This window comes from Liolophura sinensis, chromosome 1 (assembly GCF_032854445.1).
Source record: "Liolophura sinensis isolate JHLJ2023 chromosome 1, CUHK_Ljap_v2, whole genome shotgun sequence".
Taxonomy (NCBI): Eukaryota; Metazoa; Mollusca; class Polyplacophora; order Chitonida; family Chitonidae; genus Liolophura; species Liolophura sinensis.
In genome coordinates, this window is record NC_088295.1 from 18,795,407 (window position 1) to 18,856,354 (window position 60,948).

General features: G+C 39.0%; 3 protein-coding genes across 3 annotated transcripts; 1 reads left to right on the forward strand and 2 right to left on the reverse strand.

Moving 5' to 3' along the window:
- Nucleotides 1-11,570: 11,570 nt before the first annotated feature.
- On the reverse strand, nt 11,571-30,235 carry LOC135472377 (uncharacterized). The gene is made up of 21 exons (XM_064751854.1): nt 30,174-30,235; nt 29,200-29,379; nt 28,688-28,828; nt 28,077-28,175; nt 27,307-27,517; nt 26,719-26,809; nt 25,161-25,308; nt 24,915-25,023; nt 24,101-24,218; nt 23,831-23,969; nt 21,278-21,403; nt 20,472-20,564; nt 19,236-19,344; nt 18,861-18,925; nt 18,405-18,576; nt 18,020-18,156; nt 17,696-17,773; nt 17,129-17,229; nt 16,718-16,865; nt 15,493-15,551; nt 11,571-15,023 (listed from the first exon to the last, which is right to left on the reverse strand). The coding sequence occupies exons 2-21, from the start codon at nt 29,257-29,259 to the stop codon at nt 14,861-14,863; spliced, it is 2,367 nt and encodes a 788-aa protein (XP_064607924.1). The 5' UTR covers nt 29,260-29,379; nt 30,174-30,235; the 3' UTR covers nt 11,571-14,860.
- A 55-nt stretch (nt 30,236-30,290) lies between these two features.
- Nucleotides 30,291-51,508, forward strand: LOC135477864 (ribosome biogenesis protein BMS1 homolog). Its single transcript, XM_064758073.1, is given in 26 exon segments — nt 30,291-30,355; nt 31,731-31,917; nt 32,385-32,575; nt 32,827-32,906; nt 33,291-33,479; nt 33,850-33,992; nt 34,935-35,056; nt 35,743-35,945; nt 36,423-36,556; nt 37,062-37,215; nt 37,402-37,440; nt 37,710-38,292; nt 38,919-39,020; nt 39,623-39,783; nt 40,125-40,206; nt 40,482-40,601; nt 40,859-41,028; nt 41,404-41,592; nt 43,047-43,227; nt 47,601-47,659; nt 48,504-48,626; nt 49,188-49,335; nt 49,694-49,869; nt 50,696-50,732; nt 50,735-50,850; nt 51,199-51,508. Coding segments are annotated over 25 exon segments (3,876 nt in total). The 5' UTR covers nt 30,291-30,355; nt 31,731-31,753; the 3' UTR covers nt 51,409-51,508.
- Nucleotides 51,509-52,160: 652 nt separating this feature from the next.
- On the reverse strand, nt 52,161-60,643 carry LOC135461306 (hydroxyacyl-coenzyme A dehydrogenase, mitochondrial-like). Its single transcript, XM_064738330.1, is given in 9 exon segments — nt 52,161-52,907; nt 53,144-53,260; nt 53,974-54,046; nt 54,400-54,489; nt 56,219-56,345; nt 56,626-56,781; nt 57,386-57,390; nt 58,221-58,346; nt 60,510-60,643. Coding segments are annotated over 9 exon segments (933 nt in total). The 5' UTR covers nt 60,627-60,643; the 3' UTR covers nt 52,161-52,785.
- Nucleotides 60,644-60,948: the final 305 nt, after the last annotated feature.

Consider the following 60,948-nt stretch of genomic DNA (forward strand, 5'->3'; position numbering starts at 1 on the left):
AACATGTATTTTGTTCGGGCTTTCATTCCAGCTGTTCATATGTTCAACGGGGCGATACATACGTAGACAGCCACCTAAACATATTATTATAGGGTTATAATTCAACACGATACATATAACTCCCATAGCACCTTAATAAATCAGGACCTAATTTAATACAGTTATTGATGGAAAAATTTTCGAATAATTGACCCGGCATGACAAATGAATTTGAAATATTTCCATTCAAGTGGTCTAACTCAACAGGTGTGGAAAACATTTGCTATTGTAATCTATCACATTTCGTCAAATTTCTTTCTGTCAGCAAATGCTTTTTTTATTAAGGAATTCAACCTGGGGTTTTATTGAACTGTGTTAAACTAATCTCAACAAGACTTACATAATTTATAGTTGTTGTGAAATCAGGTGTTGTAAATGTCTGTTGACAATTTATCCGGGTATTAACTAAATGAAATTGCACCTAAAATATAGTTATTGTCCTGTATGTTTCAGTGCACAGCTTAAGACAGTCCCTTATTGTCCAGCTGTCCCTCGTCGGTGTCCAGGCAATCCTGGTCAGTTTGTCCTCAAACAGAGCGACGGACTGGCCAGGTATCCCCAAAAAGATTGTTGTCATCACTGGATCCCGTAAGCTACTAAAGTTTCTCCAACAGGTAAGTCGTTTACAAATCAGCCAGTCTTTTTGCCTAAATTGTGAATCTCACAGGAAGTTATAACGCTGTTCGTCACTATTTTTATCCAAGTCTTGACTTAAAATGAGACTAAAAACCTGATACAGGTAAAAGTAGCTTGACCATGGCTTCATCAGGACCCCTCGCGGAATATGCTCCATTAACTTCAGTCCCTTGGTACCAGTCGTAAAATTCTGGAGTACGTGTAGGCCATTCCTCCAGGCAGGTCAGGAATATTTTATTTTTTTTGTTTTTGTTTATTTAATTACTTATTTATATGACATTTTACGCGATGGACTAACAATTTTCATTGGTAGAGAAGAAGAGCTGGGCCAAATGCCTGACAAATCTTCTGGTGAAAAGCCGAACCGAACTAACGGGGGTTACATATGATATATCCTTCATGAGTTGGTAGATTTCCGACAGAAGACATATTTTCCTTGACCATAGAGGGTACTTCTCTAGTCTTTTGCTGTTATTGCTAGGAATATCATTGGTTATGCATGGGATGTGTGTTAGTTACAGAAGAAGACTTCACATGGCGCAGGGACCATCATGTTTGGGCCTATGTTACAGATCTCTCTGATCCAGGACTTCTAGAACAATTACTGAAGCCTTACAAAAACATTAACATTGTCCTGGTGAACCCTAACCCCATTTTCTTGTCGACAAACAGCCGTTTTCCGTGCATACAGTCAGAAAAAAAATTAACGGTATGGACTGTTTAGTACTCTAAGCATTTTAATATTCTTGAGTACGCGTAAAACACCAATCAAATATATAAATAAATCTAAGCATTTTATTAGCTCTTGTATTGGCAGTTATACTTATATTTGAGCTAAGTAACCATTTGAATGTACTTACATTCCTTTATCACCATTCAGATGAACTGAGTGTGCCACTGGGCAATTTTTGCAGATATATAAATAAATTAATGATAAAGGAATCCCAGACATCCACTTAATAGAGAGCAAATTTTGGTTCATTCATAGTACATGTATGTTGTTTTCTTAGCTTTTAGGAATCCAATTGTTGGAAGCTGTGCACATGTTGCACAGAGCATTTAACGTCATCGTCAACGCCACTCTCTTGAATCATCACGATCCCTTCTGCTCAATCGGGCAGCTCCTGCCATTTGACGGAGGTGTCCAACTATTAGAGCAATTAAAAGTGGTGAGGAAAACAACAATGTCTTCATTTAAGTTAAATTTGCTCCTGGATATTACGGTTGGCATGTAATCGTAAACAGTCAGTTCCTGGAAGGCTGTTTTGTCTCTGAAGCCATAAAAGGATTTAGCAATATCGCATAGCGCAACAGAATAGCTGGAACAAACATAATCTTGCTTTTGCTTTCTGTTGATCCATAACGACTGGCCGAGCCAGTTTGGCGTCACTTCTGTCTGGAATTATGTAAGGGAGATATGAGTAAAAAGATGTGATAGCGATAATACAGGCCGAGTTTGGCCATTTAGCTGCGTTATATCATGATCTCTTTACCAGATTTCTAATACTGAAGAATGCAGCATGTGTGATGGACTGAACCCTCCTGGCGATCTCCGTCTATTTGCTGTCCCTGCAGGCCCTGACCGACGTCTGAAGTGGGTGGGACAATGGTCTGAGAGAACAAGACTAACTCTCCATCATACTTCATCCAGTAATAGTCTCTTAGGGGATCATCAAGCAGACTTTAACGGAATTACTTTGCGTGTGGCGACAGATTGGGTAGGCCTATATCAGTAAATAGCCTGGTTTGTTTGTAAATGCTAAGAAAGACATAGCCGTTTTGAAGCGTCAATTACTTTAAACAATACTGTTAAAGAAACTGTTAAATGTATTTTTCAGTGTACCAAACTGCTTCCTCCTAAATTTCCTTTTGTGTGTAATTCTGCAATAAGTTAAGACAGGAGCATAAAGACGATTTTTCTGTAGCTGAGCTGTATGTGTATAGAGGTGTAGTCCGATCGTCTGTGAAACACCAAAGCACCATTATACCTTGTTTACATCATTACGACAAAGTTATTTATCTTCTAAGAAAGATGATAAGGCGCCAGTGAATAAACACCTACATCCGTGTATATTTCAGGCAAGTATCATGTACTGTTATAGAAGAGATAAATGTATTCATCTGTATTTCACAGTTGATTTGTACATATGATTTTAAACTCGGGTCACCCCCTTCTTGAACGTGTAAAATATTGGTGGCATACTGCAAGACATGGTTGCAAACCAGTAGCTACAATTACACAGGGACATAACTTATTCATGGGCATTGTCAGTAAGTAGGATACCCAATCAAAAAGAGTCGCAGTACATTTTAATTTGAAAATGATTTTACAATTGGTACACGAATGTTGGAGGATTAGACTTATACTCTGGCTGTTGGGTCGTCTGGCATAGTTTTCTCATGACAGATTGTGTAAATTTAAGGACTCTTTGTCAGGCCTTATCATTAGTTACATATAATACAAATGTTAATATCATACCGTGATTCGACTATGGAGTGAATTCATTTAATTAGGGAATATAGCAGCTTCGCCTGCCATGTAAACCCTGATAGTAGGCAGTCGGATATCCTAATCATATAAACTGTAATAACAAGAAAAACTCACATTAATGCCTTTCGGCAAATATCAGACTACTACCTGAACTATTAACAGTGTTAATGATTTTAAAGTTTCAAAAACTTATAATGCCACACGCTTTATATGTTTTATGCACTTATCGATTTGGAACAGTAACACCTGCACGGACGAGGCTAACATAAAATAATCATAAAAATGCATATATGCGTTTCCATATGCATACATGTATCTCCATATCTAATTTTCGCGACACCTCTTCACCAACACCACTGTCAAAAACATTCTTCTTTAAATGCAACTTCACTAAGCCTGAGCGACGTTCAACACTCGGCTCCAGAATTCGTATACCAGCCGTCAACCAGAAAAGACGTCCCGGGCCAATAATCACATGGCCAAATTCCCAAAATGTATAAAGTACAAAAATAGGGCGGGAATAATGAAATAGAAGAATTCAACAGTCTCCAATGATGTTAGAAAGACGAAAGGTTGGTTCTAGGTGAAATCAGTATTCAGATCATGTATCATTCTAGGATATAAGTTGTCGATAATAAAATATGTACCTCAGTTGTGCTTTAATTGCGGCTGTTATATGTATACCCAGCGCCGCGGTCTAATTCAACATAATAAATATATAGCCCCTAGCCCGGGAGTCAAGCGGAATTCGACACAATCATGAAGCAGAACACCAGAGATTCTGGACACTCTGTCCATATTTACTTACAAGAGAATTATATTCATTGTAAAACTTAAGAAACTTGGAGTGAGGGCGTTTTATGGAATAAACTTGACACAGTATTAAACACCGCGGAATTTAAAACACCAAGATAATTCATAAGGTATTGAGTGTATTTCAGATTTATTTCCACCGACTGCGTCGACGACTTAAGCCAAATGCCATATACTGTCTACCACTAAGGTGTCTCCATGTCGATCTCTTACAGGATAGCTATCCGTATGTGGGCCGCACAAGTTCCGGCAATGGGTCTTATAAAGGCATAACAATAGACATGCTGAACGACCTGGCTAATAGCCTTAACTTCAGGTACATGTAGTGATTAAGTTACATTTCCCAATCAATGCAAAGATTGAAGGTGGAGCTTAATTGCAATAGTTAAAGAAGCTTTACCGGAGATTATTTACTGTACAATCTGTACTCGCTAAATCATTTTATTTATTTATTTTTTTGATTGGTATTTTACGGCGTACTCAAGAATATTTCACTTAGACGACGGCGGCCAGCATTATGTTGGGAGGAAACCAGGCAGAGCCCGGGGGAAGCCCGCGACCATCCGCAGGTTGCTGGCAGACCTTCCTACTTACGGCCGGAGAGGAAGCCAGCATGAACTGGACTTGAACTCACAGCGACCGCATTGGTGAGAGGTTTCTGGGAGGCTAGCTCGCTAAATCACATGTTCTGTAATAACCAAGACTGGCTGAAATAATTGTCTTTCAGTAAATATCAGACTCGTACATGTGTTATTTATAGTGTTAAAATGATACGAAAGGTTTGAAAAAGTTATAATATTGATATAAATTCTGAGAACTTTCTAAGTAACCGATTTTGACCGGTGATCACTGAGACTGATATTTTGTGAAAGGTAATTATTTGGGCTATTCTAAAATAATAGCAAAAATTAGATTGGATTTGCGCCGATTATTTTCTTGCCCCAAATCTGCGGTATAGAATCTTTTAACTCACCTGTTCATTATGTTGTTATCTGGAATCTGTAGTGTGTTTTTGTAATGCATAGTGTTTTTCTGCCTAGGACAAATATTAGAAGTATATTTATCTACAGAGAATCCAATGATATCCATAACCATATTCTGGAAAATTTTTGAACTGCTAGACCATCCAAAGCTTTATCATTCAGCATGGTGTTGGCCAGTACTAGTGTAAACTGTATCATGATGTACGAAAATCACTGACAGAGCAAGTCACTACATGCCACATGCTCTTGTTCAAGATCAGCACAGTAAAACGAAACAAAAAATGAACTCACCTGTGGACTGTGTGCCAGCAAACAATTATATGTGTTTAGTTAATGTGCCTATTCTTATTGCAATTTCCTGTCTTGCTCGTATGTATGTTTTATGCTTTTCTTGTTATCCTGTCATGTTTGCTATTACTGCATATTAACGCAATCCACTGTCCATGTAAAAATCCTTTGTTTGATCACTGATCACTCATGCGTATCCTGATAATGGTTTTGAACCAAACCGTGATAACCATTTATCATTTTCGGAGTTACTTAATCCACCGACCATGTATGTTTTCGGCACATTTTTCCAAAATTTATCAACATGCTCAGTAGTCTAGCAAAATGAACGAAACTTAATATTACGTATTATCTAGTATTTGACAATTCTGTTTACATGTCTTACATGCGTGTTCAGTATTGGCAGCACATGTTTGTCTCATCAGTAAAGTAAACTGCTGCTTTCGCTTCATCATGCGCCACGCATGTGTCACAACTTTAACAAGCATGCATCGCTATAGGAGAGTAGGAGAGTACAGGTTTATACAGCCCATATGCATTCGCATTCGACTGTCATGAAACAGTTTTCAGAACCCTTTTCTTGAACCTTCTTGTTAATAAACTATGCTTTGTATGTGTATTTACAACCCTTAGTTACAGATTAATAATGAGCTTCATTTGGTATAGTTCATTGTAACATCAAATTGCGATCGTTTTTAAACTATCTATTTTTTATGTGATTAACCCTCAGAGTAGGCTACCATTTATTCTAGGTATGTGTTAGTCGAGTCCACGGAAAGCTATGGAGTGAATCTAAACAACGGCTCTTGGTCCGGTATGATTGGCATGGTAATAAGAGGGGTAAGAAATGTCTTGACTTCATCAGATTTTCAAGGCCATATGAGTGTGACTGAAGAAACCGTAGTAAATATCACCAATGAAGGACATTCGGCATGTATAATGAATATATTTTCATTCCTTATTTCAAGTGTAGCCAAGAAAATAACCAAAACATGAGCAACATAAACACGTTGTAGTAGAATTAAAAACAGAATTCGGAAAGTCTGTCAGCAACCTGCTTATGGTCGTAGGTTTCCCCCGGGCTCTGCCCGGTTTCCTCTAACCATAACGCTGACCGCCGTCGACTAAGTTAAATATTCTTGAGTAAGGCGTAAAACACCAATCAAAATAAATAAATAAATAAAACAGAATTCAAGGCAAACTAAACTCTTACCGAAGTGAAAAATGATAGATGCAAGGTTTTAAATCCACAAATAAAATTACTTCCTTCCATTTACCATACATCAAACTACAATCAGTTACGGGAAAGAGCTCAAAGTGTCAGACTTTGCTAAACCTTCAAATAAACTAAAACTCATGAATTTATACGCCATCGAAACTTGTCAACCAGTGTGTGCTGTGAAGCTCTCACCGTAAACTACAACAGGGATGCGAAGATATCTTGCCTACAGGAATTCTGTGTGTGTATCCATAGCATGGCATCATCTGGTGAGATTAGCAAAACTGTCATGACAAAGACCTTGAACAGACCTAACTCAGTAATTGTTGAAATGTATACTCAATGGGTCAAACCGAAATTCAGCACTACGATCTGGCCTATAGGGATATCCGCCCGAGCTACTGTCATACAGTATAACCACTGAAAAGCTGCTCCCGCTACTGCACATGGTCATGTGGTATATATATTACAGTATAACCACTGAAAAGCTGCTTCCGCTACGCTACTACACATGGTCATGTGGTATATATATATATATATATATATATATATATATATATATATATATATATATATATATATATATGCGGAGAAATGATCATCGTCCCAGTGACAAGCAGGAAGAAAATACTTTCATTATTTTTACAAGGTCCCTTTGCAAGGTCAAAATAGGGAGCAAGAATGGATCCTCTTGACTATAATCGAATATGGCAAAAGTTTCAAACAAAATAATTACGTGTAATGAAATCGCAATAATAAATTGCAGGCCGTTTGAATTCAGAAAACGTTGGTCACTGAGCAGCCAGGTCATCATTTTTCCTGGACTTTTCCCATTGGCAGAGATAATCAGCAGAGTGTCGTTATATATACATACATTTGAGTTTCGACCCTAAATTTGTATATGCGCCATGCAGGTCATACATATGACACAGAGATGTAGGTGTATCTGGATTGTGTTTTGATTGCTGCTGTTCATGAAGGTAATTAACAAAATATGATAGACATATTCATCATGCATGCAGCATAAATTGCCCCGGAGTGACGGAGAGAAATGGAATGAAAAAATAAAAAAATTCTGGACTTATTTCTGTTTTCGCGACTTCAATGTGATCGCATCCATGAACACAGATTAGATCTCCAGTCATTGTTATCATTGTTTGGATAGTTATATGACAATCCCATGATAAATCATTCAGCCGAGTGATTTCCGTTGTGAAAGTGTGGGTCAGAATGATATGTAACCTAGAGTGGATCTGGACAAGGGGCCCGACTCAAAGCAATTTTCAAAATTTACATTTTGTCACTGTTCCACTCATACTTGTAAGCAGTTGTTCGCTATGCACACTTCTGAGTACCGTTTACCATCATGTGTAATATACGTTCAATAACTTTCCCCGTCACCATCAGTAATAAATCTTGACTTTGTAAAAACATTTTTGTACTGGTGTTACAGGAGGTTGACTTGGTTGCCAGTCCCGTGACCGTGACACTAGAAAGGTTAAAGGTTGTGGATTTCACAACGCCATTCATACAGGATAGTTTGGGGATCATGACACCAAGGCCAAGCGAGACAACTGACCTCTTTCAGCTGTTGAATCCACTAAGCTTGCAAGTCTGGTTATCACTGCTGGGGTTCTTTCTACTCGCTGTTGTCATAACTGCGTGTATCACAGTAACCACCGGGTTTCCATGGAGCTGCGCGTGTAGAGACGGAAGTTCGCAGCAGTCAATTGCAGACAACATTATTCTACTCATCAGCGCCTTTTTTCAACAGGGTAGGCAATTGCTTTGCAAATTTTCCATTTACGGCAAAGTCTCAGGTAAATCAAGAGTGAGTGCTTAACTTAAACCCTCACTCAAGAGTGAGGGTTTAACGTCGCACTGAACATTTTTTCAGTCATATAACATCGATAATCAAGAGTCAGAGTAATAATAATGTAGCAGAACCTTCTGGTTGTACTATAATAAGTGGTGGTACTGAAGGAATACAGAGAACGGGTAGGTGGATAGGTGGATGGATTGGATGAGGAGGGTGAGACCTTCTCTAGGCCTAATAAAAGCTGCAAATTGTTCAGAAAACAGCAGTATAAGAAGTCCAGCTGTTTGTGCGAAAGCAACGATTGTCGGACACTTAAAAGTAAAAGCAGGTCGGCAATGTCATTACGGAGAACACTGACTTACAACTTACATTAGTTACATGTATGTTGTATTCTGTGCTATTCGCGATATGTAAGTATGATAGAAGTATTTAATTGACATGGAATTGTACAAGCCATTATGTTACATTTGTTTGTTATACCTGGCAATTAATAACATCCACAACACTCAGTATCATCTTGTCCTAACTTTAGGCCCGACATTCCACCCGACTTCGGTGTCCGCCCGTTGTTTCCTAAGTTTCTGGTGTATCTTCACCATCCTCACCATGACCATGTACACGGCTCACCTAGCGGCTGTGTTAACTGTTTCCACACCTGTCCGGCCCATCAACTCTCTGCAGGACCTTGTTGATCAAACAGAGTTTGGAATCCTGGTCAGCCCAGGGACAAGCACATGGGATCTGTTCAAGGTAGGCGCAGTGTATGGTAGACTTTAGAGATGATAAAACATTTTTGTTTATTGATTTACACCACGTCTATGAAAACAACCCAGGTTGGGAAATCTTGAAAGTTCTCTGTCCTAGGAATGTGACATTGCGATTGTTGGGCAAGCGCCTTAACCACTGACCAATGACCACTCCCTAAAGATAATTTATTTCTTTTTTAATTTGACTGGTGTTTTACGGCGCACTCAAGATTATTTCACTTATACGGCGGCTGCCAGCATTATGGTGGGAGGAAACCTGGCAGAACCCGAGAGAAACCCACTACCATTCGCAGGTTGTTGGCAGATCTTCCCACGTACGACCGGAGAGGAAGCCAGCGTGAGCTGGACTTGAACTAACAGCCCAGCGCCTGTCTGCTAACGTGACATTTTTTCACGTCATAATTACTTGACAAGCACATTCTTTCATGCCAAAGTCTATATAGAATTATCGAGGTAGGCCTGAGAAATAAGCCTTGATGTACAGAGAAAGGCGCTGCATCACATACAAAATAACACAGGACCAGAGAGCATGCATCTAATAGTTGTTAGGCGCTAAATAAATTTGAGGATAAAAGTAGGAATTAAGATGTATTGGCAGTTTTGCTTATTGCTTATTAAAATCTAAACATTACAACAAAGGTTATAGACATATGTCCATCTTGGCTGGATTTAAGGGAAACGATTTCAGGATTTAAGGCACGTTGTTAGCACCACATCGGTCCTCCTCGAGCCAACTTTACGACAAAAGAGATAGTTCAGTTTTGATTGATTTATTTATTTATTTGATTGGTGTTTTACGCCGTACTCAAGAATATTTCACTTAGACGACGGCGGCCAGTGTTATGGTGTGAGGAACCCGGACAGAGCCGGGGAAAACTCACGACCATTCGCAGGTTGCTGACAGACCTTCCCACGTACGGAGTTCAGTTTTGGTAATGTAAATATCCTTACTTGAACCGGTACATATCTCGCCTTGTAGCATTTGTTAAATCCTGTAAGTTGTGTTACCAATGAATGTCAAAAGTTATAGCTGAAAGAAAAAAGTGTGTCCAGGATATTCCATCAAACGCCTTCACCTTAAGTTCCTTTAATTTTACCATGAGCACAATTCTATTGTAAGTAGATATGGACAGAGTATCCAGGATCTGTAGCATTATGCTTAATCCCGTGCTTAACTAGTACGGCTGTGTGTTAATCATGTTGAATTCTATCGCCACGCGAGATATACATATATGAACGGTTGTAATCAAAGCGCAGATGAGATACATGGTTTGATTATCGATATCTCATATACTAGCACTGTACACAATTCGCACACAGATTTAATTCATTCCACTAGAACATTCCTTTCGTCTTTCCATCATCACTGAAAACTGCTGAATGCTTCTCTTTACGTAAATTCTCCCTCACTTCTAATGTTATTGTACTATCTTAGCTCTGTGTTAATTTTATGATTATGTCAATCAAAACGTAAATTTTGGTTTACGGCTGGTATACGAATGTTTCTTTTGTCACCTGGATGCAACGTTGTAGAAGCATGCACCTCAACTACAAACAATATGGAGTTAAGAAATTAAGGCTATGGCAATATGCCTTGATAAGAGACTTTACTGTACAGTTTCAGAATACTGACAATATGAACAGGTTCTCACGAGGAAAAATATATTCCAATGCTCTTTAACAGCTCGTGACAAATATTTTGTAAGGACTGCTAAGTCTGATCTTAGCAGTTGGTACTTCGAGAAATTTTAATGCGAGATAACCTTATGATCTGTCGTGTTCTGGATTCACCCATCTTGAGATGACGAGCTATCGTATACACCAAAGTCCAAAACAACGTCAACTGTAAAAGTTATGCTGTGCACAAGTTTCAATCAAAACCAGAGCATTATATCGGGTGGGCATAAAAAAATGGGCTGTACTTTGACACCCAATATCTCCGAAACCCTCTTATGTCAGCTTCTAAAAATTCTGTTCATGGGACCAAAATCAAAATAGAGTCAAAAACACATGTTCACGACATTTCGAAATGATGTTCTAATTGAAATTATTTTGTTTTAATTGAAAAGGGGGTTAATTAGTCCTTCATTTTCTCGGTGACGGCGAGCAAACGTTTCTTCCATGAACTGATTGAGTCCCGAATCTCCTTAAGAGTCATTTTTTTTCCAGCAGTCCTTGATGCGTGTCACACAGGTACAGCGCGCGATCTATTGATGACACCTGACAGCTATGCTATGACCTTGAAAATTGGTCAGTATATTAACAAAATCATGCCATTTGAACGTCTAAAGTTTGAAAGGGTTTGAACAAAGGATAATGGAGCAATGCAGCATCAAAGTACGGCCCATTTTTTATGCCCATCCGACATATTCATAACATCAAGCAATGGTGAAGAATCATTATTAAAATTCGGGATCTGAATCACCACCAAAATGAAATGGTTCGGTGATTGTGCCAAAGTCAAGCTGTGCACTTTGTTTCGTCAATTTCATAACCCTTTCCACAAAGCTGCCCACAGACAATTGTAAATTGTGAATAATCGTTTAATATTTCTCGACAAAGATCCCGATTTATTGCCTTGATTCTTGACTCAAGGCCAAGCTGAGCACCAAATTTCATTCAAATCCATACATAAATTGTTCTTTGAATTTGCTGACAGAGAAGCATACATACTGACATAAAAACAGACGTGTATACAGCTAAACATGCTCTATCTGCAGTTATTTCGTTTACACATGGGAGAATGTTTGGTATGCCCCCACTTGTTTGGCGGGCCAAGAAGGTTGCTTCCGGTGGAGGACGCGCCTTGCGCGTGTTCCTCGAAGCGGTTAGGATTCGGTTTACAGAATAAACCGAACAGAAAGGTAATCTTCGCGTGTTAGTTACTCTTACTGAATACCACACCAATAGGTCGGGACCCCTGCAATACAAGAGATACACTGAAGGCTATTTATCTGTATTGTAAAAATTAGGTGCACGACGATGACAATGAGTTCTACACGACCTTGACTAGGTACCGTCTTAGAAAATCACGAGAAAAAGAAAAAAATCCAGTGTGTCCAAAATGTGGAAAGCTCTAACTCAGATGATGCACAGGAACACCGGTGATATGAAAAATGTGTACTCTCGGAATATCAATATCACCTGTGAAAAACCACGCTATCTACTTATCAGATATATAAATACTTAAATACGTGTTCGTAAATAAAATACGTAAAAGTACTTAAAAATACGTATATATATGTAAATAAGTCTTTCTGTTCACTTTCTTGTAGTGGTCTAATCTATCCCTGTATAAGCACATTGCGGAGAGGATGAAGCCGGTAGAATCCGTAGGCGCCGCCGCAAAAGGTCTCCTAGATGGGCGATACAGTTACATAGGCGACGCCTCAATACTGGAGTTTTGGGAGGCCAGGGCATGTGGGCAGATACGGCTGGCGGACGAGCATTATCACGGCTTCTCCTATGCCTTTGTCCTTCCCAAGGGTTCCCCATACAAACATGCCATCGACATAAAGTCAGTCAATTTACTGTCAGGAACGAATTATAGGCGACAGTATCTGTTTTACGATTATTACTACGGTACCAACAGAAGTGTATAAAACAATTTTAAGAGATTTAATATTGAAAGTGTCTACGAAAGCATGTCAATTTTAAATTTTGAGGAGTTGATGACAAAGAAATGTATGCTACATGTTTACATGATAAAAGCACAAAAGAGAAAAAAAACTTTCGTGCAAATTGAGCTGCAGTTCACATGCCGTCAGAGTGTCCCAAAAGTCGGCATGACATCTTTACCTTGGTAAATGTAGGCATGGACAGGAGTAAATTGCACAGCAATACAGACCACATGGGTTTAACATGCAAAATTGGGATTGAAAATGGTCTGCAGACTGTAGATTACCAAAAGTGCCAATTTCTCATAAGAAGCAATGTACTGTGCACCGTGCATGTTGGAAGCATCCATTACAAAATCTGCAAATTTCGCAACATTCTGTTAACTGCCATTACACACAGACACCAACGACTAGACACACTTTTCTTGTTCTTTTGGACTGGGTCAAAGGTAATTTCTTTCTATTCTGACATATATGTACTAACAACGTATCTTTTTATATTGCAGAATACAAAAAATGGTGGAAGCTGGAGTCGTTGTTGGATTGAAAAAGAAATGGCTTTCTCATCCCGGAAACTGTACACACTACAAGACCGGAAGCGCAGTAAGGCTTGGCCTGGACAGGATAGGGGGAGTTTTCATCCTTTATACGGGAGTTGGCCTGATAGCCGCACTCGTACTACTGGCTGAACGAACTTATTTTAAACTAACAAGAACTAATGTCACATAGTTTTCAACGCTTTACATTTAATGGTGAACAGATATGTTATCGGCTTCTCTTGTTCAACAGCTCTGCTTTACTTGATAAAATGAACTAAATGTACACTATCCCTCCCCGAACCTTAGTAACAGTAAACGAAAGACGGAGGATATCATCTGGCTTTGGATCCCAACCTTATGGGTAGATATAAACGTCAACACAACATCATGAGTTGAACAGCCCATGCCGGCTGATTGAGACAACCGTCGGACAGGTTCTGCCAGACAAGCATTATTGCAATTTCTCAATCAAGTCTCATGTTTGAAGCCCATTCACTGTCTTAGGTCCTTTTTTTCAGATATTATTAGCATCTCGTACTGGCGGTCGTCATTCTAGCGAAAAATCCTAGATTACAACTCTAGTCAGATAAATAAATACATCAAACAGTTGAAAGAAAGAATACACGATTGATTGTTTTCTCCAAATATGAATGTTTCAAAACTGACATTATCTTAACATAATAACATTTCAACATTAACAAAAATGTCTGCATTAAACTGATAAGCACTGAATCTTTTACCTAACTAAAATAAAAATAGACATAATTCTTAGCGTCACAACGCAGTACATTATATAGTGCCTGACAACCATATATAAAACAATTGTGTAATTGTGTAAAATGCTGCTACAACTGAAACAGTAGGCCGTAAGGAACTAGTGTCCTGTAACTTGGGCCATAAGATCAGCATGAATCCTGAACGCAAAGCCACCACCAAGTACGATTAGCAAGGAATGAAAACAGACTTAGGCCGTAAACATACATCAAATTTAAACCAGGTGTGATAGGTTGGTTTTAGTGGCAACCGCTTTTCATGACTTTAATAAACCAAGTAGGGAAGCAGGGTATGTGGCAATATTTTACAGATAAAAACTTAGGAAGGTTATTTGTGCATTATGATTATTCCTATATTTACAAAAAATGTCATACTATTCATGATGACCAGACATAATCCATACAATTAGGACAGTCTTTCCAAGATATGATAGAAACAAAAAGGGTATAAACCCTATGATAATAATGATGAAAAGTTGACTCAATCCGCATATCATCACACACCTATTCATTAATTCATATTTCTCAATAAATGCATTATTATCTTTCACTTATTCATACAATTAAAAGTATTTGAACATGCTACTAAGTAGCAAATACTGGCTGTAACATTATCTCAGATTTACCACACTGTGTAGATTTCCATACAGGCCCTGTCTGCAGTACTGCAATTCATCAGGTACTTGGTGTCAATAATTTTATGATGTAAAATTTGAGTATTTTGCAATAATCACACCAGCACTATGAACTGCGTATGCCAAAGATGAATTATAAATGTTTATTATGACATGTAAATCTCTGGTCAGAATAAGGAAGATAGAATATATTTATCTCAATGACCATACAGTCGCTTCAAAGTTCTACATTACTGTTTCCTCATGTGCTCTCAGTCTTGTCCTTGGTCAGCAAAGAGAGGAAGATTCCCTGAACACGACCAAACTCTATATCTGCAGAACCTCGACAAAATATATCTTGAGGACTTGATATTGGCTGACTGTCTTTGCATTGGGAGTTCATCATTTCAAGTATGGACGCTAAGCTAAAGACCAAAAAACAAACGAAACAAAATAGAAATCAGTATAAAGTCTAAATATTACAACATAACAAAAATAGAAAGCATCCAGATGCTCCTGGTTCTCCATCAACAGCATTTTGTTTTGGATGAAAAAAAAAATATGTTGCAGAAAAAAATTATTTACACAATCTTTTAAAGTGTCTACCCCAAAAAAAAAAGGTTTTAAAAGCTTCCCTTCCTTGTACACAGGGATGGATGCATCTTGAAAGGGCTATAAAAGTGATATACACAAACAAGATTTTCAACACCACATATACATGTACCTGTATATATATTCAATTCAGGCCAAGGATTCATTTAAAATTTTAGAACAGCCGATAAAGAGTTTTGAAATGAATCGTAAATCTTTCTCTTGTAATCTGATAATTTCCAAGAGAGCTAAATACAACATGAAAGATAATCTCATTCGTGTCAGAACTTTGTTTTCACTCACCTGGTACCCGATGGAATCTGTTGTAGAACTGGTACACAATACTTGCCTAGTACACCAAACTGAAATACATGAATAACGCCATTTCCATTACAGTAAAACACCAAAGTGTATGTTACAGGCCATTCCAAGCAATTAGGTACACTTGTACATGTACAAAAGAAGATACTTTTAGAGGCTACATGTATTCCCACTACCTGTGAACATTACTGCTGCCCTGTTTAGTGGCACTGGTATCACAAAATGGTCAGAGATAGAAGCAGGACGTTTGTACATGTTACTGTATCATAGTACAAAAACACTAGACGTAGCTGTTTCAGTGGATAGATGGGTGAGCCACAGGCACAAGATTTTTGACTGAGCCGGATTTTTGAAAGGGTGTTAACTGTGTTATGCTATAAAAACACTCAACAATGGTTAGAGCAGTGAGCAAAAAAACAATCTCTGTGGTGAGCCAAAGATACAAGACTTTTGGGTGAATGGGATAACTACAAAACAAAACAACTACAAACAATATGTCAAATACGAATGCTGCACATTCTCGGCATTTCGAAACAAGGCTCAACAGTATCGGGTTACACAACGAACACCAAGACAAAGGTGTTAAAGTCTATTCTACCCCCAAAGATGAAGAAAATGTGGCAAAAACTGCATATTTCATACTGCCATTCTGATTTTCTCCCTCCACAGAGGTTATGCATTTTAGGCCAATCAGCAGCAAGTTTAGGCCTTTGCAGTGACCAAGATACATCAAAGCTGTGAACATGTACATATACGTACGACCTCATGTCAGTGTTGCGCGAGAGAAATGTAAAGGTTTATTGAACATGTATTATGACGTCATACTGCTGAGTTCAGATCGAAACAGATTGGATAGTTCACCCTTGTATAATTCACGAAGCAAATCTAACAAGTAAACAAACTCAAATTCTTTTATTTGTAGACATAAACAGCCTGAAATGATATTACTCGGGGAGGTAAACATACCCGCTGGTGTGTTGCGTGACACACTCAGTGCTGTTTGAAAGGTCAACTCTGTTTAATATGTATATGTTTAACTAACAGCAGGGTACAATAGACAATACATCTTACATGCTGGTGATTAGAATACATTTGTTGATGAGTGTTGGACTGTGGTCACTCCTTTGCAAACAACAGAAATAATCACAGTGGTGAGGCTTGTTACATTGTGGTTACAAATACACTTATGCTCGAAACTACATCTTACATTAGCTATGGAGGTGAGCAGGAGATAGAAGACTTCTTGGTGAGCAGGAGTACCATTAGCATTCTGTCTGAGAAGTTCTACTGCTGGATCCCACTGTTCATATCGTATCAGCAACTGTAAAGCTTTAATCAAGCTTGAACGGGTTTGCCTGAATAAGAACAAATTCATATGATATTAATTCACGTACAAAATCACTGATCACGGAACACCCGATGTAACAAGTATTAATCTTCAAGCCTTATTTAGCTGCAAGTTGAGTGCTTGATAGGCTCCCCCTGGCTCGGATGGAGTATATAGTTATGCTGGAGGCAATGGTTTCCTCCACACTCAAACCAGACAGCCATCATATAAGTGAAATAAGAGAATCTTGAGTTCAGCATCACACACCAATGAAATAGTTAACTAACTCACATTGCCAACATCAACTGGGCCATTGCTCTCACAGCTCCTTCTACATCTCTGGAACTCTCTGGTTTTGGAAAACAAGAAAGGGCTCGCTCATAAAACTGAAACTAGATACAAAGTTTTTCGTTAAAATCACCCCCGTCCATATCCATTTAGTCTCTGATTTAGTGACAGGTACCAAGTCTTGTTTTAAAAAGATACAAAAATACTCCTCAGACCTTACACTTATAGCCTCCACTGATCAGTCATCTTGGAAAATAAGGAGTGATAAAGGGGACTTTAATACATAAAGTTTTGTTAAAAATTTTACTTTATCTAATTTTAGATAATTTTACTTCCACCTATATGACATATCCGCAAGCAAAATGTGGGAAAGTGTAAGCAACGCTACTTGCCCATGGCCAGCAGTTTTACTTAGGCCACTCTGGTTTGCTCTACCTACATGTGTGGATGTACATTTTAATACTGACCATGTCAAATAACTGGATCACTCTTGAATACAACATTTGTTAACAATCAAATACATAAATAATTGTATACTCAAGTTCCCAGTCACAAATTAGGATCACTTACAGTTTGTCGTTTCCGAATAAAGGCCGATACCCCAACATTCTTATCATGGATCACCTGGGCAATATGTACAAAGTTCACCTGGTGAAAAACAATAAAGGTTAGGACCTGTGCAAATTATTTAACAATGATAGGAGCTTTCTAAAACTTCAAATAATACACAGACCTCTTTTTAACATTAATATAGCTAATATAGCTATATATTAATATAGCTGCTGTTATATTAGAGGACAAATTACAGGTTACATGGTATCTCATTACAAGCAACTTGCTATATAGATCAAAACTAAAGTTGTATGTGGACATGTAGCAGTAACCATCACTGACCAGCTGGTCTGGTTTCTGTTGGAAGAGGAGCCTGGTGATGATCTCATACAGAGAGAAGGTGCCGCTGTAGGCAGAGGAGATGCTCCTCTCAGAGGCCAGGACATGACTCCACTTTTCCATCTCCTCCTCACTCAGGTCTGCAGGGCAGATACACATTCAACTGTAGCCTCAGGACATGACTCACGAACAGGAGCAAAACACAGACTTTCTACATGTTTACAATCATATCTGTGAGAATTTATCACACCCTCTAGGACATTACATTCAACTGTTGGAGAATATACATGTACGGAAGCCTGAGCACTTAGTTTTTTAAATAATAAACATTAATATCCATGCATAAACCGTACTTTGAGGGTCATTCCATGGACATTTTTTGACATACCTTCCGACTTGATATCAAGCTGCTGCATGAGGGTAAGGAGGACAGTTTCTGGGTGACGCTGAGCCAGCACTTCCAGCTGAGCCTGTCTGCTTGAGGCTGGTAGACTAGACCCTGGGTGGATCAGAGCTAACACATCCTTCCCTACACTATCTGCGTTGGATACTAATGCCTTCTAAAGGTACAATAGGACTTGGCAATATTACATTACTTCAGAGGTAGGTTTAATATAAACTGTGATCTTCAATTGATAACTATACATGCATATACATGTACAATGTATGTTTTCCATGAATTGACCAATGTGTTTAATCTGCTATTCTTCCTTTTGTCTTAGATTTTACCAGCGTATAACCCAATATTAGATAATAATATATGACTATAACATGGATAGTAATCGTGATTTACAAAGGAATACTTTGAGCGTGAATACGTCTATTAAACACAGCATGTACTCACTTGGTTTTGGTTGACCACATCCAGACAGGTCTTCTCTACACTCAAATACTCATTCAGGTAAGGCACTGCATAAAGAATATACCGTTGAACATGATTTATGTATCCTAAAAGCGATAGTGTTATCAGTTCTGACGTCTTAGGTATGCAAATCTATGCTAAGTGTTACATTTATGTACCTTAATATGCCATTGATTCCCAGTCCCTTATTACCATTATAATGTTTACATCTTACATATATATATATACATATATATATATGTATAACAAAAAAAAAAAGAAAAAGTGAAATGATCACAAAACCAAGTTGTCGACATTTTCTTTTGAGATGACTGTCTGTGAGCACTATAAAAGTTGATGACAGATACATGAACTTACCAATGCTCTCATTGTAGCGAGTATGCTTATATGTGTTCACTTTGGTGTAGTTTTGTACAATAGACATTCTCTCTTTGGTCATGCGTGGTGAATTCACTTTTTCCTGCAGCTATAAAAAGTGAAACAAGGTCAAAAATAGTTTTTCTTACTTACTCCTAATAAATCCAAATAGCATTATATCATCATGTATAGGTCTAATGCGACCTAAAAAGCAGGCAAGGGTAATTTAAGCCCAAAGAAAAGAAACAACTCAAAAAAGCAACGAAACATAAGATCCCATCAATAAAACCATTTGATTCTAGATAATGACAGCTGCACATGATTACAGCTCACCATCACATTGGCAATATTCCAGCCATGTTGCATTAACTACTGCACTTAATGTTAGCCACTTTTCAATCTAATCAGTTCAGGTCACCCCAGTGTATGTACAGCCTGTGCCATACAAACCTGGTCCTCCATCATCCTTAACAGAATTTGGATTCTGATGTTAAAATATCGTCCACCAACCTGGTCCTCCATCATCCTTAACGGAACTTAGATTCTGATGTTAAAATATCCTCCACCAACCTGGTCCTCCATCATCCTTAACAGAACTTAGATTCTGATGTAAAAATATCCTCCAACCAACCTGGTCCTCCATCATCCTTAACAGAACTTAGACTCTGATGTAAAAATATCCTCCACCAACCTGGTCCTCCATCATCCTTAACAGAACTTAGATTCTGATGTAAAAATATCCTCCAACCAACCTGGTCCTCCATCATCCTTAACAGAACTTAGATTCTGATGTTAAAATATCCTCCAACCAACCTGGTCCTCCATCATCCTTAACAGAACTTAGATTCTGATGTAAAAATATCCCCCAACCAACCTGGTCCTCCATCATCCTTAACAGAACTTAGATTCTGATGTAAAAATATCCTCCACCAACCTGGTCCTCCATCATCCTTAACAGAATTTAGATTCTGATGTAAAAATATCCTCCACCAACCTGGTCCTCCATCATCCTTAACAGAATTTAGATTCTGATGTAAAAAATATCCTCCACCAACCTGGTCCTCCATCATCCTTAACAGAATTTAGATTCTGATGTAAAAATATCCTCCACCAACCTGGTCCTCCATCACCCTTAACAGAATTTAGATTCTGATGTAAAAATATCCTCCAACCAACCTGGTCCTCCATCATCCTTAACAGAATTTAGATTCTGATGTAAAAATATCCTCCACCAACCTGGTCCAACATTGTTATCACCAGAGCTGGGTTCTGAAAACATTTCCCATCCACTGCAAACTTGTCACTAGGCAAGGAGCCCTGAAGAAAGCTCTACAAATACAAAAAGTGACAGTGTACAAAAAAAAGATTACAGAAAGACTGGAAAATATGGTCTACAATATGTCTTTTCTACAGAATGTAGATCATACAGAATCGATTCCATACATAATCAAAATGTGAAGTCAGAACGAAACTGGACGCCAAAATGATCGTAGAAATCATTTGTTTTCGTTAACATTTTTGGAAGGAACGAATTATTCAGACGATTTTGTTTTTTACTTTTTTTCACTGGGGTTTGACACCAGACTCAAGAATGGACTCCCTGACATGAAGCTGGCTGCAGCCAGAATAACATTTTAATAGCAAGACCCCACTTTCACACAAAAAGAGAAAGAAAACACATGTCTTGACAAATGAAGCAAGAAAAATAACTGACAGTTATTCCCCAGCACTTGTGTTTTCTTTTCCAGACTGCCTAAAATTCTCCATGTTTGCATTTGTCTATGCTGATGAGGGCTTCATTCACATACGTTTGCACACACAATCATGATTAACATAGCTGCAAAACAGCTCAAGCCAAACACAGACTTACATTTTATATAAGTAAAGGTTTCTCTCTATAACAATACACTGACTTGAATTCTTGTATTTGACAGGGCCTAAAATTAAGAGACTACAAATATTAGGATATATTTCGGTGATCACAAACATCAAGGCATGTGTGAGATACATGTATTGTGGTATATTACTTATTGACCTCTCACCTTGCACACTATCTCTGCTGTTTCTATGTTACTGGACCGGTCAATTCTAGGTCGCTGTATCTCTTGGCTGTAGCTGACCAAATCCTCATCCTGGTTACCTGAGGCCTGTTTCCATGAGCTGCTTATCTAAAGGAATACAGATAGAGACAATCACGAGTGAATCCTACAGCATAGCCACTGTCTGTGTACAAAGATGTGGATCAGGCCAATTCTAAAATATTGTTTGTTTGATGTTACAAGTTCTTTATAACAAAACAGGGTTGGTAGGTCAGCTTTTTTTTCTTTTTTCACAGAAGGGAAGAACAATCATAGAATCTTGTTCAAATGGTTGATCACAATTAAACTTTCTCAACATTGATCGAAACGCAGTACTAAAGTAAGTCACTCGATATTCGAAATTTCTCAAAATAAATATTCTTTGATCTTTACAATAAAATTAATGAGTACACATTTGTTAAACATTTCTATGAGCACTTCAGCACAATTTAAGTCAACAGTGTGTGTTAGAATTTTCAGGTCCTGTACAGAGGGGGTGAGCAGTGAAAATATAACCAAAATCCTGTCCAGTTGATACTTTTGAGGGAGTGCAGATCCTCATGACCCAGTAAAAGTCTATACTGAGAGAGATGTTTCCATTTTCCTAAATTTCCTAATTTTAATCAAACTTTGTGAGATTTTGTGGATTCTTCCTTCATGTGATAGATCAAATATTTATTCTGTCATCAATACATCATTCAATGTACATGCTTGTCTAAAATTATGAAGAATGTAAGACTCATGTCAGCCTCAGCTCAGATCACCAGCTTTGACCTAATTTACACTGTCCAAAACATTTTGTATGTGAGGAAGAGGAGAGCCAAAATAATCTTGTGTTGCTTTAAGATTAAAGGATGGGACAGATCACCTTTATCTTTGTATGTGAACTTCCCTGCAGCTATTTAGAAATGCACATGCCCCTTCTAGAGTGACTACGACTGTTTCCACTTCACAACAATGTATCAGTAAACACATACATTTTCTATCCACCAAAGCATCTGGCAGTGGTGATATCAATGACAGTTCAGGAAATTATACCAATATATACCCAGCTACATGCTCCCTAGCATAGTTTTCATGTGGAGAAAGGGTATCCACACACCTGGTAAACCTTTTTTTCAAATCTTGGGATCCCCAGAACAGTATTCTACCATGACAATACAAGGGGCTCATGTGGGAGCCTCTGATACTTGTGAAATGGTAACACAATGGTGAATGCCAAGATAAAAGGGGGTCTGTTGGGAATTCTTTGATAACATAGGGTTAAACCAAAACTCTTTCTTGTTGATTATGTTAAGGCAGATATTATGATGTAAGCTAGGTGTCAATTTGTCATTGGGATTACACCAGTCCATGACTGAATTAATTTAATTCACAAAAAATACACTAGGAGATGTACATAAGAAGGCTACATGTAAAATCTCAGCTATAGCTTGAGCAACTTCTCATTGAAGGTGTACTGGCCAGTGTCCACATTTCGTCAGTGTTTGTAAACATTTTGCGCCAGTTATAACCAGAGCCACATAATTCTCAGCAACTGAAGAAAAGAATTGGCTAAAAGAACTGAATCATGGAGAATTCTATATTTTGCCATCATGAGATGCTGACAGCTGTGATGTTTACAACATTTCCTAGAAAATTTCACAATGATTATCTCACAAAATGAGTAGTTAATTTGAAATCTTGACTCCCTATGGAAACACAATGTCATCAGTTCAGTAAAGTATAGGCCTATGAAAAATAACTTTATTTTAATGGCAGGGGTGTAAACACTTCACAGGTATCTTGGTCTACCGGTAATGGATAAAGTATACCCTTCCACGTGCTACAAAGCACACTTTGCTCAACAGCAGGAGAAGAAATTTTATATCTCGAAAGAGCATTTCAAACGATCAGCAAAAAAACAAAAAGGACTAGTAATTAAATGAAATAAAATAAAAAAATTTGGCATCTGTAAAAACCCGAAAAAAGAATTTCGGTCAAGGCCATTTTGAAGGCACATAACATGAAACATATAATATTTCATTGTTTCAGGCTTTGGTGAAGGCTTCTGTCTGTAATTTAAAGTAATTAAGGTCAATGATAGAACATCGATCTTGCACTACTGTGCTTGACATGTATGCAAAACTGAAGCTTCATACTTTCTGTCAGTGTTGATATACCATCCATAACATTTATATTAACCATTCCTTTAACGATCACTGGACGCCACATGAAAGTTCCGGATGTGCTTTGTACAAGCAAGCCAAAAAAACACAAAACATCAATCAAATAAAACGTCTGATGACAAAGAAAGTAGACCTCAGAAGCAGTTCATTTTAGCACCATCTGATAACTCTCACAAGATGCAGTAAATGATCCTCCTTTGAAAATTGTAAAAAAAATCCCCTACTGAAAAATCTTTCAGTGTCATTTTACACAATGAAATACTCATGTAGGCTTTGTCGCCTGAAGTGCTCAGTTCAGATAAAAAAAACATATCATTTAACTCGGAGAGATTGTACAAATTAAACTAACCTGTACAGCCTTGAGGCCACCTGTGGTCATTACAGTGGGAAAGTAAGGGGAGGTAGTCAGCTGACTCAGCTGGGCATCTGTACTGGTCGTCTCCAGTAATTTGTGCTCAACTACTTCACCCGATAAGTAGTCATGTATTCTAAGAGATTAAAAAGGATTATTTCATTAGAATATGAAAACTAATAATTAAAGACATATTCATGCTTTACGAATGAGATAAAGAGAATTATCTGTATTATGAAATCTATCAATAATGAAAATGAGACTCACATCAGGGTATCTGCTGTCACCTGACAAATACAGTCTTTGTGCATGAAGAATGTGCAGGATACATCTTTAAATCTGGTAATGTCTGTCTGAATTTTTAGGTTGGTGCCTAATTTCACTTCTGAAACAAGTATTTAGAAATATTAAATAACATAAATAAAAAACAAAAGCAGAGCACAGTACAGACATGGTACATGAAACTATACACTCACAATTACGCATGTACAAATACTCAGGGGGCCTCCGTGGCTCAGTTGGTTAGCGCGCTAGCGCAGCGTAATGACCCAGGAGTCTCTCACCAATGCGGTCGCTGTGAGTTCAAGTCCAGCTCAAGGCTTCCTCTCCGGCCGTACATGGGAAGGTCTGCCAGCAACCTGCGGATGGTCGTGGGTTTCCCCTGGGCTCTGCCCGGTTTCCACCCACCATAACGCTGGCCGCCGTCGCATAAGTGAAATATTCTTGAGTATAGCGCAAAACACCAATCAAATAAATAAATAAACAAATACTCAGGGCAAAATTAAAAACTTTGCTACAAGTATTAATGTATGCTAGTTCAAAATAACACGCCCCAATATACATGAAACAGTGCACAGTCAAACAAGCCTCACATTAGTTCAACTGCAGCTCACTAAGGGCCCTGTTTTCATCTTATACTAAGTATATTTAGGTAACATGGATTTGTGATTGTATTATCAGTCAGTAAAATAAGCAAGCATGTGCATTTGGAAGTGTGTCGGCCATGCATATGTACACTCACACACTTTTTACACAGCATGTACATGTATGCTTAGACAGTAGCAATGATATGTACATGTACCTGGTTTATCAGAAATACAGCAAAGTCCACCATCCGCTTCCACCATAACAACACAGCAGTTCGCAGCGTCAAACAGTCTACTTACAGGCAGTGATGGTTTGGGCTTTATCTGTGAATAGACAAAGGCTCCGAAACAACTGACTATGCATATGTTGGTACCAACAACTGAAAAACGTTCATCTACACTGCTAATGTTCAGGTGACAGGCTGCATGGTTACACCTGGTCTGTTGGATGCTGATCTCACCTTTGACAAGTAGGGCAGAATGACTTCCGAGAAGTCTAAAGGCTTCACTGTAGTAGAGGAGCGAGGTGAGTACACTTTGTCATCCATGTATAGGCTGATACTGTTACTGTCAGGTGACAACACCAGGCCAGGCACATTCACGCGCTCACTGAAACAAACCAGTAACAGGGCTGTTTAAAACTCATCTTCATCTTACAACCAAATGTGGTACACCCAAATGAAACAGTTTATGTAAAACAATAAGCCCCAGAAGTTTACTTTTTGTTTAAAGCACCCTACTTTGCATAGATAATCTTATTACCCTAACCTTGCAGATTTTGATGAAGAGATAATCATAGTATTCAGGCATCTGTGCCTCTAGTTTTATGATCTGGTCAACAGCAGAGTAACTCTGTTCCTTCATGATGAAAGAGTTTTCGCTTCTTTGTATTCTGCCATGTTCTGACTCACTTGAAAGATAACATATTTGCATCTCCAGCAAACTCAAAGACTTTTCCAGCCAGAATCACAGGGTCATTGGACAGTAGGAAAAGAAGCAGATTTAGAACTGGTAGCAAGGCTACCAATGAAGTCGCTTGTATGAGACACATGAATGCATAACTTCAGCTCAATGCATAAAGAACGGAAATTGGTAATTTACGGTAATTAATATGTACACAGAGCATCAGTGATGGAACATCCCTCTTGTGCCATTGTGCTTTATAGGCATGTAAAACATCAGGTCAATACATACAATATAAGATACCAACCCTAACATTTTGTTGAACAATGATCCTTATATAAAATACACAAACTCAGGAATTCAGTAATTCATGGTACTTAATATGTACACACAGAACCACTGATGGAATATCCCTCCCTTTCTATTCTGCTCTATATGTGTGCACACCCTGAGCTCTATACATGCAGTACTTTTTGAGAAACCACCCGTAACATTTTGCTTAACATCGATTCTTATACACAATACACTACGTCAGCAGTAATTTATGGTACCAGTGTTTAATATGCACGTCCCATCAACGATGGGATATCCCTCTCGTGCTATTCTGCTCTACATGTGTGCACACCCTGAGCTCTATACATGCAGTACTTTTTACGATACCCTCCACTAACATTTTGCTTAATGCTGTTTTCCCTATGATTGTATGTGGACCCTGAGAGTACGACAGTATAGTATGTATATAGTACACTCGTACTATATTCAGGCGAGCTAAAAATGGCAATCACACCAATGAAGTGAAGGTGAGTTGTGCGATGAATTAGCTTGATATTATAACACTTATTAGCATAGGGTTCATGCACGTTTAATTTGTTTTGAAGCACCCTTTAACATTTTGTGTGTTCATATGAACCAGTCGTATGCATGTTAGAACAAAATAACATTGTTCAAAACCAAATTTTTTGGCCCTTTTCCTTAACGACTTAATGACACAGTAAGTGCGGCTCAGTACAGCTTGGCACATCAGTGCATCATTGGATCAACTGAACCAATTAAATGCAGCTAGAAATGAATGGGGTCTGATTTCCTACATAAAAATGATAATGTCAACAATTTTACCTCCATGCAGCAAAGACTCCTTTGTTAAGGGGAAGCAAATCACACTGTGGACAATTCTCCAACACTCTAATTGGAGGTCCAAATGCATTATCTGTGGAAAAAACATAAAGAGTGAGATAGTAAACGGAAGTGTATTGTACAGGTAACTTTTTAATAAATGCAATTAATAACACTTTACAAGTACAAGCACATGCACAGAAGGAAGAAGCATGCAGATAATGTCAAAAGTATCCTCAATTACAATACCAAACTCACATGTACATGCACATATTTTTGATTATTTCTTTGCAACATTTTCCCAAGCTGGCTTCTTCTCTGGTCATATGTGGGAAGGTCTGTAAGCAATCTACAGATGGTCGTGGGTTTCCCCCGGGCTCTGCCTGGCTTCCTCTCACAGAATGCTGGCCGCCGTTGTATATGTGAAATATTCTTGAGTGTGGTGTGAAAACCAATCAAATAAACATATTTTCCATCAAGATAAATGTTTTGCTCAGATATATACGACAATCACTGCAGATTCAATCTCAACTTTAGACTTCTATAGGCAAATCAAGTAATCACATAAAAGCAGCCTTTCTTCCCAATTACCACTGTAGAGATCCCTCCTGTAGACTGTACAGTTGGTGTTTGGGGGACTGACTGGCCTCTCACACCAGTACACTACACACTGTTCCTCCAGCAGACACACACTGAGGACCTGTGAGTCAGAAGCATCACACAATGCAGCATCTTCCACCTTTTCCCAATTGTAACTCTGCTGTAGGAACTTCCACAGTTGAACCTGACCATCCTTTTGCACCTGGAAAACAATCAGTGTATTCATGTACTTTATTTGGGCTTAGAGATATACTGAGCACTCAATATGAAGGCAGACTGGTTTACCAGGGGAGGAAACCTGGCGGAGCGTGAAGAAAACTCCCCCATTAACAAACACCCTGCCTTAAAGCTGCAGTCAAAGGAGTGGAGTCAATCATGTAACCTCAGAGGTCAAATGAGTCAGTGTCAGCCTGGACCACAAAAAAAAAGGTTAACAGAATATTATTATCATCTGCATATCGTTTATATTTTGGTAGGTGTTAACTGAACAGTATAATTTAACTAAAAAGTATAATTTTATCAGTGTACAAAGAATAATGCCTTAACAATATGAATAAACACCTTAAAAATATGCCAAAAAGTTGAAAAATTACAGTATCCACACATAAAATATCTCTTTGAGTTACAACTATTACATTTACACATACATGTACTTGTTCATTTTATTATAGTAATATTCCCTAAAAAATACAGTTCTATCTATTTCTCACACAGTATTTATCGGAGAACATAAAGCAGACTGCCAATCACAAATACCATACCAAGATAGCCAAGTTTAACTTCTGGCTGTACAGCACATCAATGAGGACTGGGTGGACATCAGACTGGTCCAGGCATCCAAGATTTCCAAACTGATAATCCTTAAAGCACAAAAGATTACATACTGCAACAACCACTTGTATGTATAAAAAATAACAGCAGCAGACATTAGGTGTGGTCAAAAGATACCTTAATAAAGTTCACTTTAATTAACATGTTACTAGAACTAACTAAATACTTATTTCATAAGTCTTAATATACTCAACAAGAATTAAACATTCCTCTCATCTTGGGGCCTCACTGAATCAAGTCAGTACAAGTGCTGCCAAGCTTACACCATTAGGCCTTGACCAATGCTTTTTTATCTGCGGCTTTCAGTCAAGAGGTTGCTGAGGTACCTGGCAAAGGTCAGTGATTAACCCCTGAGCATTCGAGTATCCTCCACCTATAAACCCCACCCCCATCATATAAATGAAAAGCTTTTGAGCCTGCCTTTAAATACCAATGAGTCAATCAATCCTCATCTCTTTACACACTGGCCTTTGAATCTGTGACACATTAATAGTACTTGCATGTGTCATTCCTTTTTATATATGTAAGCCTTGATCCATACCTGGCCTATCCCCACAGGTTTGACATCAAATGTGAAAAGCTGAGTTCCATTACTGAGTGACACAAAAATATGACCTCTAGCCACCCAGACTCTGTGGACTGTACCATAATGTGGACTCCCTGCCAGGATTTCCTCAAGCAACTGTCAGAAATAAAAACTGGTTTAAAATGTGAACACAGTACTGAAAACATAATACCTGCACATGTTCTAGGCTGTTTGACAGCAAGAAAGTAAGGAAATAAATACAGTGATGCATAAACACATGAATGTAGAGTGAAAGACAACAAAATGCGCTTACAACTATTCAATTATAGCAAAGTGCATGCTAAGTTCTTAAAGAGGTACATAGAAGTTGACAGTGATGTGTTTCTGTGATAACTGATATCAGTATTTAACTTACAGAGGTTGTGCTGTTCAGTTTCAAAAAAGATTCAAAATTATAAATCCATCATACTTCTAAGATTCCATCACACACTGTAAATAAGAGAAAACACACATAAATCAGCCTCTACCTGTTTCCTATGAACTGGCCAAACAGATGTAACAGGTTGTAGGACAGGCTTCCCAATCATGGTAACTAACTTCGTGTACCAGTACCGTCCAGCTGGTTGAAGCCTAATTCTTGTGTTGATCACTATCGACACTATCTGAGCATAGAGATCTGCATCACATCACAAGGTTGGTGCAGGTAACTGAAGCAAAAGTGAAATAATATACATGGTCATAAGTGTTAATGCACTATATCTGCCAAACTGGCAGTCATATGATGACCTGTATATTGTTAATCATGTTACTGTGATTTTTATCATAAGAGCTAAAATATTGAGGTGGACAAAATGTCTTTGGTTTAATGCAACATGTTATTTCAAAAAACATACATACCCTTATTCTTCTAATTTTTGTGAGACTTGGTCTGCTTTTTTAGCCAATATTCATCCAACTGAAGGAGGAATATTTAGTTTCTCTTTTTTCTCACATTGTTAGTCTCATGTATCTCATAACATATTCATATCTTTTATACTTTTCAAAAAAGCTGGAAGAGAAATGTAATTCTTTGCTTTCTGCACTATTAATAAGTGTCCTGAGAATTAGAGAAAACAGTGTACACTGTGCATTGGTGTACATGCAGTAAATGTCAATTTTATTTCTGTTACTTTGTCGTTCTTGCACATAAAACAGTTATAAAAACTTAAAAGATTTCAGTTGTGTCAATTTTTCTAAGTTCCTCAAGAATAGTAAATACTTTCAAGATAATTTATGTGACGCCTAGCTATCTATTGAATGCATGGCCAGTAGCCACCTGCTGACCTAGCTATGCTAGTGTTCAGTATAATTTTGTTAGTCACGTGAAGAACCGGATAGCAAAGTCAAGAAGATCTATGCTTTTGAAATTGTCATTACCGGTACATTCAACCTAAATAGCTCAGAACCACTTGTAATCTACTAAACACAAAATTCAAAATATTAGGAATGACTACAGCCATACCAAACAAAGTCAACACTACTGTCAACACTCCCAATGACAACTTCGCTTTGGTCTTCCCTCTTCCAATCCTGCTGTACTCGCCACAACAGCAGTGCTTTCCGTGTACACGCGCGACCACGTTTTTGGAAATCTCACATGTTCATGTGTAATTTGAGAAAATTTTTAATAGTTATTGGTTGAAGGTAAGTTTTCGTAATTCTGATATACTGGTTTACAATGAATGAAGATACCTCTAATCTGTGGTGGTGATGAATGATACGCTGTAAGCACAAATTCTTGAGACGTTGTGCTCTGTCTCAGTGATGTTGTTGTTGTACCGTATCTGTGCCCCCCAAACTGGTGACTGTTTCTGTTGACTGTTCTGTGTTCATTGTACTGTTATTGATTGGCTATTTAGAATATTCAGATTTACAAAATGGTTTTCATAGGTGAATGTGTCACTATTTACAGATGACTATCCTTTCTGTCCTACTGCATCTAGTGTGCTATGTTAAAATTCTGGGGTTCATCGTAATACAGCTGAATGTGTAGCCGCACGAATGTGGCTCAACTAATCTAATGATGCACAGACGTGCCGAGCAGACAAAGCCACACAAACTTCTGGTATCACACAGGATGTTCAACTTGTCCTTGAGTATCTGCTGCAGAACATTAGGTTTTAACAATGTTATTTTGTCCTAACCTACGTAAAACTGGTTTCTGTGAAGACCCAACACATAAAGCGGTGCTTCAAAATAAACATGCACGCTTCCTACTCCAATATGTATGACAAAATCAAAATCAAACGTAATCCCTGTCAATTTCTGCATTTGATGTTTGTCAGTTTAGCTTTGTACTTCACCTTACATATGTGCTCTAGATATGAGTCACAAGTATCATCTGCCATGTTTGAATGTCCCCAACAATTGCTCAGCCATACCAAATTTCTCAGTTACTTGCATGTACCCTTATGGATGGTGATGGTGTAGCAGACTGTCTTGATTACTGCTTAGCAGAACATTTAAACTCGGCTCGATGAGCTCTGTATATCATGCAGGTACATGTGACTGGAAATGTTTTGGTCCTGTTCATGTTTGCAGTGCAAAGCATATCACTAAAATGACATATGTTAGACCCAGAAATGTAAAGGTATTTATACGGACATCTGTGTTATATGTCGGACAACATCTTCATATTGAGACAGTTGCACTGCTGCATATGCCAAGGTCATCCATCTAATTTTGCTATCAAGTTTCAACACTTACACTATGTTGAGTTGTGATGGCACATCTGTAATTGTGACTCATGCTAAGATGGTTGAAGCGCTTGCTTGCTGTGACTATCAGGCACTTGACCAAATAGACTGTGTATTCAGATCAATCTCTTGCGGTGGTCAATTATGAATTAAAGTCAAGAGGTTTGTCATGTACCAGGTGCATGTTGGTTGTTTACTCCCATTTCTTCCACCCTTAAACTTGACTGCAGTCAACCATGTAACTACAAAAAAAATTTACTCAGTCACCTAATTAGTCAGAAGATTATAGTCTTCATGTCTTTCATGTAATTTCTATGTTTCAGACAAGACATTGTTAGTTTTCGCCATGGAAACAGACATTAGAAAATCACACCGTAAAAAGCAGAGTGGTCCAAAGGCAGAGAAGAAAAAGATTAAAGAAAAACACGATCAGGAGATGACTGCAAAGCAGCGCAATCCCAAAGCCTTTGCTGTGCAGTCAGTGAAGAAGACTGCCAAGCTTGTTCAAAGGTAAGTTTTCAACTTTATCAGAAAGTGTGTGATCAATTGTACTGTTGAAAAATACTACTGTATATCATTATTCTTTATGTTCATTTCATGTAAATATATACAGGGTGTGTACACATAGATGTGCTGGATGAGTAGATTACCATGTTGAATCTGTCGCCGGCATCACATGACTGAAAAATTATTAAGTAAGACGTAAATCCCCAAGCATAGGTATTCTGAACCTTTGCAATTGGTTGCTCTGCTGATTTACATAAGTACATTGTATATGTATGTTCTTGCTGGTGAGTTGCAGTTATGTCCCCTTGGCTGTGAGCAGATAGTCTGTTATGAATTCATACACTGACAGGAATAGAACATCCAGTCATATTCTATTGTATGTTTCATTAATTGTAAACAAATTACATTAAGACTTTGACAAATAGCACTGTCAGGTGTGCTTTTATACATATATGTTATTTTTATTTCAGAACTCTAGACATCAAAGCAAAGAAGCATCATATTCCTTTGGTGGATCGCACCCCTACGGAGCCTCCCCCAGTGGTTGTGGCTATAGTAGGACCTCCCAAAGTGGGCAAGTCTACACTGTTACAGTGTGTGGTCAAAAACTTCACCAAACAAAAATTGTCCAAGCCTCAGGGACCTGTTACAGTTGTCTCAGGTAAGATCAGTCTCTTACAAAGTCTATATAAACATTGGAAAAGGTTAATAATTTTTTGTTTGTTTGTTAACATTTATCTTAATATTGAAATAAAAAGTATACACAAACATGACTCGCTGTCATAACTTCAAGATACACTGATAAATAAGACAGAAAAATGGAACTTCTTTACAGCTGAAAATGGTTTCTTTTATTGTTGTATAAAGCTTACACATGCACATACATAAATATGGTTTGCATTATTATTTCAGGTAAACACAGAAGACTGACCATTGTTGAGTGTAATAATGACATCAATTCAATGATTGATGTTGCTAAAATAGCAGATCTGGTGAGTCTGTCATTTATTTATTTATTTATTTGATTGGTGATTTAAGCTGTACTCAAGAATATTTCACAAATACAACAGCTAGCATTGTGGTGCGAGAAAAACAGGCAGAGCCATTGATAACCTTGGATGATCAAGAGGTTACTGGCAGACCTTCCCAAATTCCACATGCAAAATATTAGAAACATTGATTAGAGTTAAACACTCAAGCTGTTATTGTATGATCTTGGTGCATACCTTTACTTCAAATGAAATTCATCAATTACTGAAATAATTTCTTGGTTGTGTCTGTATGTTATCTACATGTACATGTATTTGCTTCAAAACCTTTTCTCTTGCTTTTTTTGTACCTTTAGCATGACATCTGTGTCTTTATATTACAAACAGGTTTTGCTGCTGGTGGATGCTAGTTTTGGATTTGAGATGGAAATCTTTGAGTTTCTCAACATATGTCAGGTACATGGCTTTCCTAGAATCATGGGAGTCTTGACACACCTGGACTCATTTAAAGACAACAAACGTCTCAAGAAAACGAAGAAGAGGCTGAAGCATCGGTTTTGGACTGAGGTTTATCAGGTATTAATCTGAATGATTCTAGAGATGGTTACATGTACATGTAGAACTCTCATCTGTGGATTATGGGTAATTCAAAAAATCTTAATGACACACAAATGATATTTGCATTGTAGTTTATATTTAACTAATTTGTATGTATATATGCCCTTGTACTAAAAGGATTTTTCAATGCATGTAACACAACTTGCAGTGTAATGTAAGCTAGTTTATGGCAAGCAGAACCATGGTTAAATTCAGCATATACCTGCTTTTACAGTGTTCAGTTTTCACATGATAAAAAATATAGAGGTGTAAGACTTTTAATTCGTACCCACTTTGGTGGTCATGTGTTATTTTCTCATAATCAGTGTTCCCTATGTTTATCTAACAGGGTGCTAAGCTGTTTTATCTGTCGGGTATGGTGAATGGAGAATACCAGAAGAGAGAAGTCCATAATCTGTGTAGATTTATATCTGTGATGAAGTTCAGACCCCTTCTGTGGAGACTAAACCATCCCTATGTTCTGGCTGACAGGTAAACAGATCTTCTGTGGATGTGCATAGTCTGTTGCTTTTTGTTTACTTTCTTGGTCATTAAACATTTACTTATTTATTATTAACACTGAAGAGTTTTATTTACAAACTCCCTTGCTGTCAAATGCAAATGTCTGTTGTTCCTATCCAAAAATGTATGCATACTTGAGTTTCTACGTCGTACTTAACAATATTTCAGTCATATGATGACAAGGAGTCCGCCATTGTGTGTTTAACTACAGTATCTTCCTATAACAGTGGGTGAGTTCATGCTGCCAAAGTGTCGCCGCTGAATTACCTGTATTAAATGTATACTGAAAACACCAGACATGACACTCCAGCCAGTCACATTATGCTAACATTGGGCCAACTAGACCAGTTTCCTTGCTGTAACTTCTCAGTGCTGTGTGCCAAGTGAGGCAGCAACAAGTACCATTTTTAAAGTCTTTGGTCTGACCTGACCGGTGTTTGATCCGACCTGACTGGTGTTTGATCCGACCTGACTGGTATTTGATCTGACCTGACTGGCGTTTGATCCGACCTGACTGGTGTTTGATCCGACCTGACTGGTGTTTGATCCGACCTGACCGGTGTTTGATGCGACCTGACTGGTATTTGATCTGACCTGACTGGTGTTTGATCCGACCTGACTGGTATTTGATCTGACCTGACTGGTATTTGATCTGACCTGACCGGTGTTTGATGCGACCTGACTGGTATTTGATCTGACCTGACTGGTATTTGATCCGACCTGACTGGTATTTGATCCGACCTGACCGGTGTTTGATGCGACCTGACTGGTATTTGATCTGACCTGACTGGTGTTTGATCCGACCTGACTGGTATTTGATCCGACCTGACTGGTGTTTGATCCGACCTGACCGGTGTTTGATCCGACCTGACCGGTGTTTGATCCGACCTGTTTTATGTCTGTTTTATTCAGAATGGAAGATATCACAGATCCAGGATTGATGAACAGAAAGCCAAAGTGTGACAGAAATGTGTCCTTGTATGGCTATGTGAGAGGCACACACTTCAAGAACCAGTGCAATGTCCACATACCAGGTGGTTTTTTTCAGCATAAAGCTGTTCTATCATGGTTTGAAACATTTTTAATTCTGTGGATATTTTCTGTTAGAATTTATGACCGTTCCCATTAGAAGAACTTACTCGAAAAAATTGTGGAGATCTAAGTTTTGAATCAGTGAATGGAAGCTTTATTTAGAGAGGATAACTCTGTCGAATTATACAGTTTGCTCTTCCCAAAGGCCCTTGATACAATAGTAGAAACAGTATATACAATTATTTTTTAAAATTTTCCATTTTTTTAAAACATGACAATAATAATACATCACTACCGACACCAACTGAAATAAAAAATAAATAGATATGTGCTCAAATTTACTGGGTAAAATATTTCGTCAAATACATGTATCATGAACTAAAAGCAGATAGTGATGGTGCTGTTTTGAATTTGTGTTCTAAACTGTTCCAAGCATGACATCACACCACTGTAAAACAGTTTTTATAATAGTTTTAGGAGTTGTGCATATCAGTATGAAGATTAATCTAAGAAACTGATCGTATACTGCTGTGTTTTTGACAAATAATTCATTCAGATATAGTTGTCACTCATCTTGAAATGATCAACGTACTAGGGGTGCTATGGGTGCAAAAAAGACAACTCTGTGCCTTTGAAGAAAAACAACAGTCAGATAAAAAAAAAAAACAATGTACTTTTAATTTATCAGGGTGTGGAGACTACAAAATCCATGATGTGCAGTATTTACCAGATCCATGTCCCACCCCTAGTAGTGAGAAGAAGAGGCGGTCACTCAGTGAGAAGGAGAGGTTGATCTATGCCCCCATGTCAGGCGTGGGTGGGGTAGTTTATGACAGAGATGCTGTCTACATAGACTTGGGTGGCAGTCATTCCCACAGAGAAAACACAGAGGTGTGCACAGGTCATTAATATATGTATGTAATTGTAGCCCCTAAGCCCTGATATTTAATAGGTTAAAGTGACATGGTTGCACAAACATTGGGTATTTTTTGTTATTACTGAATTTGGGCCTTTCCGATTGAATATTAATGAGGCAAAATGGCCCACCCTCTTTGTTGTTGAATTCTAAATAATGGCAGGACTTCTCCGGTCTTGTATCATGCTACATACTCAATGAATATTTTTATTTCAGCGTGAGTGATTTAGTTTATGAACAAACTTTGAAACTGCGTTAAGGCGTCAAAATCAGAATTTGGGTTTAAAAATCCAAATGTTGAGGGAGCATGTCACGTTAATTATTAATTAATAATGTAATGTAGCCCTTGGTTTTATTTTTACATGTAGATTTAGTTACATGCTTTAAAACAAATGAGGAATTTGAATTCATAAGAAACATCATTAGTTATGACTGCTACACTCTTTTTTCAGCAAGAGAAGAAGCCAGTAAATGAGCTGGTGTCCAACCTGATGACCATGGAAATGCCTGTAGATGACCGAATGACCAGCACCTCTCTGTCCCTTTTCACTGGTACAGCTCCTTTAAATGTTGACATGGCAGATGGGTAAGCTGATAATGTATTGGTTTTGTCATGTGTCATGTCATCTACTTACCATGGGTTCAGTGCTGATTTAGACCCAGCACTTGTGTTTTTTGTGTGGGTTTTGTGGCCTTGGTGACAGTGAGCTGTTGATGACTCTCATGAAGCTGTTCATTAACATTCTCAGAACTTGACGTGGGCAATTTGTCAGTAACTTGCCAAAGATCAGTGGTGTGTACCCATGCACTCCAATTTCCTCCACCCATAAAACTGATATCCGTGATCTGTTCAGGAAAATAGTGCATTGTCGTAAAACTTTTTAACATATTACCACATAATTGGTTAAGAGGTGAGCTTTCATAATTTCTGTACTGTCACTGAATATGCATGTTTTGCTCTGGATTGTTTTGGCTAAAAGTGTTATTAGAATGGGAGAGAGTTTGATAGAATGCACACTTAGTTTGTGTATTACATGTAGGTACATGTATATAGCCCTTGTATTTCATTTTGATATACTTTACCTGATCAGTGTGGAGAAGAATGCAGATGGTAGAATTAGCAGTGAGGAAGAAAGCGATGATGATGGTGACGATGAGAGTGATGATGACGAGAACAGCGACGATGATGATGAAAAAGCAGAGGAGTCTAAAGCTTGTGAAAGTCCTAGGGTAGCGGCTGTGGAGGTAATCAGTGGTCATTGGTGGAAGCTCTAATTTGATTGATGTAGAGAGTTAATTGTTAAACAGATTTGAAAAATCATGTGTGCAGTGGACAGAGTGTGTTTTTATGTAGTCTCATGATGTATGTACATGTATTACGGGAAAGCTATGAGACTTTATATGATTACACGAGTGTGTATATATTTGCAGAAACAAGAAAGTGATGAGCCAGTGAAGAAGAAGGCAAAGGTACGTGTGTTGTTGATACCCTGCATTGTTGTGCTATATATGTCAGTTGGTTGTGTTGGATAAAGAGGATTTGGGGTTTTTTTAGGAGACTGAAAATGTAGAAAAGTTTGTTACGTTTTTAAACATACGTAATTTATTGCACAATGTACATATTAATCTGTCACATACAACAATGAAGTGTCCAAGATTTATTTATACAGTATGTACACATCATAATACATGTAAATGCACATGGATTTGTTATGGTTGCATGCTGTTGATATTTCTAGCTTCAGATATCCAGGGAAGGTTTCAAGTTTGCTGACAGTGATGATGATCTAGAGAATGATGACGACATGCAACAGGCCTCGTATCACAAAAGTACACAACACACTAACTTAAAAGAGAAAAAGTTGCAAAGAAAATCAAAAGATGATGGTGTCAGAGAGACAATGAACTCACACAAGGATGAAAAAATGAGGCAAGGCAGTGATGATAGTGATGATGATGACAGTAATAATGATGATGAGAGTATTGATGATGATGCCACATTCTCCTCTGCTGAAGAAGATAATGATGTGAAGAAATCAAATTTAAAGACCAAAAGAAGGGAGAAATTGAGGACTATAAATGTTAATAATGAAAGTGAAAGTGATGATAATAAAAATGACGATGATGAAGGCAAAGAAGACGAAGGAGAAGATAATAGTGATGACTCAGAGGAAGATGAAAAAAATGATGAAGATGAAAACGAGGAGCAAAGTGATGATGGCGTTTCTGTTGAACAGTCTGGTTTGTCATCCTGGCAGGATTCTGTCAGTATGGCAGACATAAAAGACAAAGCTGCTGATGGTAGAGTGGAAGATCAAACCGGTAAGGACAAATATAACCCTACTGCCATCTTAAATTTGTGAATTTGTGACTTATTCTGGCACAGATGAGAAAGCTGCCATTTTTATTATGAGGTAGCTGTAAAAAGTTCTACAATAGATATCGTTATGTCTTCTTTAACTGCTGCCATCATTTAAGTGAAATATTCTTGAGTATGGGGTAAAACACAAATCAAATAAATAAATAAATCTGCCTTAATTGTCAACCAAAGATGTTCTGATTTAGGTCAAACTCTACTGTAAGTACTGCAAACAGCGAACGACACACGTGTCTTAACAAAAATGTGTTTAGTGTAACAAGTCACTGGTTATCAGGTAAAGCACTGCTTAGAGTTATGTTGTTTACAGAAATAGTTAAAGCTAATTCATTCTTCCATTTTGTTTGAACAATAACGAAATACTATGTCGTGCACTGCTTGAGTAGATGAAGCTGAACCTCAAACAGTTGTGTTATTATGGATAGCCCTGAGTAATAGAACACAGGAGTTGAGTCCTACATTTTCATCATACATCAGTTTTTTTTTTTTGATTTTTTGTTTTTTTCATTCTTTTATAACTTTTATCCTTCCTGTCTACCAGGATCTTTTATCTGTACATAACTTTTCACAGGTGATGTTAGGTGGAAGTCTAACATGGTAGAAAAAGCTGCGGAGAATTTCAGGCAAAGACAGAATGAGAGAATCAACTACAGGAAACTTGTTTATGGAGAAGGTACTGTGTGCACTTTAAGTCATTCATTTGTAAATCTTCTCTCAATTGTACTTAAACCAGCTGGTAATAATCCTGATAAGGAAATGGTTTTTCAGACAGGAGGTGGTTCCTCCAGCTTTTGCTTGAACAACTCTTAACTTGTCAATAGAAAAATTGTCAAAAGGCATGAAGGAGAAAACTAAAAATTAGAGTAATGATCGCAATTTATTGAAGCCTTAACTTTACTTTCTGATGTGTGACTTTAGGAACCAAGGAGAAGTATTGGAATTGTGTCATAAGTGTGTAAAATGACCCCCTGCAAGGCCCTGTGCTGGCTTATTCAGTTAGGTTGCAGTCTTGATTACAATTCTTGCTAATTCAGTTGGTAAGGTACATCTGCATGTATGACATTTGTCAGCTACCTGGTGAATATCAGTGGACATTGGTTTCTCCACCCATAAATGTGACTGATGTCATACAGGTGAAATATTCTGGAGTAAAGTCCATCGGCAAACACTGATCAAATAAATTATAAACAGTATATGCCTTGAAAAAGGTGACAATTGTTAAGTTTCACTCATGTTCAATGATGAAGACAAGATTTGGAATGTTTACTTATTTAGAGGAGGATCTCCCTGAGGAGGAAAATGAAGAAGATGAATTAGGAGGGCTCTTCACTGTATTAAGGAAGAAAAGTGAGAAGAGTAAAGCAAGTCGCGTGGTGAGGGATGGTCTGGACTGCTCACGGAGTCCCCAGGAGGTACCAGTCACAGATGTGGATGAGGTAAAACATTAGTACTGTGGTACATGTAAGAGGCATGTGCATGAATGAATATGGCTTGATGCCACAGCAGCATGCTTGCTACCACGTTATGGTATTTTGTGGGTGTGTGAGAGTGTGCAGAACATGCGGTTTTGTCAAGAATGTGTTTGTTTATGGCTGCCGTGTTTGATTTCTTCGATATATATTAATATTTTACTGATTGTGACCCCCTGAAGTGACATGCATGAAATGGCTGTCTTGCACCCTAAGCCATGTAAATATAGTGATACTTGTATTTTGAATGGCCTATTCCTTGAAGTGTCTCACAATGGTTGATTTGTTGGTCTATGCTTGTTTTTCAGCTGATTATCAGTATTCGGGATTGTTTTGTCACTGGGAAGTGGGAGAAGTCTGAAGATGCAGAGACACTCCTCAAACAGGATGGTATTAAATTACACAGATTTATCATTTCGCTGTGTGACCATGAATTTGTTTTCAAATGAAACATTTCTTCGTCTTCGAAAGAGTGACTTTGATATAATATAAATTAAACTCTCAAATGCTCAGGCATACATAAGTGGAAAACATCTGTCGTCTTTGTAATTTTTAATCTTTTGTAAACAGTTTTTATACGTGAAAGATTGAAAGATAATGAATGATTATGGCTTAAAAAGCCACTAAGATAGAGTTGATGATCTTGTTAATGTTTGGTACTGTAGATGAGCTTTATGGAGACTTTGAGGATTTGGAGACTGGTCAAGTATTCACAGGAGGTGATGACAGTTCACACCACAGTGACTCTGATGACGCTGATGCTGACACTGATGACGAAATAAAGGGTAAGGTTGTTGTCTGTCAAGATTTAAATATGTCAGAAATTTAACACTTGTAAAGGGGATATAGTGTACAGGTACATGTGTATAATTATGCCTGTGTTCTGAATTGTGTGTCTAGTTTGACATTTTAGTTCATAGATTTGAGTTGAAAAATGCCATAGAGAAAATAACATGTTTAGAAAGGGATATTTGTTTGACAGGTGCTTGTTTGAGGACATTGAGCTATTTTTAATCTGTGCATTTCTGTGTTAATATGATAGATGAGCCAGAGGAAGAAGAAAGAGTGAAGAAAAAGGCTGAAATGACAGCTGCTGAACGACGAGAGAGGAAGAAAAGGAAACTGAAGGAGCGGTTTGACAATGAGTATGATTTGAAGGGAGATGACCAGTTCTATGAGGAGTGGAAATCTGAGGCAGAGGGTCAGGCTAGGGTAAGAGAACGAGAACACAGTGTTGTCTGTCAAACATTATGGTGATGTCTTAGCAGGATGGGGGATAGTGGAGGGCAGAGTCAGTTCTATAAGCAGTGGATAACTGAGGGTCAGATCATTGTATTATGATAGTGCATTGTGATGAGGTGAGGAAATCTTTGAAGAGAATGTTGAGATAGTCCCTGTACGGAATTCATACATGTAGTGATAAGGACTATAGTCTTACCTGAACTATGTTCTACCACATTAAGCCAACTCATGATGAGCGTTCAATATTTAGAGTATGTTTATCATAACATTACCTATAAATGCTGAAAATTGTTGTTCTATATAATGTCATAATTTTATTGAAATATTTATTTTCTTGGACTACAGCTGAACCGTGAGGAGTTTGAGAACTTACCTGAGGAGGTCAGAGTTCAGTATGAAGGGTTCAGGCCTGGAATGTACGTCAGAGTGGAGATCAAGAATGTGCCTTGTGAATTTGTGACCAATTTTGATGCGACATACCCTGTGATTTTGGGAGGCCTCCAAAATGTGGAGAGGAACGTTGGCTATGTGCAGGTGAGTAGAATGACTTCACAGGAGAACCCCAGAATGTGGAGACGCCTAAGATATAGACCAGATATAGAGAGGGATGTCGGCTACATGTATGTTTAGGTGAGTTGAATGGCCTATGAGATAGCCACAATGTGGAATGCAGTGTGGGTTACGTGCAGGTGAGCAGAATGACTCAGGAGATCTCCAGAATGTAGAGAGGAATGTGGGTTATATACAGGAGAGTAGAATGACTCAGGAGATCTCCAGAATGTAGAGAGGAATGTGGGTTATGTACAGGTGAGTATAATGACTCAGGGGATCTCCAGAATGTAGAGAGGAGTGTGGGTTATATACAGGTGAGTAGAATGACTCAGGAGATCTCCAGAATGTAGAGAAGAATGTGGGTTATGTACAGGTGAGTAAAATGACACAGGAGATCTCCAGAATGTGGAGAGGAATGTGGGTTATATACAGGAGAGTAGAATGACTCAGGAGATCTCCAGAATGTAGAGAGGAGTGTGGGTTATATACAGGTGAGTAGAATGACACAGGAGATCTCCAGAATGTAGAGAGGAATGTGGGTTATATACAGGTGAGCAAAATGACTCGGGAGATCTCCAGAATGTGGAGAGGAATGTGGGTTATATACAGGTGAGTAGAATGACTCAGGAGATCTTCAGAATGTAGAGAAGAATGTGGGTTATGTACAGGTGAGTAGAATGACACAGGAGATCTCCAGAATGTGGAGAGGAATGTGGGTTATATACAGGTGAGTAGAATGACTCAGGAGATCTCCAGAATGTAGAGAGGAAGGTGGGTTATATACAGGCGAGTAGAATGACTCAGGAGATCTCCAGAATGTGGAGAGGAATGTGGGTTATGTACAGGTGAGCAGAATGACACAGGAGAGCTCCAGAATGTAGAGAGGAGTGTGGGCTATGTACAGGTGAGTAGCATGACTCAGGAGATCTCCAGAATGTAGAGAGGAGTGTGGGTTATGTACAGGTGAGTAGAATGACACAGGAGATCTCCAGAATGTAGAGAGGAATGTGGGTTATATACAGGTGAGCAAAATGACTCGGGAGATCTCCAGAATGTAGAGAGGAATGTGGGTTATGTACAGGTGAGTAGAATGACTCGGGAGATCTCCAGAATGTAGAGAAGAATGTGGGTTATGTACAGGTGAGTAGAATGACTCAGGAGATCTCCAGAATGTAGAGAGGAATGTTTGCTATGATCAGGTGAGTAGAATGGCTTAAGACATAGACATGATGTAGAGATGAATGTTGGCTGTGTTCAGGTGATTAGAATGGCCTTAGAGAGAAACAGGATGTGGAGAGAGATGTTAGCTTTGATCAGATGTGTAGAATGGCCTAAGACATAGCCAGGATGTTGAGATATGTTCATTATGATAATTTGTAAGATGAAGATCAACAGATTTGGTTTTAATAATAATTTTTGCTTTTCCCTCTGTTAAGGCAAGGTTGAAGAAGCATAGATGGCACAAGAAAATACTGAAGACCAGGAATCCTCTGATTATCTCCCTTGGTTGGCGACGTTTTCAAACCATACCTCTGTACTCCATTCAGGACCACAATTACAGGAACAGACTGCTGAAATATACCCCTGAGCATCTGCACTGTCATGCTTCATTCTGGGGTAAATATACTAACCTGAAAATCTGCTCTGTCACACTTCATTCTGGGGTAAACATACTCACCTGAGCATCTGCACTGTCATGCTTCATCCTGGGGTAAATATACTAACCTGAAAATCTGCTCTGTCACACTTCATTCTGGGGTAAACATACTCACCTGAGCATCTGCACTGTCATGCTTCATCCTGGGGTAAACATACTAACCTGAGCATCTGCACTGTCACACTTCATTCTGGGGTAAACATACTCACCTGAAAATCTGCACTGTCGTGCTTCATTCTGGGGTAAACATACTCACCTGAGCATCTGCACTGTCACACTTCATTCTGGGGTAAACATACTAACCTGAGTATCTGCACTGCCATGCTTCATTCTGGGGTAAACATACTCACCTGAGCATCTGCACTGTCATGCTTCATTCTGGGGTAAACATACTAACCTGAAAATCTGCACTGTCACACTTCATTCTGGGGTAAACATACTCACCTGAGCATCTGCACTGTCATGCTTCATTCTGGGGTAAACATACTAACCTGAAAATCTGCACTGTCACACTTCATTCTGGGGTAAACATACTCACCTGAGCATCTGCACTGTCACACTTCATTCTGGGGTAAACATACTAACCTGAAAATCTGCACTGTCACACTTCATTCTGGGGTAAACATACTCACCTGAGTATCTGCACTATCACGCTTCATTCTGGGGTAAACATACTAACCTGAGCATCTGCACTGCCATGCTTCATTCTGGGTTAAACATACTCACCTGAGCATCTGCACTATCACACTTCATTCAGGGGTAAACATACTCACCTGAGCATCTGCACTGTCATGCTTCATTCTGAGGTAAACATACTAACCTGAAAATCTGCACTGTCACACTTCATTCTGGGGTAAACATACTCACCTGAGCATCTGCACTGCCATGCTTCATTTTGGGGTAAACGTACTCACTTGAGCATCTGCACTGTCACACTTCCTTCTGGGGTAAACATACTAACCTGAGCATCTGCACTGCCATGCTTCATTTTGGGGTAAACATACTCTCCTGAGCATCTGCACTGTCATGCTTCATTCTGAGGTAAACATACTCACCTGAGCATCTGCACCGTCACACTTCATTCTGGGGTAAACATACTAACCTGAGCATCTGCACTGTCACACTTCATTCTGGGGTAAACATACTCACCTGAGCATCTGCACTGTCATGCTTCATTTTGGAGTAAACATACTCACCTGAGCATCTGCACTGTCACACTTCATTCTGGGGTAAACATACTAACCTGAGCATCTGCACTGCCATGCTTCATTTTGGGGTAAACATACTCACTTGAGCATCTGAACTGTCATGCTTCATTCTGGAGTAAACATACTCACCTGAGCATCTGCACTGTCACACTTCATTCTGGGGTAAACATACTAACCTGAGCATCTGCACTGCCATGCTTCATTCTGGGGTAAACATACACACCTGAGCATATGGACTGCCATGCTTCATTCTGGGGTAAACATACTTACTTGAGCATCTGCACTGTCATGCTTAATTCTGGGGTAAACATACTCACCTGAGCATATGGACTGCCAAGCTTCATTCAGGGATAAACATACTCACCTGAGCATCTGCACTGCCATGCTTCATTCTGGAATGAACATACTCACCTGGGCATCTGCACTGCCATGCTTCATTCTGGGGTAAACATACTAACCTGAAAATCTGCACTGTCACACTTCATCCCGGGGTAAACATACTCACCTGAGCATCTGCACTGTCACACTTCATTCTGGGGTAAACATACTCACCTGACCATCTGCACTGTCACACTTCATCCTGGGGTAAACATACTCACCTGAGAATCTGCACTGTCACACTTCATTCTGGAGTAAACATACTCACCTGAGCATCTGCACTGTCACGCTTCATTCTGGGGTAAACATACTCGGCTGAACATCTGGACTGCCACGCTTCATTCTGGGGTAATCATACTCACCTGACCATCTGCACTGTCATGCTTCATTCAGACATAAACATACTCACCTGAACATCTGCACTGTCATGCTTCATTCAGAGGTAAACATACTCACCTGAACATCTGCACTGTCATGCTTCATTCTGAGGTAAACATACTCACCTGAACATCTGCACTGTCATGCTTCATTCTGGAGTAAACATACTCACCTGAGCATCTGCACTGTCACACTTCATTCTGGGGTAAACATACTAACCTGAGCATCTGCACTGCCATGCTTCATTCTGGGGTAAACATACACACCTGAGCATATGGACTGCCATGCTTCATTCTGGGGTAAACATACTTACTTGAGCATCTGCACTGTCATGCTTAATTCTGGGGTAAACATACTCACCTGAGCATATGGACTGCCAAGCTTCATTCTGGGATAAACATACTCACCTGAGCATCTGCACTGCCATGCTTCATTCTGGAATGAACATACTCACCTGGGCATCTGCACTGCCATGCTTCATTCTGGGGTAAACATACTAACCTGAAAATCTGCACTGTCACACTTCATCCCGGGGTAAACATACTCACCTGAGCATCTGCACTGTCACACTTCATTCTGGGGTAAACATACTCACCTGACCATCTGCACTGTCACACTTCATCCTGGGGTAAACATACTCACCTGAGCATCTGCACTGTCACCCTTCATCCTGGGGTAAACATACTCACCTGAGCATCTGCACTGTCACACTTCATTCTGGGGTAAACATACTCACCTGACCATCTGCACTGTCACACTTCATCCTGGGGTAAACATACTCACCTGACCATCTGCACTGTCACACTTCATCCTGGGGTAAACATACTCACCTGACCATCTGCACTGTCACACTTCATCCTGGGGTAAACATACTAACCTGAGCATCTGCACTGTCACACTTCATTCTGGGGTGGGGCCTCCGTGGCTCAGTCGGTTAAAGCGCTAGCGCAGCGTAATGACCCAGGAGTCTCTCACCAAATGCGGTCGCTGTGAGTTCAAGTCCAGCTCATGCTGGCTTCCTCTCCGGCCGTACGTGGGAAGGTCTGCCAGCAACCTGCGGATGGTCGTGGGTTTCCCCCGGGCTCTGCCCGGTTTCCACCCACCATAATGCTGGCCGCCGTCGTATAAGTGAAATATTCTTGAGTACGGCGTAAAACACCAATCAAAAAAAAAAAAAAAAAAAAAAAAAAAAAAAAAAAAAAAAAAAAATCATTCTGGGGTAAACATACTCACCTGAGCATCTGCACTGTCACACTTCATTCTTGGGTAAACATACTCACCTGAGCATCTGCACTGTCACGCTTCATTCTGGGGTAAACATACTCGGCTGAACATCTGGACTGCCACGCTTCATTCTGGGGTAATCATACTCACCTGAGCATCTGCACTGTCATGCTTCATTCAGACATAAACATACTCACCTGAACATCTGCACTGTCATGCTTCATTCAGAGGTAAACATACTCACCTGAACATCTGCACTGTCATGCTTCATTCTGAGGTAAACATACTCACCTGAACATCTGCACTGTCATGCTTCATTCTGAGGTAAACATACTCACCTGAACATCTGCACTGTCATGCTTCATTCTGAGGTAAACATACTCACCTGAACATCTGCACTGTCATGCTTCATTCTGAGGTAAACATATTCATCTAAGCAGTGAGCTTTTTATTATAAAGCATAACATGCATGAGAGGTACATGTATTATTAGCTGGGAATACAGAACATAAGTTTTGAATATGGTTTTGTAATCAAGACTTCACTGATGGAATGTTGCTTTGATACCATTGAGGGGGCCTCCGTGGCTCAGTCGGTTAGCACGCTAGCGCAGCATAATGACTCGCAAGCCTCTCACTAATGCTGTCACTCTTGAGTTCAAGTCCAGCTCATGCTGGCTTCCTCTCTGCCCGTAAGTGGGAAGGTTTGCCAGCAACCTGTCGATGGTCGTGGGTTTCCCCCGGGCTCTGCCCGGTTTCCTCCCACCATAATGCTGGCTGCCGTCATATAAGTGAAATATTCTTGAGTACGGATGATGATGAAATACATGCATGGTAGACTTTCCTCTGGTTGACAACTTAAACCACTGTAAATCTTCAGCCTTTTCAACCACTAAAGCACTTTTTTTTGAGAAACTAATGCATACAGTGCTGAAAAATGATGCTACAAATGCAAGCAAGCCTCTTTAACTGTGCAGATTATTTCTCTACACACCATAGTTTTTCTCAGAATGTTTCAAAATATTGGCTCCACTGGTTGTTGAAAAGCTTTGAAAATTAGAGTATCAGCTTATATGGTGCGTCTGCAGTGATATTTTATTGACATTTATTATTTGTTGATTAAATACCCTGTGATCCTGTTTTGTAGGACCTATCACACCTCAGGGGACTGGATTATTAGCTGTGGAAAGCGTTTCAGAGGTTAAGGTAAGTTGTGCAATAACTTACTTCTGACTCTCTTGTGAAATAGCACAAATTATTAAATTGTTTTTAGAATATACATTATTGAAACCACACAACTGGCTTCTGTCAATCTTCACTGGATTAAATTAGTAGAACCAACCACTTGTACAAATTAACTTTTACGTATTTTGAACATTATCATTTACAAGAAAATGGTTTCACCAAATGTTTTGAAAAAATGATCAATTCTGAAGAATTGTATATACAGGAACACATTATTCCCATTTAGTCATCAATTTTCATTAGTTCATACACTGGCTTTGATAGAACAGTTAGAGCTTATTATCGAGCGTACTAACAGAGCATACTATCAAGCGTTAGAGCATAGAGCAAGCGGTAGATCCAGGGTCAATCCTGAGTCGAGTCACACCTAAGACCTTAAAAGAGTAAGTTGTAACTTCCTCGCTCTTCGTTCAGCATGAAGGGAATAGTGGCAATGACTAGTTGACTCACATCAGTATAATGGCTAGGGCGGGGCGGCTTACTTGCCTTTGATAAGTCGTCTCATTGAAGCAGCACTGGATAAAAGAATGGTGGAAATCTGTCCTGCAACAAGGAGGAACATTACATGCAGTCTAAGGGAAACTTCTCGTCATATGACTGAAAAATTGTTAAGTGCGACGTTAAACCCTAAGCACTCACTAACTAGTTCAGGGGCCTCACAATGATTTGTTGAGTACATAGTGAAACAAAAATCAAGTAATAAATCTTCAATTCACTGGTCCATGTCCAGCTTTCACCAAAAAATTTGGACCAACTTTTTTAATTCTTGGGATATGTATAATTGTTATCTTTTCTCCCAAATCAGCCTGGGTTCCGTATAGCTGCAACAGGTGTAGTGCTGGAGTTGGACAAATCTATACCAATAGTCAAGAAGCTGAAGTTGACAGGAGAACCAATGAAAATCTACAAGAAAACAGCTTTTGTACAGGTGTGTAGGTCACAAAAATGCTTCTATGGTTCGTTCGTTTTTATTTATCTTCTATTGCTCATATTAAAGTGTCAGGGGTGCAGTAGATCCAGGGTCAATTCTGGGTCGGGTCACACCTAAAACTTTAAAAGAGGAAGTTATAGCTTCCTAGATTAGCATTCAGTGTTAAGGGGATACTGCAATGACGGGTTGACTTGTATCAGTATAATGGCTCGGGCGGGGCGGCTTACTTGCCTTCGGTGAGGCGTCTCAGTGAAGCAGCACTAGATAAAAGAGTGGTGGAAATCCGTCCTGCAACAAAGAGGCACATTACGTGCACTCTAAGGACTCCTTCATCGTCTTATGACTGAAAAATTGTTAAGTACGACGTTAAACCCTAAGCACTCACTCACTTTGAAGTGATATACAGTACTGTATATGTATATATTTGTGTTTTCATTGTGCTTATAGACATTCGATATTGGGTATGCATAATTGTGATAAAAAAAGTCTGTCAATCAATATACTGGGTTAAATACAAGTGGATACTTGCTGTACACTCTATGTAATTTTAATTTCCAGGGAATGTTTAACTCAAAACTAGAGGTTGCAAAGTTTGAAGGAGCTAGCATTCGCACTGTTAGTGGTGTTAGAGGACAAATCAAGAAAGCCTTGTCAACACCAGAGGGTGCCTTCAGAGCCACATTTGAGGATAAAATATTGATGAGTGGTAGGTTCAGTACTCTTGATATTTGTGGTATAATTCTGAATATAATTTCCATCTACATGCAACTCGTTGACAGCATTGTCCAGAGGTTAATAAGTACATTTCTGGGATAATGTATTGTTGTTTAGAATCAATATTTCCTATCTGATGTCCCAATATTCACAACCGATATGCTGGAAAGGAATGGCTTAAGACCTTCCAAAACAAATTCATTTGATTTCGATGTAAATATTTCAGTATTAAAAATGTGTTATGATGTTCTTGTCAAATAGCCCTTCAGAGAAATGCAACAGAAAAATTTCATATTTTGTAATGGACTTTGATCTGATGTCCTTCAGTCAATAAATGATGTATATTTCAGACATCGTGTTTGTGAGGACCTGGTTCACGGTGGAGGTGCCCCAGCTGTATAATCCTGTGACCACCCTACTGTTACCACGGGAGGAGAAGGCCCGCTGGACAGGCATGAAGACGGTCGGGCAGCTCCGCAGGGAGAAGGGACTGCAGGGACCCCTCAACAAGGACTCTCTATATAAGGTGACTTGTCATTTATCCTGGAACCCTGTGTGTAATGTAGCGGGTGTGACAGTTGTTATTGTCACTATTTCTCTATCTCATGTGTTATCATCGCTCTTGTGTTTATGTTTGTGCGGCGTTCATCCAATCATAAAAACATCATATTTTGTTGAAGGTTAGGTATTTTCAGTCATCTCTTTAAGCATGTAGTAAGTATGGTTTACTTCGAATGGACATCTAATCCAGCCGTCAACCAGATAGTAAATATAAGACAATGATTAATCAAATCATGATTAATAAGGTAAAACATAACCACAAAGGGCTACATCATCCAGCCATTATACGTATACACGGATCATTTTTTGATCCTTTCAACATGTGGCATGTACACATATGTGTACAGGGTGCCGCCCCTGTGGCCTTGTGGCTAGGGTGCCGCCCCTGTGGCCTTAAGGCTAGGGTGCTAGGAGCCTCTCTCCAGAGCAGCTGCTGTGAGCTCCCGTCAGGTTCATGCTGGCTTCCTCGAGTCATACGTGGGAAGGTCTTCCAGCAACATGCAGATGGACGTGGGTTCTTCCCAGCATAATGTTGCCGCCGTTATAGAAGTGAAATATACACTATGAGTATGGCGTAAAACACTAGTCAAATAAATAAATGTATATATTCAGAGGATAAGTCGGTACTGTGCCGTTTTGCTGTCCCAGCAATATTTTCCTTTACCGATTTATTCCCACAATACAAACATGTAATATTGCTTAAGTCGGTACTGTGCCGTTTTGCTGTCCCAGCAATATTTTCCTTTACCGATTTATTCCCACAATACAAACATGTAATATTGCTTTTGCAGCCTGTCACAAGGATTAACCGTGCTCCGACAGCATTAGTCATCCCAAAGACCTGCAGAAGGAGCTCCCATTTACCTTCACTCCTAAAGAGGTTCAGGCCAAGAAATCCGAGCCCTTCAAGCGGATTAGCGTGATCCGTGAGCCACGAGAAGTCAAGGTAACTCATTTGCACAAAACACCGGTCTTTTTCAAGGTCAGCAGAATATATATTGTTAACCATTGTGCCAAAATATAATGTTATTTGGAACAACATGAGTCCGTGTCAAAGCAATGATCAATATGATCTTGAAAGCAAATACACATACATTGTATAAGTAAGACAACAGTTTACTTTCCAGTAGATACATGTATTGTGTGTTCTAAGTTTAGAAAGAATAATTTCTCCTTATAAGAGTGGCTGGAGGATATCTTGAGGAAATTAGGAGAATCAGTGTGAACATTTAAGATGTACATGTGTGTGAGTATGTATAAGTGTATGGATGTTTATTCTTGTTGTCTTTGCTAGATGGCTAAAATGATGCAGATGCTGAAAACGTTGCATGAGCACAAGTCCAAGAAGACAAGAGTGGCCATGAGAGAACGTGCCGTTAAACACCAGAAAGAGGCGGAGAAAATTGAGAAAAAGAAGACACAGAAACAGAAAGAAGTGAAGAAGGAGATTTATAGAGTTCTTGGTCAGCTGGAAAAGAAAAAAAACAGAAACAAACCAGGCTAAAATATTCACATTTTCTAAGAAACCAGTTGTAAGACTTTATTGCATATATTATCAGTAAGACTACATGTATATTGAAATAGGTGTGTTGTTAATTGTTATACTTTTACTCTATTGTTATTTAGATATTCAAGAATAATGGCCACGTGATGGCCGTCAACCACTCATCACCAAGGCCTCACAATCAGTGAGGGTGGAGAATAATGGCCACGTGATGGCCGTCAACCACTCATTATCACCAAGGCCTCACAATCAGTGAGGGTGGGGAATAATGGCCACGTGATCGCCGTCAAAGACTCATTATCACCAACGCCTCACAATCAGTGAGGGTGGGGAATAACGGCCACGTGATGGCCGTCAACCACTCATAATCAGTGAGGGTGGGGAATAATGGCCACGTGATCGCCGTCAACCACTCATTATCACCAACGCCTCACAATTAGAGAGGGTGGGGAATAATGGCCACGTGATCGCCGTCAACCACTCATTATCACCGAGGCCTCACAATCAGCGAGGGTGGGGAATAATGGCCACGTGATTATCACCAAGGCTGCACAATCAGTGAGGGTGGGGAATAACGGCCACATGATGGCCGTCAACCACTCATTATCACCAAGGCCTCACAATCAGTGAGGGTGGGGAATAATGGCCACGTGATGGCCGTCAACCACTCATTATCACCAAGGCCTCACAATCAGTGAGGGTGGGGAATAATGGCCACGTGATCGCCGTCAAAGACTCATTATCACCAACGCCTCACAATCAGTGAGGGTGGGGAATCTAAACAATCTCTATCCATGGCTGCTTCAACCCGCACCTTGTGTGCTAGTGAGGAGACGCAAGCAGTTTTAATCACTGGGCAGCCCACTCTCTTGTGTTCTATCATCAACTTCCATGTTAAATGGTCTGAAGCACCACTTTCAGGATAAAGCGACTTTAAGTTGAAATGCCTAATAAGTGATGTTAGGAAAAATCTACTAGGACAATTCTGGCACCTAAGTTTAGAAATACCCTTTATCAAGATCATAAATTTCATAGACCAAGAACGACAATCATTGCCAGTTTTTGGCCACTTGTACAAATCATTCAGTAAAACTAATTCAAGACAAACTAAACAAACAAATGTCACACACTGAAGATCAATAACAAATCCCAACATACGAAAATCATCAATTTGTGATATTTTTTCATTTATTTCCTGTGTACATGTAGTATATGCATGATTATCAAAGAATATCCTAAAGCAGACATTTCACTGCTTTAGATTTCCCTAAACAGGATTTTATACATGTATGTTGCAGTAACATTGTTATGGCACTCTGGGTCTGGAATATAAACACAGCTGATGAGGAATTACAAAGCATTAATTTACACATGTAGTTATTTCTCATATTTATAGAAGCCTTCTCCACTCTTCCTTCCAAACTTGCCTGATTCCACCAGTCTGTCCAGCAAAGGACTCGGCTCAAACAAATGGTTGTCAGGATACTTCCTGTGCCAGCCTAGAATAAATACAATCAAGTATACAGGACTTTATGGAGAGTGTTAACATTTCTTTGGGGACAAAACGTTTGTATCATTATTTTTTTCCTTGATTGTGCATTACGTTGATGAAGTTTAATGAAGGAGTAAAACTACATGTCCTTGGGAGTAACCCAAGTCTCAGATAGATGCATACATCTTAAGTTAATCATTAAATTGGAAAATCTGAAGTAAATGCATCGTCTAATAGCCTTACCATCAATTATAAATTTACAGGTATCTAAGCCAACATAGTCAGACAGTTCTATAGGTCCCATGGGGTAGCCTGCCCCTAACTTCATGGCTGTATCCACATCCCTGGCACTGGCATCACCTAAGGGTGAACAAAATAGGTACCTTTAATACTTCGTCCTTTGATGACTGGCATCACAATAGTACGCATTTATGCGTTTTTGTACTCCATATTAAAGAATATTTTTCACTTCTATGTCAAAAGTGTTTTATGGGTCAAGGACCTAGAGAAAACCACCGCCCTTCACCAAGTACCTGACAACCTTTTCTACCTCAACCCAAGTTGAACTAGTGCGTGCTGAATTTGAGCTTCCAGCATGCCAAAAGTGACTCAGAGGGCATGTACAGCCTTTGAGCTCATTGGTCAAGCGCAGTGGATAAAATAGATTACAGCTATAGTGTACTTGGTCTGAAAACAGCACATCTTCTGGATATCAGTGCTCTTTTGTAACACGCCTATATCACGGCATGGAGCAACATTATTAAGTATTGACAAAAAATACAAGCATTATACATTAAATGTCACTCATTCAAGTGAAAGTACACATGCACTCAAGTAATTTAATGCCACCAGGCTAAAGTTTAAATCAACTAATCAACCAAACAAGATGAAGCTTAAATAATTTCCTCTAATCATCAGATCACCTTTATACAGCTTCCATCAAGTAAAAGAAGTCTAAAGACAACAGAAATTTGACAACCTCTAGGTAAGTTATAAACTGACTTCAAACACCTTGGTTAAGATTATGTGGCAGGCTTATCAATCATGCTTTATGAGAACAGCAATCGACTCACCCCTGTCAACCATTCTGACAGCCTCCATCATGTATGGGACCAGAAGTCTATTCACAATGAAGCCTGGAGTGTCCTGGATGGAATAAAACTACTTGTACAGTCAAATCTCAAAAGAAATATTGGATGCCCAGCCTCACATATTTTCACAGATCATTAAGTCAATGTAAAATTTTGAAGTAAACAACCCTGAACCATTGCTCATTTTCTCAAAGAATATTCAGATAGATGAAACAGAATCACGAAAGATCACTTCAGCAAACAACATGTAATTTACTTCATCTGGAATGCCAGTTTTTGTGACTTTTTCATGGCTGAATTCTTTCTAATTTTTGCACACACTGTTGTTTTCATATGTCAAAATCTAATCTAGATCTAGCGAAGTGTGCACAAACCAATAAGATTTCTAATAAATGTAATTAAACTTACTTTACAGTTAACTGTTGCCTTGCCCAGATTTTTGCCAAACTCTAATAATGTATTAAATGTTTCTTCACTTGTTTCTTGTATCCGGATGACCTAAAATACAAATACATCAATATCAACATTTAATTTATGTGGTGCTGTATCTGCATGGAAACACTTTCCTCATATTAGATTGACATGAAAGTTTTTCAACAGACATGCATCAACAAGAAAAATGCCAATATGACACATGCCACATATAACCTGTGCAACAAAAGTTCCCCTAAAACATTGCTTGGTAAATCCCAGATATTTGTCCCAGAGCGATCAAATTTTCCACACACTATCCCACTAAAGTTAAAGAGAAAGAGAGCACCTGACTAATGTTTATGATCACTGGAAATATGTGAAGTATTTTAAACTGGCATTTAATATTTTTTTAGATTCTTTTTCAACCGAGGAAAAGTTTAGTGAAACCTTGTCTTGACACAGCTTCAGCATGTCTCCATTATCAAGGGCAAGCTGATGTAGCGTTTTACTCTAGCTCTCTAATGTCAAAGATATTTTCGGCCTAATAGTCTAAGTAGTAGCCTATGGCAGATAGAAGTTGTGGACTTCCGCGATGAAGGTCCAAGTGATAATATGGTTTTCTCGGAAACTGGACATACTGGAAGAATGTTCTTCCACTGCGTGAACTGTTTGATACACGGATACCCGTGGCCTACTACACCGAACTCCAGCAACCCTGTTTTAATAGCATAGCTGCAGATGCATGGCCGGGAAATTCCTGGATCAGGTCGTGGCCTAGGGAGGGATTGTGCTGGCCATTTTGACCCCAAGTAAGTGTTTATAATATTACAACGGGATCATACTCGTACAAATGTAAGTACCACTGAGGCATTCAACTGTTTGCTGGATTTTATGCTTCAATTTTTTAGCGGTGACTTCTAAGAAGAGAGCAACGCTGATCTAGTTATCAGCAAATTGCACCTCAGCTTGAACGCTGTGTTTCAACAGTTTTAATGTGTTTCATAAAAGAAAACACAAAAAACCTCCTTGAATGTGAGAAAGACAAGGAGCAAACCTAAATTCTTCAGCTGTATAAATGCAGAGAAAAAATTATACTGTAAGACTTCTATCTATTGTAATCATTGTCCAACGAGATGGGGTCTTCTCGTTCCCATGTATAAAGCTTCGCAATCCCTAATGAATTCTGCATTGACTCTGACATTTGTTAATTAGAAACTGCTGACTAAACACTAAAATGAACGACAAGAATGTATTTGGGGAGATGAATGGGGTTTGTGTCAAGACGGTATGCTACTCTCTGACATAACTTGTGATACCATCGCTGAATATTAAACGGCTTGTAAATCAACTGATTTTACTTCTGTGGTGGTCCGTAAATGATACACACCTGCCACACACCACTTTTGTGAAATGGCCCTTCAGCTACAAATAACTAAATCGTTATGAACGATCCCAAATAATGTCTTATGTAGTAGTTTTGTGTTATCATATGTCACTTCATGGGGTGAATGGGTAAAGGCTACATCACACCTTAAGCCACTCAACCTGATAGCAACATGTTACATGTTTGATTGGATAAAATTCTCCAGCTGCCTCCACTCACAATGCCAATTGTGCAGTATTGTCATTTTGTTCTACATGTTATTTGGTGAAATCTCATTAAAACAATAAAGTGTGATATGTTATAGAAGCTTGAGTATCCTGCTTTCAATTTAAATATGCTTTAGCCAGGTGCTGTCTTATCCTTTAACAGACATTACAAGATTTATCCTCTAGATACATTTGTGCCCCAAATAAGCAGCACCCCCGTCACCTCCAGGAGCTTCATGACAGGGACGGGGTTAAAGAAATGTAAGCCACCAAATTTGTCCTTCCTCTCCGTGGCTACTGCTATCTCACCAATAGGCAAAGACGAGGTGTTGCTGGTGAATATGGTGTGGCTGAGGAACAAAGCATAGGATATTTATTAATAACAGCAAGCTTGGCCTGTGGTAGTAAAACACTAAACAAACCATGATTATGTGTGAAAGGTTTTTTGATATTTTACGCCTTTAACATGAATTCCATTATGCTTCATCTATGCTGCACATCATTTTGAGTGATTTGAATTGCCCAGTTTTGCCAAAACAGTTTGCATATGCCAGTACATGCAAACTGTTATCGCCAACACAACACTCAAGAACAGCAAGTAGATCTGTCTACTGATATAAATCCACTCACGCAGGTGCAGCTTTGTCCAGAGAACTGAACAGTTTCCTCTTGACTTCAATATTCTCCACAATGGCCTCTATCACCAAGTCAGAGCTGGCTACAGCCTTGACAGCATCTGTGTCTGTACTCAGCCTCCCAGAGTTTCAGTTACAAACTTGTTCTGGACTGTGGGTAACAGGAAAAAGAAAGCAATTACACTGCCTTACCTTTAGAGGGTTTAGAGCCATAATCAAAAATGAGGCAACACCAGAGATTTTTGGAGAAAAAACTGACAAGTGCAAATCCTATCACCTTTTGCTATACTTTTACAACAGACCAAATAATTACCTTTCACAAAATGCAGGCTTGTTTGCGCACATTGTATCAATCAAAATCAATAATACTATAATTCTCCAACCTCTCTAAATGTTTTGCAAGGTCTTCATTCAAGCATATCTGAAGGCATTATTCTGTGTAGCTTGATAAATTTATACTTTGTGTGAAGCCGTGAAATCCAACCAATGTAGTTTTGTCTCCAAAATCAAGAAAATGAGTTTAAATTGCACTGAAAGTTGCTCTTTCATAAGCGAAAAAGTTAAGGAATTGGAGTAACAGTCCTAAAATTTATGAAGCGGGCCTCGTAACTATTTTCAATCTTTCAAGTCATTTCAACACTGTAAATAATACTGGTGTGAGTCTGATATTTACAAAAAGGCAACTATTTGATCTATTCTATTAAAAAATTATTATTTTATTAGTAAAAACGAATTTTGCCACAAATCTCCTGGACTCCCTCTGTGACATTAATAACATGGCAGTCAGGGTTTATGAGAGCTCAGAATAAACCACATCCACCCAAAGTTTCTACAGACACCCAACACAGATCAACATCAATTTTTATAAGAGAGATTTATATCTTGACTCACACTTTACTCAAATGTATTTTCATTTAATACAGTGTCACAAGTGTCCGGTTTATCGCTGGAGGAAACTGAACACAGCTAAATATTTATTAACATTATTTCAGTTTCCAAGCATGATGCCCCATCCTGTCACAGAATATGGACACAAGGCCTACAAGTACTTTTTCCTTCAGCTGATCACCATGTTGAAAAGATGCCAAGATTGCCGTCCTTGAAGCTTTTAATAGGTGTTAGCTGATATCCCAGTTCTCAGACACTGCAATATACATCTAATATCCTCCAGGTGTAAACCCCTAGCTCAAACACAGGGACCTAGATGTGAACACTCAAGCTCGTGGCCCCAACATTTATATTAATTTGATATCCTTGATCCAAAACTGAAACCTCATTTCATTTAACAACAAGAAAAATTAGAAAATCAAGCTTTTCTGGTTTTCAACCAGCAGATAGCTGGCTACAGTCATATAAGTCAAATATTCCAGAGCACCAATCAAATAAAATAATAGTATGAATGTTTTCCCTATAACATATTATATACTCGACACAATTTAAAACTGAATTCCCGAACAATGATAACTTAAAAGCAGAGAATTAAAGTGCTTCTAACACTGACACAAATCTGAAGTTGTGCAAACTACTTCACCGCGTCCACGAAATAGGAGAGCACATATATGCATGCATGTGTCCTTGGTGAATACTTGCCGAATCGTCTTCAAACTTCTTCTTTGCAACCCGCTGAAGACTCTTCTGGATATTGCCTTTCGCCTTCTCCACAATATCCTGAGACATGTCCACCATGGTTACCTCGTGGCCAGTCTGAGCTGCCACCTGAACAAAGGTAAACTTGTAGTAAATATACATGTTCTTTCATCAATACCACTTCAATTTTGGACACACATTCAAAACACATTATGACCAATGCAGGGTGGGGTTGGGGGGTGGTGGTTGGAAGTGGGGTGGGTGGATGGGGGTGGGGGGTGTTGGTGGGGGGGTGGGGGTGGACTTTCCAATGGGGTTGGGGGGGGTGGAGAGCAGCATATGTTCTGCACGCCCCCCTCCCAAACTCAATTTTCGAAAAATATACAACAGTAAATGTTCATTACTTTTTTCCCTGTTATGAATAACTGTTGTGAAAACATTTCTTTTAATTTGTTCAAATTAACCCATTAATTTTCTAGGTCAGATATTTTAACCTCGGGGAAAAAGCATCCATGTCATCACGGGATCTGAAATTTTATAATTTGCAAACTTGGGCAATGTAACTCAGCATTCAAACAGAGTGAAAACTCGCATCTATTAATTCCTCCGGAAGATCTCTTATCCTCCAGCACCCAGCAAAACTCAGTGCTGTATTCGCTCTATTTTATGGCATATTTTCAGCAAGGCGGGAATCCTTACAAACGATGTTGATGTTTAAAGAGCTACATTGGTGTCAAAACATCTGTTTCTTAAAAGCAAGGTAAACTGATAAAGACTGGGATTGTCTGAATTGCTTTCCTAAATTGTGAAAATATTGTAGTGGATTAAAACGTATATTGTACACTTCATCAGAGTATACGGAAACAAAATATTTCTGTCCCTTCCAACTTTGCCTGGTGTGACGTTACTCGCAAACACACGACGTCATCAATCGCTGATGTATATCCACAAATGACGCTGCCCTTTCAAACACTCTTGGCATCAACCCAGCATAAATGCCTTACTCAACGTCACATCGGCCTAATTAGACGTCATACAGGGAATATTATCACGTTACATCAGGAAAATGTTACGAACACAGCCGAAGATTTTGTTTTTCAAGGAATCTTCAGTTATATGGGCTAAACAGTGTTATTCATCAAACTCCTATTGAAACATAGTGTTAGGCTTACTCCGTAGGATTTCTTTCATATCACTGTAATATTTCTTAGCAATTTGTATTTTGACAAGAGAGGCACTTTAATGAAGCCAGGCCTGCATCACAAAAGAAGTAAGAATTTAAATATCGAGCATATCTAGGTTTTTATCATAATGTTGGACAGATCCTATCGAATTCCCTTCTACAATTTTGTGGACGCTTCTAACTCCACGTTCAGAGGATCTGCATTTTAGCACACAAATTTTCAACAGTTTCAAGTTAAGGGCTCCATACATCTGTTTGTATTTAACTGGTTGAAAAAGCATTTAAAACATGTCTTCGGTCGTCTGGAATCTCAGAGTTTACCGGCCTGGGCAGCCCCTAGACCCTTAAACATTGTTCACTTTATCCGCATGCACTATAAGAGTAAATATTTCACAACTCACAGTGCTTATCCAAAAACTAAATCTGTGCCAAAATGTGCAGTATAAATCTTATTTATCACAACCTTGAGGATGGATATTTTTTCCTCTTAAAACACATTCAAATGCGGGTACAGCTACATAGGGTCCAAGAGCTTCCAAGTTCTTGGCGGCCACTGGACTCTCACCTCATTGGTTGGGATAATGCCCCCCCCCCCCCACCCACCACCCCCCCCCCCCCCCCACTTTTCATTTGCTTCCTACACCCCTGTTGATGTTCATTGAGGCAGTCAATCAGCAAAGAAAACGGTGTGCATGATATCAGTAGGGTTGTTTTTGTACGTCTGTACATATTCTGGTTTATACTTGTAAAGAATAATTTGAGAAATATTGCAATGGTAAGTTCATACAAGTTAAAATTGGAATCAAGGTGAGACAACTCTGCGTAGCGGTGGTGAACATGGTACTGTGAACTTTGTACCCTAGACGTTCATGTGTAGAAGCCAGTTTTTAACTATAGAGGTAGTAGCAGATGGAGATAATATTAATATATAGGCCCTGCTTCAGGACACGAGTACGTTGCTGTAGCTAGCTCTTCTGAACGGAACAACACTCATCAGAATACTGTATTTTTAATTTAACTTAGTGCATGCCGGCAATACTATCAGTGTCCCCATGAGCACTGCCCGTAACCTGAATTGTTTTATTTTTGGCTACATCTTTTTTTAGTACCTGTGCTATACCAGCCCCCATCAATCCACTTCCAATGACAGTCAGATGTTTGACGGTGCCATTGCGAATTGCAGAAGTCTTCAACCCTCGTGTAATCACAGTGATGCCGCTCGCCATCTTCTCTGCAACTCCGCTGCTTGACTGTGATCCGACGTCCTACTGAAGTATGCCGACTGGCTGGTCACGTGACCCCCCAGTGCTCACCAGCCGAGTCACAAACCATTTGATAACATACGTCATGATACTAGATGCAAATCAGCCTTTGGTATTCATCTGTAAATCCCTACGTGTACGAAGAAGTAGGCTATTCATGCATGTAGGCTATACAGTGGCATGCGTCTGCAGCCCTTCACTTAAATGGAACTCGAGTTCAAATCAAGTTGTGTCAACTTTTAGGTCATTTTTTTCATTGAACAATTCTTTTCAATTTAAGTGCCTG

What these genes read in the sequence shown, in the direction of transcription:
- LOC135472377 (XM_064751854.1), bottom strand. Translation starts at nt 29,259, where the DNA reads ATGATTGGGAAGCCTGTCCTACAACCTGTTACATCTGTTTGGCCAGTT. An exon ending in AGTTAAACTTGGCTATCTTG is followed by an intron (nt 27,518 to 28,076) that starts GTATGGTATTTG and finishes ATTGTTTTCCAG; the next exon opens with GTGCAAAAGGATGGTCAGGT. An exon ending in TTCTGCCCTACTTGTCAAAG is followed by an intron (nt 25,024 to 25,160) that starts GTGAGATCAGCA and finishes GTCTATTCACAG; the next exon opens with ATAAAGCCCAAACCATCACT.